The sequence below is a fragment of the Lactuca serriola genome, chromosome 9, assembly GCF_051521515.1.
Source record: "Lactuca serriola cultivar US96UC23 chromosome 9, Lser_US96UC23_V15, whole genome shotgun sequence".
NCBI lineage: Eukaryota > Viridiplantae > Streptophyta > Magnoliopsida > Asterales > Asteraceae > Lactuca > Lactuca serriola.
In genome coordinates, this window is record NC_136416.1 from 4,635,854 (window position 1) to 4,707,942 (window position 72,089).

A 72,089-nucleotide genomic window follows, 5' to 3' on the forward strand; every position below is an offset into this window, starting at 1 on the left:
AGATGAACTACAATAGTGACACAAACGTATTATACAAAAAAAAAAGTAAACTACAATAATAAATGAAATTAATTAATATACATTGCTACTTTTGCATATAGTCGTAAGTATGTTACCACAAAACACATATAGACGAACGTAAGGTTTCATAAATGAGAATGCAATTTCTTTTTTTTCCAACTAAGATACATTTAGTTCACTGATTTTTACAATTTCAGTGCCAAAAAAAGTTTCTATTAGTCCTTGTTTTTTAGGTTTCTTTTAAAAAGTTTCTATCTAACAGTATAGCTATTAAAACTTTCAAATGAAAATTTTGCCCATGGAAAGTTGAAAGAAGTACACCACAGGAACCATATTTGGTAATAATGTATTATCCTTATATTTTGCTTTAAACTTTCAAAAAGTAAAACCATTTTTAACAATGTTATAAATTTTTATTCAAGGATAAATGAAAATTACAAATTTAGTCCTTGTGGTATATTGTTCATTTTAAGTTTTTGTCCAAGGGCAATATGGTCAATATCAAATTTTGACAGCTAAATTATTATCTACAACTGTTAATGTCAAACTAAGTCAGCACTTGAAATTCAAAAAGATAACCATGGAAGAATATAGTCAAACGCAATAAAAACCTTGAAAGATGTACCATAGGTTTGTTTATCTAACATAAGCTTCATTGTAAGCCCCAAATCACATGGTTGAACAACATAACCTTGTAACATAAGCATTGAACATATCTTTCATCTATAGAATCATATACATTTAACAGTCAAGCTCAAAGAAAGGGCGGCAAAAAATTTGACCAAATTAAGCCTGTAACATAAGTACCAGTACCAGAACCTTACTGTAAAGTTGATGTTCACCCCCACCCAACACCTTGAGGCGACCTTGGCTTCAAATATAAAAATTTATCAAAGGTAGAATTACGTAGTACCAACAAAAAAAAGAGAATGATTTCATATTACCTTTCAATTCTCTCAACCACTTATAAAAGATGACTGATTTCCATATTGCCCTTGACCCATTTCTCATTCTTTCTTGCAATTGCCATTAACTTGCCTTTATTTTTAAAGCATCAGAGATTCATGGTTATGAAGCTGAAATAAAAAGAAAACATAACTTGATTTCGCATAAACATCATACAAACTACATACACACATACTTTTCCAAAAGTTCACACAAATAGAGCATATAAATTACACAAACAACACACATAATTTACCAAGCTAACCATTTTAAATAACCAAATAAATTCCCATAAATCCGATTAGTTAAAAACTAAAAAAAGGAGGTTGTGAAATAGAAGATTTAACCGAATCTTGGCTGCAAAACAAAATGTCAACCATAATTGCAATTGACAAAAATTAGCAACAAATGACAAATTAATATGCAAAAATAACAAAAAAAACATAGTTAACATACTTTAAATCAAAGGCCTTAATACACACCTCATCCATTTTTATGTTTAAATTTGCTTATATAAACCTGGGCAAAATCAATCAGAAATTAGAAAAAGAAAAATGAAATAGATGACTTATTGAAAAAGAAAATTTCCTAACTATCTGTTTTTTGTTTAGATCTAGGTGTTTGTGGATCCAGTCCCTGTACACAAATCTCTTGGTTGAGTTCTTTGAACTTGTAAAGCCAACACAATAGAGAAACATGGTAAAAACCTTTTTAGGACAAACCTCATATAATAAAGCATTCATCCAAGATATTTATATGATAAAAATACAAAAAGTTAAAAACAATCAAATCAATTACAAGTAAGCATTAGAATAAAAATCTGTTAAGATAAGGCCTTCACCCTATCCTGTCTAAAAATCGCCTGCCTGATCCATTTTTTATGCATATTGATATGCACATTGATAAAGCCTCTATTAAAAAATGGAAATGGGGTTTCCAAACCTAAAGTGTATGTAGATCAAGATACACATGAAGTTCTAACAACCTTAAATGGTTAGCCCCAACACCTTCACAAGTTCTGATATCAAATTTTCGATCCATTCATCTTCAATGACCAATAATACGGTTTTTGTAGCCTTCTTTTCAAGATTTTAGACATCGTAGGGAAGCTTCAGCAAGAAGCCTTCTGCATACATAATAAAATTAAGAATGGGATTTACCATTCAATTTTCTGGTGTCAAACTTCAAGGGAAAAAGAACCATATAGAGTTTCAGGTGGGCTAATGGTCGATTTTTAGTGAGTAGAAGAGTAGGGTAAGGAAGTGAGGAAATAGAAAGGAAGGTTTTCTGAGATAGAGGAAGAAGATCAGGTTCATTGATGGAGAGTAAGGTTTTGTACCATTCCAAGAACCACCACATCCATAAGAAGATCCAAAAAAAATCAATTTAGTTTGAAATCAAAGTGTGTCTAGGTAAAAACATGTTACCTGGATGTGGAGAAATGAAAACACTTTGTTGACATATCTGCAACAATGAAAATCTAAGCTTGCTTCTGTTAAAAGTAAACCAACTTGCTGATGGATTTGTCAAGTGCATAGTTTAATGAAAGCTTCAACTTGCAAAAACGAATTGTGCATCATACAATCTCAATAGCATATATAATCTACACACGCAACTTCTAACATCGATCCAGAGTCTGCGTTTGAGTCAATATTTGTCCAACAGGCCATTTCAGCTCATCTTCGTCATCTTCTTCACCTAAAACCATAAAATTATCTATCAATTTTCGGTATAAATAAGTAAATAACCATAAAACGATACCAAGTTCAACGAAAACCTAAAAATCAACCTAAACTAAATCAAATTCAAGATTCAAAAAAAAACCCAAAATTTTCTTTTAACAGTTTTATGAAAAAACCCATATGAGTTTCTTTATCCAAAATCGATATATAGATTGTTTTTCAATAGTCACATACTCACATACAAAGATTTATCATAACAAAGTGAACCATGATGAACTTAAACATCTGGCGGGTTAGTTATGTGCTGACTAGCCTTCAATCATTGCATAAATTTGGTAATATTTTTCTTCACAAAGCCTTTCATATATAGAAACCATACACAAAATTCGTGAAACTCGGTGGTTGTTTTTAGGGCTAGGGTTTTCTTGGAGAAACAGTGGGAGATAGAGAGAAAAGCAAACTTTTGTATGGGTCGTAAGAGGTGAGGGAATGTGGTGACGGTTAGTGGCAGTGGAAGCAAGAGAAGAGAGTTTCTTGATGGTGGAACGGGGAGGGGGCGTTGAGAGTGGCGGAGGCGGATTGGTTTCTAAGAAAGTGCGAAAATGGGTAGAAAAACTCGTGTAACATCTGGATTTCTAGGTACATTATTGATGGAACCTTGTCCTGGATGAGACCTTGCTTCTGACTCTGGGGTGAGATCTTCTTGGTTGCCTGATTATAACTGCAAGATCACAAAGAACAAGGGCCGTCAGCCGCTTCCCGGGAGGGGTTCCCGGGAGAACGCTCCGACGGTCAAGTTAGGATGACTTTAGGGTTTGTGTTTGTTCTCTCAGGATTGGTTAGAGAGCTTACCCCGCTGGTCTTGTGTGCACATCCTTTTATACCTAGCGCTCCTGCCTGGTCCGTACCATACAGGATCACTTTTTGAGGAGACAAGGTCAGAGGCGCTGATTGGAGGGTCGTGCGCCCTCAACCGCTAGAGCGCCCTCATTGGCTCCGATGGTAATGCTCTGATCCTGCCCTTTGTCTCCTGACCGTATCTTTTGTCTTGGAGAAAGGAGCATTACTTGGCGGGCGCGAGCCTTCCGCCTGTCCGTTTCGCTCCCGGGGGCGCCAGTGGACGCTGAGCCTGCTGGGCTGAGCCTGGCTGGTGTGCCCGGCTCTAGGGCTTGGACGCGGTTCTGCTGTGCTGCCCTAGGCACACCATCAAGTCCCCCAGTCCAGTAGTCATAGAGTTGCAGCGCTAGTTACGGCATTCTGGACTTAACTGATTGACACGTGTCCATCGTTACTCCGCTCTTTATGGCGACGTGACCGCACTTGACTGCTAACGGTTACGTCAGCGTGTCAGGCATTTGAATGTTCCGCCTCTTCCTTTTCCTTTAAAGGGGATTTACAGAGAACGATTCTCGCCATTTCTTCCCTCTTTTCCCTGCGTATTCGTCTTTTCTCTCTTTTCATGGCTAATCTTCCCGGAATTGTCCCTTCTGCCGTCGAGTATCAACAGTTGGAGGCCACTTATGGCTTGTCTCCTTTAGAAGGTGTGGAATTTCCCTCTGTTGGCTCTAGCATCTCTTCTCCCCCCCTGGGAAAATTGGGGTTTTCCTTGAAACCTTAGATGCTGGCATACGATTTCCTTTGACAGATTTCCAAGAGGAGGTTCTTCAGAAGGATGGTTGTAGTCTTCAGATGTTGACCCCTAATGCTGTCAACAAGGTGGTTGCCTTCGAGATGATCTGTAGAGCCAATGGGTATGTTCCCGACTACTTCGTCTTCAAGTTCTTCTTCCGGTTCTGCCTTACCGGAGATAAGTGTACTTTTTCGGCCCGGCGAGGGGGACATGCCCTAGTTCCTGATGGGCGCACCCCCAAGAATTGGCAAGACAAGTGGTTGTGGGTGAATCAAGAACTGGTTGGGAGTGGTCGTTACCGTGCCAATGCTTTCGCCGATATTGTCCCTAAGCTTTTCCCTCACAATCAAGAAGTCGTCGATTACTTGAAAAGTGTGCAGGTAACCGCTGAGGATTACTCCGAAGCGCTTATGTCCGGGGTAGGTTTGAGCCCCTCCTGGAGGCGGCGTGGAAAGATGGCGGTGTTCTACTCCGTCATTGATGGTGAGTGTCACATTCGTCATGTTTCTCTCTTTACTTTACTTTTTTGGGGTTTCTCTTAACCGCCTCCATGTGACTTACATTTCATTCTACTTTTCTTTAGGCGTTGAGTCTTCCTTATCCATGGATGAGGTGCTGCGTAAACGCTATCGAGGCAAACTGGAGTTTCGCGAGGTGGATCTGTTCGAGCGTCTTCCCCCTCCTCGTCGGGCAGATCGTCTCAACACCCCTACTCCTCCTGTCCCTCCAGCAGGCTTGTCGGCGTCTGAGGGAGGTCCGCTTCTTCCTGCCCAATTTCCTCTGTTATGCCAACGGGCGGTGCTCCTTCCCTTCCCCGGAGGACAGTGAGGACAACAAAGAGGGTATCATTGCTGACGTTCGGTGAATGCAGGCGAAACGGAAAGCTATGCAGGCGATGGGTGAGCCGGTGACTGGTGCTCCTCCTGCCCCCAAGAGGGTGCATACTAGGCGCAACTTTTCTCGTCTGCTGAGCTCGATGAGTTCCACGCCAGTGAGCTCCACTTCCGTTGGCATGGTTGTGATTCCCGATGATGACGTGCAACAGTCTGAGGGAGTCAATAGGGCGACTGAACAGCCCGGTTTTCCAAATTTTTCTTCAATCCCTTCTCCAAGTGTTCTGTTTGTCCCTTTCAAGCTTTCTCCCGCAAAAGGCCTCGGTCCCCACGGGCCAATTACAGTCTCCAAAGATGGTGGCCCTGGTGATGGTGCTTCTGGATCGACGGTTTTTGTGCCATCTTGGGATCTTCGCAGCGATTCTCGTCTTTCTGTTCGTGCCAATACCTTGGAGTTCTCGCGTCATGCCTTCCCTCCAGCTGTAGTGGGGGATATGGATGCGATGGGTAGCCCTGCCCTTGCTCACAACATGGCCTATGCTGTTGCGCAGACGATGTTTTATCTTGTTGCAGGTTCCCAGCGCATCCATAGCCTTGGCGAGATGGAGGCTGCTCATGCCACTTGTGGATCGCGTGTGGCAATCCTAGAGCACCGCCTGGGTGAGCTTGGCAATGATCTTCGCTCAGCTGAAAAGAAATGTGAGTTGCTGGCATCTGAGAAGAATGTTCTTGATAAGGCTAGGGCTGTATTGGAGGCCAAGTTTGATTCTCTAACTCAAATGAATGAAGGTTTAATGATCCAGGTTGAAAGTCTCGAGCGTGACGCCATTGACCGTGACAAGCTTGTGTCGTCGCTGCAAGCATATATGTGTGTTGCTCGTCGAGACTTGGATTGGCTGTTGCAAATCGATGTTGTGCGTATCGTTGATAAGCTGATAGAGCATCCTGACTTTACCAATGCGATCAGTCTTATCCGCCATGCTGCATATATGGTTGGGGTTGAATCTGTCCAGAAAACTTCAAGTGGTGGTGAAGGTGGGGAGGCGGGTGCTGGCTCGCTGTCTGTCGGGCCTATTGTTAGCGTAAGTGATGCTCTCTTGTCCTTCGCTAGCATTGATCACGCAGGTCTGTTGGGTCTGGGAGAGATGGGTATTGATGGTTTGCGAGAGTTGTGTTCTTTTGGTTCAGAGGGCACTCCTGAGGATGTTGCAGGTTGTGAGATGGTGCTTGTGAATGACATTGGTGTGGGAGGGAATGGTAAAGATCGTGGTGCTAGTGGTGATGATCGAGCAGGTGTAAGAGGTGATGATGTTGATGAAGTGGTGGATGGTAGGGAAGTTTCTGGTGGGTTGGCTGGGAAAGTAGGTGAGGATGCTGTTGTGGAGGGGGCTGTGGTTGGTGATGGTTCGGAGCCATGATATTTCTTCGTTTTGTTTAGTCTATGTGTTTTGCTTTTCAATGGTTGAAGCTGCTAAGAACAATGTTTTTTTATATATGTTTGACATGCACTAAGCATTATCTACTATCTACTTTTTTTGTTTTGTGCTTGGCTTATTCGCTTATTGCATATTGCTCAAGATGTGCCAAACATTTTGCTTTGTTTTTGTTACCATTGACACACTAAGTGTTCACATTGAATGCACTTAGCACTCATCATTCAATCATTGGAGATTATTACACTAAGTATGAGAGATCAGCAATTGCATTATTATTTAACCGCGGGTTTTTTAAATACACTAAGTATTAAGCTCATGTCAATTATGCATGAAATTCTATATATGTCGAGTACTAAACTCATGTCTTTAAACATAGGAATACACTAAGTATCAATTCTCATGTCACTTAGCATGGATAGACGTACTCTAAGTACTCTAGGGTGCAACATACTCAATGGAACATCAACCGACTAGGGTTACATCTTTCCTCTTCCTTAGAAAAAATATTTCTTTAGGTTCCTAGCATTCCATGTTCTTGGAATGGGCCTTCCTTCCATCGTCTCTAACACGTATGCCCCGTTCCTGTTTGCCTCTGTGACCCTGTATGGGCCTTCCCATGTTGGGCCTAGCTTTCACTGGGGTTGTGCCCGAATGGCCTCATTTTTCCTCAAGACATACTCACCCACTTTGAAGGCCTTCTCATTTACCCTTTGGTTGTAATACCTTTCTGTTGCATGTTTATACGCAGCTTGGCGTACTCCCGACTCTTCACGTTTCTCCTCTAGGATATCTAAGTTTATCCTTAGGTCTTGTGTGTTGCTTTCCTCATCTTGGTTGGCCACCCTTAGCGTATTCACTGCCACTTCCATGGGGAGCATGGCTTCGGTCCCATATGTCAAACTGAAAGGGGTTTCCTTTGTGCTTTTCCGTTGTGTAGTCATGTATGACCATAGCACCATTGGTATCTCCTCTGCCCAATTCCCTTTTGCTTTGCCCAACCTCTTTTTGATCCCATTGACAATGGTTCGGTTGGACACCTCCGCTTGACCGTTCGCTTAAGGGTGTGCCACCGATGTGAAGCGTTGGCTTATCCCTTGGGTTCTCAGTGAATTGCAAACCATTGTCGCTGATGAGAACCTTAGGTGTTCCAAATCTTGTCATGATGTTTTTCCACACAAATTTTATCATGTGCCTCCCAAATATGCATGCCAGTGGCTCAGCTTCAATCCACTTTGTGAAGTAATCCATGGCTATCACCATATACTTCAGCTTCCCTGGTGCTTCTGGGAATGGACCCACTATGTCTATGCCCCACTGGTAGAAAGGCCATGGGCTGGATATGTTGCTTAGCGGGCCAGGGTTTTCGCCTGGACTGGGGCGTAAGACTGACACTCCCAACATTTCTTGGTTACTTCTACCGCGTCTTGATGTATCGTCGGCCAGTATACCCCTATTCGTAGCACCTTTCCTGTCAAAGCCCTCGCCCCTTCGTGTGCGCCTACCTGCCCTGAGTGTGCTTCCTACAATATCTCTCTCCCCTGGCTTGATCTACACATTTTAGCCATGGAGACGTGAATCCCTTCTTGTACAATTCCGCGTTCACCATTGCGTATGAGGGCGCCTTTATACGTATTTTTCTGGCCTCGTCATGGTCGTCCGGCAACACTCCTCTCTGGAGGTATTCCCGGAACAGTGTCATCCATGTAGGTCCAGCGGGGGTCAAGGTGTTCACCTGCTGTTCATCAATGCTTCTCTCCCGGAGCACCTCCACTAAAACTTTCTTTAACAGGTGGTCAAAACAAGTGGACGCTAGCTTGCTCAAAGCGTCTGCCCTCTTGTTCTCACTTCTGGGTATCTGCTTGATTGTAAATTGGCCGAATGATCCTACCAGTTGCTTTACCATCTTTACATACTTTCCCATTCTTTGGTCTCTTACCTCGAAACTCCCATTGACTTGGTTCGTTGCTAACCTTGAGTCGGTTAGTGTTGTTATAGCTGTCGCACCCATGTGTTTGGCGAGTCGCAACCATACAAGCAGCGCCTCGTACTCCGCCTCATTGTTTGATGTATAGAAGTCGAAACGGAGGGCGTAGGTTACCTCTTCTCCTTCTGGGCTAGTCAGGATCAGCCCCGCCCCTGATCCTTCCCTGCTGGACGCTCCGTCCGTGTACAAGGTCCATGAACCATCGTCGGTAGGGGCCTCTTCAACTATCCACACCATTTCTTTCGCCGGGTTCCCTCCGTCAGGAATTTCTAGTAAGAAATCAGCCAGCGCCTGCCCTTTGATACTTGTTCTTGGGCGGTAGTTTATATCGTGCTCTCCCAGTTCAATTGCCCACTTGGCTAGCCGACCCGACGTCTCCGACTTAAGCAAGATCTGTTTAATGGGGTAGCTTGTGAGTACCTCGAATTGATGTGCCTGGAAGTATCGCCTTAATCGTCTCGCAGCGTAGATGAGTGCCAGCACCAATCTTTCCAGCGTGGGATAGTTGAGTTCTGGTCCCTGCAGCGCTCTGCTGACAAAGTATACCGGTCTCTGCTCCCTTTCCCTTTCCACAGCCAATACCGATGATATCGCTTCGCCTAATGTTGAAAGATACACTTGTAATGTTTCTCCAGGGATGGGGGTTGCCAGAGTCGGCAGCTTGTGCAGTGCTTCCTTGATTCTCTGGAGCGCCTTCTCAGCTTCATTCGTCCATTGGAAATTGTTTTTCTCGATGCATCCCTTTAAGGTGCGGAATAGTGGCATAGCCATGTCGGCAGATTTCGAGATGAACCTGCTTAGAGTTGTGAGCTTCCCGTTCAGACCTTGTGCATCTCTAAGAGAGTTTGGGGTTGGCATCTCGGTGAACTCGTCGACCTTGGTCGGGCTGGACTGGACGCCTTGTCTAGTAACATAGTAGCCCAAGAATTGCCCCTCTTCCACTCCAAACGTGCATTTGGCTGGGTTTAGTTTCATCGTGGCCACCTCTAATGTCTTGAAAGTCTCTTCGATGTCTTGCAGCATCTTTTCTTCATTTGGACTCTTAATCACCATATCATCTACATACACCTCAATATTCCTTCCAATTTGTTTGGCGAATATCGAGTCGACTAGCCGTTGGTATGTCTCCCCTGCATTCTTTAACCCGAAAGACATCTTGGTGTAGCAGAACGTGCCATGGTCTGTATAGAAGGCTGTTTTCTCTTCGTCTTCTTTGCTCATCAATATCTGGTGATACCCTTTGTATGTATCCAAGAAGCATTTTAGCTTAAATCCCTGTAGCGACTCTACCTTCTGATCGATTTCCGGGAGTGGGTAGCAATCCTTAGGGCATGCCTTGTTTAGATCAGAAAAGTCGATGCACATGCGCCACGACCCATCCCGCTTGCGGACCATAATTGGGTTTGCAATCCACGTTGGGAACATCGCCTCCCTTACTATTCCAGCCTCCGTTAGCTTAGACACTTCTGCATTGATCGCCCTGTTACGGTCTCCTCCTTATACCCGCTTCTTCTGCTTAACCTCTTTTACCCCCGGTTTGATCATTAGCTTATGTTCAATGACCTTCCTTTCTACCCCCACCATATCCGTGGGGGTCCAAGCAAATACATGTTTGTAGCGTTTGAGTAGATCGACCAGTGCTCTTCTTGTGTGGCTTGGGAGGTCGCTTCCAACATTAACCGGTTGGTTGGGGTATCCCTCATTGATTACCTCCTTCCCCTTTGCAGGATTGCCCCTGGGCCTCTTGGGCCCTTTGGTTATTTATGCTGGTTTCATAACTGTATAGAACCGCAATTCTCTGGGCGGGGTGGCCAAAATCGTGGCTTCGCCTTTTGGTGTGTCGAATTTCATGATCCCATACATGGTTAAAGGTACGGCCCCTAGCTTCAAGAGGGCAGTCCTCCCTAAGATGATGTTGTGCTCCGCCGAGTGTCGAATGACCACAAAGTCTATCAGGGCGGTCTTCTTCCGCTGTTTGTCGTGGCTAGTGACTGTTAAGGGGAGGTAGATGGTGCCCAACGGCCACAGGCTGTGGCCGGTGAATCCCACCAGCCTACCCGTTGTAGGTCGCAAATTGTCTTTCCAGCGATCCGAAAGGAGCCGGAAACAATGCTCATAAATGATGTCTGCTGAACTCCCGGTGTCGACAAAGACCCTATGGATAGTCACGTCTTTGATGGATGTCTGTATTATCAGAGGGTTGTCACCTTTCCAGCCGTCCGGCCGGGGATCCTGTATGGAAAACGTGAGCGCGCGTGCTGACGGTTTAACAATGACTTGATCGCCTCGCCGTTCCTCCCTACTTCTTTTACTGCGTATCATGAATATCTCCTTGGGCTGAATTCCTTCGCAGGGTGGACCTTTGGCGTTCTCAGCATCGAATTTGGCGTGTAGGCTTCGCGCCACCTCCACCAGGTCTCCCTTAAGTTGTTTCTCCTCCGTCTCCTTCTTTAGTACCGAACAACTAGCTGCATCATGAGTTTCGCTTTTGTGGTACTCACAGTACCGACTCTTAGGCGACTTGGCTGGCTGCTGTTTCTCAGACACTGCATATACTTCTGGGCGGCGACCCCATCTGTCGTCTTTAATAAATGGTCGGAAACATGGCGGTGGTCTTCTTGCTTGGCCATAGTGTCTTCCTCCCCCCCGGAAATCTGTGTGGGTCGGGTGGTGACGTCTAGTCGCCATAGCATTCAAGTAGGCCTGCTTGGCTGCTTCACCATCTTCCTGCCGTAGGTATCGCTCCACTCTTTCTTTCAACTCAGCTCGTGTTAGAGGCTTCTTTCCCATGAGTTTTTGCGAGAGGGGCCCAGGCAGGAATCCCCATGTGAAAGCACCAACGATGAGCCCTTCGTCATGCCCCGGTACATCCAGCGTAGCATTTATGAACCTTGTAAAGTATTCTCGAACAGTCTCCCCCTCCCTTTGTTTACAGCCTATAATTGAATGAGAATCGCCTTTGTATTTACGTAGCTGCATGAAGTTGGTGAGGAAGAGGTACTTGAGCCGAACGAAGTTTGAAATTTTGTCCGGTTGTAGCATTTTGAACCATGTGCCGGCGTTGCCATCGAGCGTCGGCGGGAAGTATGTGCACCAAAACTTCTCGTTAAGCTTTAGCGACGTCATCGTCCATTCATATGTATCAATGTGGCTATGTGGGTCGGTAGTCCCATTGTACGTTTTAAGCGTCGGGAGCTTTGCAGTGTTTGGTATTTCGTAATCCAACAGCTCTTTAACAAACGGAGATGTTACGCTCTGGGAAAAACCATTCTGGTTTGGAGCAGTCGACGTCCCTTGCTGGTATTGAGAACTCATTCCATGTTATAGGGGCGTAAGGTAGCCTAAACTTGGTCCATAAAAGGGGTATGGATGGAATGGTAACTGGAGGGGATAGCTAGTGGAGAAAGGGTGCATGGATGTAATAGGGTTGATCATTATCGGCTGTTGTAAGCTGTTGTTTGGGGGAATAGTCGGTCCAGTCCATGCTCCAGCCGTCGGGTAGACGGGTGGTGAATGGTTCATCATGGTTTGCGCCAATGGTGGTAGTAGCGTTGTGGAACTCTGTCCACCAGTCGTCTGGAACGATGTAGGTGTTACGAATGACGGTGAAAGGTTGAAAATATGGCTCGACGGAGGTGCAGTTGAGTGAACTGTTCGTGCCTGTTGCAGCGGAGGCGCAAAGAACGGCGGCATCTGAAGCTGTGTAGGCAAAAGTAGCTCCACCGGAGTTGTTCCTTGCTGAGAAAACAACGATTGCGAAATATTTCTGGCGGTTGTTGTAGAACTTCCTTCGCCCAAAACTGGCCTGTTGGTCGCTGTAGGCGGTGGCGTTTCGTCCAACGTCATCATGGGACGTATGGGACTAATTGGTCGTCCCTCACTACCGTTGGACGCCATTGATGCTTGCTTTCGTGCTTTTGTTTGTGCTCTTCGTCTCACAAACGGATGACGCCAAATGATGGAACCTTGCCCCGGATGAGACCTTGCTTCTGACTCTGGGATGAGATCTTCTTGGTTCCCTGATTATAACTGCAAGATCACAAAGAACAAGGGCCGTCAGCCGCTTCCCGGGAGAACGCTCCGACGGTTAAGTTAGGATGACTCTAGGGTTTGTGTTTGTTCTCTCAGGATTGGTTAGAGAGCTTACCCCGCTGGTCTTGTGTGCACATCCTTTTATACCTAGCGCTCCTTCCTGGTCCGTACCAAACAGGATCACTTTTGGAGGAGACAAGGTCAGAGGCACTGATTGGAGGGGCGTGCGCCCTCAACCGCTAGAGCGCTCTCATTGGCTCCGACGGTAATGCTCTGATCTTGCCCTTTGTCTCCTGACCGTATCTTTTGTCTTGGAGCTAGGAGCGTTACTTGGCGGGCGCGAGCCTTCCGCCTGTCCGTTTCGCTCCCGGGGGCGCCAGCGGGCGCTGAGCCTGGCTGGTGTGCCCGGATCTAGGGCTTGGACGCGGTTCTGCTGTGCTGCCATAGGCACACCATCAATTATTATTCATTTATTTTGCAGATTTTGGAAGGACTCGGCGAGTTGACGCTTAGACTCGCCGAGTAGGATCGCGATTTCTATCCGAATTAATGACCAGAGTCGGCGAGTCGACTAGTGGACTCCACAAGTCCGCACTGTTTAATGAAACCCTAATCCCCGGGGTTTGAGACCTATTTAAAGGGGCTTATAGCCACCAAGTGCGGCTACCAGACCCCTGAGTGAAACCCTAAGCGATCTAGAGCGTTTGTGAGGAGGGAGAGGCCATTTTATCCTAGTGTGGGTGTTTTTGCAAGAAGAAGATGACCAAGGCAAGAAGGAGCTGAAGAGGGTGCTATTCTGCAGATTTCAGAGCCTAAGAACTTCATATTGAGGTATATTTTTGATCCCTCTTCAGTTTTGGGTGTTAATCCTTGAGAGTTAGGGTTTCTAGCCCATTTAGAGTGTGAATAATGGTGCAATTGGTCCCTTCTCGTGTTGAGGCTTCAGATATGGATCCAAAGAGGTCTAGAGACCTTAACTCCCTGATCTTTATGGGGTGACATTGGGTAATATGAGCTTAGGGTGACATATTGAGGCCATTTCTTCAAATAGATCCATTGGGTCTTTGCATGGACATCAAGATCCATACTTTACGTGCTTATATGGCTTAAGGAGGCCAGATCTATAGATTAGAGGAACGCATCTGACCTCAGGAGGTCATTTGAGCTTGAGCATGGCATGAACTCGCCGAGTCCCAATAACAGACTCGACTAGTAGGGCTAGGGTTTTCCCATAGTTCACTCAGTGAGTATCTTGCCGAGTTGGGGGAATGACTCAGTGAGTTAGAGGGAAATAGAGAACTGGATTTCAAGGCGGAACTCGCCGAGTTCATAATGGGACTCGGCGAGTTGAGTCGGGGTAGCCCCGCGATTCATGCCAGGTGTAACCCATCGAGCAGGGGAAAGACTCGACGGGTCATGCGAGACTAGAGGGATAGTGGACACGCGTAGACTCGCCGAGTCGCCCAAGTGCACTCGGCGAGTCGGGTCAAAGTTGACCGTTGACTTTGTTGACTTTGAGGGTTTGGTCAACAATGGGGTCTTTGTGTCAAGTGAGGGGTAAAATGGTCTTTTACCCTTATGAGGGTGCCAATAGAGGGTTGAGTCTAGTCTCGAGAGTTATATTTATGAGAGTATTTACTTTATGTGATTAGGCGGAGGCTATATCATATTTATATCGAGTCAGAGATTTATCGAGACATCTGAGGTGAGTCTTCTCACTATACTTTAACTAGTGTGGTAACAGAGTTATGTACTAGAGTACTGTTGAGTTATGTGCCAATGTATCTGTATGCTAATTATGTGTTATTGTGATATGTGATCTGCATGATTCAGAGTTTCTAGAGATAGGACCAATGGGTCCTTAGAGTTAGGGCTAGAGGGCCCACAGAGAGTTGGGACTGGAGGGTCCCACTGAGACACACTGACTAGAGGGTTAGCAGAGTTATAGCCTTGAGTGGCTAATATGTGTTAGAGTGGTATTTTGGGGAACTCACTAAGCTTCGTGCTTACAGTGTTTTGTGTTATGTGTTTCAGGTACTAGTGAGGAGCGTGGGAAGGTGCCGACATGATTCGTACACACACCTGGAGTTTTTATGTATTTCGATCTTGGGAAATGTTTTGTGGAACAGAGATATGATACAATGAGATTTTATTTATAATTTGTGAATGAAAATGTGCTTTGAAAATGAAAATAAATTGTTTTAATTTTTACGGTGTTACAAGTTGGTATCAGAGCCTTGGTTTGAGGGATTTAGATGCATCTTTGGGCGTATCTGAACTCAAACCGAGGATTTGAGAAAAAATTTGATCACAAAACAATTTTAGAAGAGTAAAAAGAGTTTTGAGACAAACAGAGCAAAGCCGTGTGTACAATCAGCCAGCGCCCTAACAGTGATTTCCCAAAATACCCTTGCAATAAGTGTTATGAGATATATTATGTTATGATATATGATGAGTTATGTTATGAATGCTAGAGTAGACTAGGTATTCTTATTAGGACTAGAGTGGCCTGATATGTGATGCCTTAGTCTAGGAGTTTTGTTGCTAGGGATGTTTGAGAGTGTTTAGATAGCAGCGAGGAGCTTATGAGAGAAATGCTAGTGAGTAGCATATGATTAAAGAGAGTAGAGTACTTGGGATTTGGGACTCTGGGAGGAGGACTTGGGATGAATGCTGATGTGGTGTAGACGGTAGTATTGGGCCCGTACTACTGAAGACACCGGGTCAGTGCGCAGTCCAAGTAAGAATCCTTAGAGTACTAAGTAACAAGTAGGGTGGAGTCATCGAGTGTGGATATACTCAAGCGAGTCCCTAATATTCTTATGTCGTATTTCAGAGGGAGATCATGGTTGGAACATGCCACACACCAGGGAGTAGCAGTACTAGTGATGAGGAGATCCGTAGGATCATTCATGAGGAGGTGACTGCGGCCATCAGGGAAAAGATATCAGAGATGTTCGGGTCTATCAATACCACACTGATAGAGAAATTTGACGAGAGATACGCTACTCTTTCTGAGGCTGCGGTTGCTGCGGCCACTGCAGCTATAGATGGGAATAGGCCGCAGGGTGGTGATACGTTGTTGTTCCGGGAGTTCAGCAACACAAAACCACCGGAGTTTGATGGGACCTAGGACCCAATTCCAGCGATGAGGTGGATTTCAAACATCTAGGGGTGTTTCTTTACTTGCTCATCTCCAGAGCATTTGAGAGTCCGGTTCGCGTTGAACCAGCTTCGCTTAGGAGCGAAGGACTGGTGGAATTTTGTGACGGCGCACTATTCGCCTGCTGAGCTTGTTGCAGTGACCTGGGAGAGGTTCACTGCTATGTTCCGAGATGAGTACGTTCCCCAGATGGAGAGGGAGCGTTTGGCCCAGGAGTTTCTGACCCTCAAGTAGGGTACTGAGTCTGTTACAGTGATTACGAGGATGTTCCATGAGTGGGCGATGTTCTGCCCAGAGCACGTGTCCTCCGATCAGGCACGTATGAGCAGATATCTGAGCATTTTGAGGAGGGATATATGAGAGTTCGTGGCGAACTCGACGTACCGGACATTTTCTGAGCTTCAGGCAAATGCCCGGAAGAGGGAGATAGAGCTGGAGAGCCAGGCTAGGGAGGAGGCTGAGTCTCAGGGGAGAGATCAACGACCAGCACAGTCTCAGCCGGTAGCCAAGCAGGCCAAGCCCGCTGATTCGAGATCTGGGAGTCAGAGGGGCCGCACTTATGGCAAGTGCGGCAAGAGCCACGATGGGGTGTGCAGAGCGGGGTCTTGCTACAAATGTGGCAAGGAGGGGCATATGGCCAAGGATTGCCCCAAGGGGTTTGCAGTATGTTTTTGCTGGAACCAGACCGGACACCGGAAGGCAGAGTGTCCACAGTTACGAGGGACGGCTCAGGGAGCATCTCAGGGATCCGCCCCTGCTGCAGTGAGAGCTACAAACAATCGGCATGTGAAGGCCGAGGCACCGAAGGCACGAGGGAGAGCCTTCCAATTGACCGCGGAGGAGGTCCGCGCAGCACCCGATGTCGTGGCTGATATGTATTCTTTCATATATTTATTTTGATGTTGGAGATATTGTGTTTATATTATGTTATGCGTAGGTACTTTTCTTGTGAGTTATGTACCTAGCTTGGTGTTATTCGACTCAGGTGCGAGTCGGTCTTTTGTAACATTGGCTTTTAGTCACCACATCAGTATTATCCGAGAGGTGTTGAGTCGACCTCTGAGAGTTTCCATAGCTGACGAGAGGGCGGTGTATGCCACCGAGGTGATCCGAGAGTGTGTACTCGAGATTTTCAGCGTTGAGTTTCCGATTGATTTAGTTCCTATTGCGATGGGAGATGTCCGTGTCATCGTGGGCATGAAATGGTTGAGCAAATTTGGAGCGGTTATCAACTGCGAGCGACAACAGGTGACCATACGAGACCCTAGTGGGGGATTTCTTACGGTGTACGATGAGGGTACATGTTCTGGGTCAGCATTTTGTTCGGCCGCTAGAGCGAGACAGAGTCTACAGCAGGGCTGTAGTGGGTTTGTGGCATATGTGATGGATACGAGGGTTGATTCAGGGAGGCCGAGGTCAGTTGATGAGGTTCCGATAGTGCGAGAGTTCCCGGATGTTTTCTCGGAGGAGTTGACAGGCGTGCCTCCTGAGAGTCAGGTGGAGTTTCGTATCGATTTAGTTCCGGTGGCAGCACCTATCGCCAAGGCGCCCTATCGCCTTGCACCTCCAGAGATGCAGGAGTTATCCTCGCAGCTTCAGGAGCTACTGGGGAAAGGGTTTATTCGACCAAGCAGTTCGCCGTGGGGAGCGCCTATCATATTTGTCAGGAAAAAGGATGGTTCACACCGGATGTGCATTGATTACCGGGAGTTGAACAAGTTGACGGTCAAGAACTGTTACCCGTTGCCGAGGATCGACGATTTGTTCGATCAGTTGCAGGGAGCATCTTGGTTCTCCAAGATCGATTTGAGGTCTGGATATCATCAGGTGAGGGTGCGAGATGAGGATATTCAGAAGACAGCGTTCAGGACTCGTTACGGGCATTACAAGTTCGTGGTGATGCCTTTCGGGCTCACCAATGCACCGGCGGTGTTCATGGATCTCATGAACAGAGTGTGCATGCCGATGTTGGACCGCTCGGTGATCGTGTTCATCGATGATATATTGGTGTATTCGAAATCCAGAGAGAAGCATGAGGAGCATTTGAGGGAGATCCTTGGAGTTTTGAGAACGAATAGGCTTTACGCCAAATTCTCCAAGTGCGAGAGGTCCAGTTCCTTGGCTACCTCGTTAACCATAATGGGATATTGGTTGATCCGACCAAGATTGGGGAGGTGATGAGTTGGGAGGTGCCGAGATCCCCCACCGAGTCAGGAGTTTCCTAGGGTTGGCTGGCTATTATAGGAGATTCATCAGGGATTTCTCCAAAATCGTCGTGCCACTCACCAGGTTGACCTGGAAGGGTGTTGCTTTTTCATGGGGCCCAGAGCAGCAGGCCTCCTTCGAGACACTTCGCCAGAGACCGTGCGAAGCCCCGATGTTAGCCCTTCCGGAGGGGATGGAGGACCTTGTGGTGTATTGTGACGTGTCGATATCGGGGCTGGGAGTGGTGCTGATGCAGAGAGGGCATGTGATAGCATACGCATCGAGGCAGCTGAAGCCTCATGAGATGAGGTATCCCACCCACGATCTGGAGCTGGGAGCAGTAGTGTTCGCCCTCAAGATCTGGCGTCACTATCTGTATGGGGTTCGGTTGTGATATTTGCATTCTCATATAGTTACTGGAGCGTGTGTGGTTAACCGCCACACTAACTACTGAGAATTGCAAAAGGTCTAGACAAACATGTGAGCTATCTAAGGAAAGGTGTATGTTTTTGATAAAGTCTTATCAAAGCAATCTAGTATCATAAATCTGAACTTTTTTAAGAAAGTCAATAAAGTATTGTTTTTCTAGAAGTCCAGCTGATTTCTAAGTAAATGTTAAAGCTAGTGGGAGCATAAGTGTTATGCTAGTACGATAATAATCATTATGCTAGTGGGAGCATGATTATTATATTAAGTGTTGCAAGTAAACAATGTTAATTATAGAAAACAAAAGTTTCAATTCGCCTTGAAAAAAGTTGTTTTGCTATAATTAAGGGAGAGAATTTATACTTCATTCCAATTCTACAAGCTTAGATTGAGATTTTAATCTACTTTAGCCAAGGATATATGAGAATGTTATGTTGGAATGGTTCAACATAAGGAAATTCTATATATGTTGCGTTCTCAAAATTCGATTATGATTACGACATACCTCTTCATAGTTCGAATTATGAGAACATGGCAAATTAAAATTTTACAGCATGAATCGTGTCCTATATGCTTCGGGTATAGGTTCGATTACATGTGCTATAATCCGATCTAAATTTTCCAAATGCCTAGGGCATTAAGATGGAAAAAGGAACAGAATTGGAAATGACTAAAATGATTAAGCAAATTGTAGAGGACAATCTGAGGTTTACCAAAGATTGGTTGCTCATGGACAATTAGAAGTATAGAGTAAGGACCATACTTCTTCCGAATGGCATAATTGGGAGATTGATTCCTCGATCTTCAAAGAAAACTGACTCCTCCTACTTGACATATTTTGAAAAGAGGCATCTCTTGTTCAGAAGTGATGGTCAACATGGTAATATGGAATTGTTTCCATATGTGGAAGTTATTCTTTGAATCTGTGCTAGATTAAAGAGCTTAATGCAAAGAAGGATGTTCAAAGGAATGTACTTTGAATTTGAGACTTCATTTCCATGGAATTGCTTTCCATTGGAGATACTTTGTAATGTCTGTTGCCTAGTCTTTGTGACTTTTGTGCATAGTCATTACAAGAGAATCATTGCATATAAGTTTAGAATCTAACAGATTACAGTAAATGGCAAGAGTGTGGTATTCTTACATTTAAAAAAGGGGATGGGATTGTGAAATCAGCATCATTGGAGTCATGTTCAATTGATCTATTTCACAAAAACAAGGACCATAGGTAAACATAGCATGCATGCTTGGTGCATGGCATGATTATTGTTTTAATTCAAGCATTTAGTTGATAAATCGAAACATGAATAGTGAGTAATCAATATGGTGCTTAGATAAAACGGTTTTTATTTACACTCAAGAGTTTGGGGCCATATAGGATTAAGTATTTTTCTTGTGTTTCACTTTGCATGTTTTGACTTCCAGAATAACTAGGTCGTTCTTCCTGAATGACTAAGTTATTCAAACTCTCCACAGTCAGTCATACTTTGGAAGTAGGTATTGATTTAAGACTGTCATGAATTTGGCTTGTATGATTTGTCTAAGGTGCATTAGACATAGCAATGGTTGCTACAATATTCATGAGTGCTCATAAGTTCTGAGTATTGGATTCAACCCATGCTCATTTGGATTCACTTCATGGATTTTATCACGAGTGAATCATGAGACGATAATATCTTCTATTCTTCAAACCTAGAAATATGAGTTGTTGACTATGAGTTGGTTATACATTGATTGTACGTAAACGCATTGGTAACTCAATGTTATAAAATATGCCTTTGTGTATGATTCAACAAGTAGTACAACAAGCATATGAGTCGAAGTTTATCCATTCCTTTTACCCTTAATAATATAAAAGCGATATCTATGGGCCCCTCGATGGTTTAGTGATGACAAAACGTAAGTGCTCGGCCGGGCCTGGACTGATTTGATTTGTTCAATTAGTCAGTCGTCATAAATCGGAAATCAGGAAACAACAGATGGACAGAGAGAATGATTATAATCCATGTCTCAGTCCATACGATATCAAGAATAGAGGAATATATGATCACTTATCTAATGGACGCGTCATTGATTTGTTTAGAGTTCGACAGCGGCTTTTGAGAGCTACGATTGCTAGTCGGGTCAATAATAGTTTTAGACTTATCCAAGTGGGAGACTGTTGGATTAATTTCTAAGTCCATAACTATAATTGGTAAGACTTGATCCGACCCGGCATGGTTCATTTGGGTTGCATGGCATCATGCATTTGGGTAGACTAAAATGAGAGAAATAACACTTAAGCTTTATTAATGTATTATAAGTTCTAATATATTAATAAGATTATTTAATTAGTATTGATCAAGAATTAATCTATAATTAATCTAGAATTAATTAAGTGATCTAAAGAAGACTAATTAAATATATGGGTTGATTGTGTAAATCATCATACTTATATAGTGGGCTAATGCTCCATGGATTATCAAGTTGGGCTAAAACCCATAAGATGCTCCATGGATGCTCCATGGTGTATTTGAACCCATGGATCCAAGGAAATGGAAAGGCATGACAATTAGGGTTTACCCTAATTGTAACACACTATATAATGATCTCTTTCTTGGGAAAATCTGCACTAGTGTATTTAGATAGAGGGCAAGCCGATTTTAGGAGTGTACTAATTTCTCTCTAAGTTATTCCAAGTGCTTAAGGTGTTGTGTGAACCATTTGAGGTGTCACACTTGGGGCACTAGGCTCTCAAGCTACATGGAATCAAGCATCAACAAAGAGGTATGTAATTCTACTAGATTTTATATTATTTGTACCTTATATTATGCTAGTTAGAACAATACCTTGGAAATTCATATTTGCATGTATAATAGAGAAAACATAGATCCAAGGTATTTAGGGCTGCATGTACACTTAGGAGTGTTAGAATGCTCAAAACCCAACAATAACACCCTAAACTAGGGTTTTCCACTAACTCCTGATACTCCCCGCACACTCCTCGTACGCCCAGCGTACGAGGTCTCGCATCCACGATCCATTATTTGCAGTATGCTAAGCGTACACCAATGTATGCCTCGCGTACCGACCCTCGCACCAGTACACCCTGCGTACTCCTTAGGAACACCCCGCGTACCAGGGTTTCCCTCAAACCCTAATATATTCCAAAGGCTATAACTTCCCATTATAAATCCGATTTTGACGATCCTTATTTCCATGAAAAGGTAACGAGAAGCTTTACGCTTTAATCAACTCATACTTGCCTTACAATTTCCCGAACAAAAATCCAATTTTCATAAAAGCCCGAGCTGACATATTACCAAAATACCCTTTGGCTCCAAAACCCAAACCAAACACCCGAATCATCTAAATTACATCATCCATTTCCAAATGAGTCTAGATCTCAATTCCTCAAGGGTCCTAAGTCTGCTAATTCCCAATCCTTGATCATCACCCCGAAATGGAAAATGATTCGGAACAGGGCATTACAACTCTCTCCTGCTTAACTTAGATTTTGTCCTCGAAATCATTTCTTACCATCCTGGCATGACAAAAAACCCGAGCAACACAGCCACAACCTCGAGCATGACACAACCTTCCTAAGGCAACCGAAACCAACCCTAACATGGCTCTCCAACCAGAAGATGAACGAATCCCTTCTCAACCAAAAACAATCCCATGTAAAACAACCACGCTACTCAACCTGAAATTTGAAGTCTTAAGATGCTCTGACTCCCTGACAGACTGCCCATACAGAACCATTGCTAATTCCATTCTAATTGGTCAGAGGAATTAGATAATCCTTCAATAAAGACTAATCATGATAATAGCAATTCCATGAACACAATGAACAACACAAGACAATTTTTGAGATAAACCTTCTGGTGCTGAACAAGAAACTGATTCCTTAAACCGCTGAACTAATCTATTGTTGTTGAAATTTCGAAACGCCATGCTTACCCGACCCCCATACAGATAGACCAAACCAAAAAACAACCACAAGAGTCTCATCTACCTTCGAATCTGAACCCATCCTTTAATCTTGAATCCTTCAAACGATACCCTTGGCATGCATATTCCTTAATTTATATCCCACTGAAATGAAGACCTTGCACACAAATACCCACAATCCCCTATGAGAGTTCAGACCAAGACTCAGCTTGGTACACAACTTATAACCCAAAATCTAAGTATCTACACTCGCATTTTCCCCAAAACCTTCTGATTCACGACAACCCCTCACTAAACCGGAATATAAAGATTCCCAAACCATCGCTAAGACTACCAGTCTTGCACCTGCTCCTGCCACCAGGTTTCCAAGAGATCAAATGACAAGGCTACCCCGCCTAACATCCCTCCGTGCCACTTAATGATCACACACTCAATCCTGTAACCCAAGATCCAAAACCTTGACCCAACGGTCTCTACCAGGTCCCACCTGTATTGCCTAAAACACATGGGCCTCATCCATGGGTCCCACCCAAACTACATCACAGAGCGGCCTTGCCCATGGGTCCCACCTAAACTAGATCTACACAGGCCCGACTCCGCTTCGGACCCCGATGGTCCTCAACCTAAAGCAGATAAATGCTCCTCAAAAATCCTACCCGTCGTGCCCAAGGCACGAATTGATCCTTCCTTAAACTCGTGACCACCTAGGCTAGCTCAAATGATGAATGTTATGATCCCATCGCAGTCTTACAACACTTCTAACCAACCATGGTTACCACCCATGGTTTCACCACACCCAAACCATCTCAATCCCAAAGTCTTCATTAACAATAATATGCAACGAGGCTCTTACACAACCCTCGACCTGGATCCATCCATAATTCTTCTATGCATAGAAAAGACGGCGCCGACTAGCTGTTGGAAGTTTCCTAAACTCCCATCTTACACCACTTCAAACCAGACAACCATCGGGTCGTCTAACCTTCTGGCCAGGATGTGAAACTTGCCCGAGTTCCACACCCTTCCTAACTCATGGAAAATTCTGATCGATTCTCCCACACATGGATTCGACGAAGCTCTCTCATATCTTAAACTCATATTCGATGCATGATCTCGATCTAGGTTCGTTTTGATGAAACTTTTCGTGAATAATCGCGAAGTCGCCTTTCTTGGACTTTAAAACATTTTTGGGGTCGTTTTGAAATTAATTTATCAAAAGAGAACAATTTTGATCTTTTATAATTTATGAAGGGGCTGGTTTTGATCAAGTATTACAAATGAGGGGCTTTTTGGTCATTTTAACACAAAGAGGGGCTGATTTGCTATATATTTCACAAAAGGGGTTGTTTTGGCATATAAACAATAAAGAAGAGCTTATTTGATTAACTCAAATAAGGGCTGATTTGTATCAATTAATACCAATGGGGGGTTATTCTTGTCAAGTAAACAAACATCACAAGAGGGGAACAAATATTCATCTTCGTTCCTTTAACAGATCGGGATGGGGAAACAATAGAAGCCGAAATCAAAAGGGTTCCGGTGGTGGTTGATCCAATCACGAGGAGGAGCAGAGAGATTGATCTCCGGCGACCCTCTAAGGGTCTAATCTGCAAGGCTAGAGGAACGAAACAACAACATCGGTCGATATTTAGGGGTGTTGGGTAGTTCCGACTGACTGAAAACAAGGATGACGAGGGTTCTTCGGGTGGCAATTGGGAAATCACGAGTGGGATGCCGATAGAAGGCTATCGTCGGCGTCTTCTTTTTTCTTCCGATCTGATCGGTCAACAACACACGAAGAAGGAAGAATGACTTCGGTCCTCTGCCTTTGTCTGATCGAAAAAAGGGACGCATGAATGGAGGCGGCAGCTGGAGGCGATGACTGCCCCTTGGCTCTCCGGTGGAGTTGTTGAGGGGTATAGATGGCAGCAACAAGTTCAACAATAAGTGAGGTGGTTGTGGGTTGCGATTGACGAAAGGAATTGGCAACAAGCAGGGGGTGTTTGGGTGATACTCGACAGGAACGAGTGGAGAGGGAAAGAGAGTTGTTGTCATCCGTGGTGGCCGGAAAACACCATTTCCGGTGAGTGATTTCCCTTGACAACTTATTAAAGAAGATGAAGAAGGAAAGAAGATTGCATCAACCATGATTTTCAAATGGTGTTTGGGACCTGTTTATCTCATCAAAACAAAAGGGGAAGGAAAAATGGAGGTTGTTGGAGGCAGGGACGGAGGCAACAACCTCCTCCTTTTTGGTTTTGTTTTTCCAGCGTGACGCCTTCTATAGCCAATCCTCGTCGGAGGATGTTAATCTCGACTAGAGGTAGTAGCTGGGCAATAAGGAGGTGTTTGGGTGTGGTGGTCGTCTGCAGAAGGGGAAAAGAGGGAAGAGGGGAGCTGCGGAGGTGGTGGCAGCCACCGGTTCTTCTTCTTTTGCTGGTGGTATCCAAGAAACGTGATAGAGAGAGGGGTGCCAATTTAAGAGTTGTGCAAAAGTGTTTAAAATAAAATAAAAAATCTGATTTTGCAAAAATTGTTGTAGATTGTAAATGATTTTGTTTTTGAGAATTTTCTAAATAATTTAAGCCGTCACTTTACGGCAACGTCAAGTTATAAGTTTTTTCGATCTTTTGCGAGTCACGTCGTTTGTAAGGCGTGATTTAAGACTATAAATTTATATATAATTAATATTTTATATGTATTATATATATATATATATATATATATATATATATATATATATATATATATATATATATATAATTAAGTAAAGTTTGGCGGCAGGTACAAACTTTTGACGTCAAGACCAATTTTTTAGAACCTTGGTTTTTTTTCAAAAGAAATAAATAAATAAGATTTCTTGAATGTTTTGTGTAAAGTAAATTGTTGGGTAATAAATTTCTATAATATATTTTTGTGTCATAATCTCTTTTTGTAAAATTTTCTAAAATGCCTGCTTACTGTTCCTGTCATGGTGATTTCAGAAATGATTATGGATTTTAATTCCGGTATACCAACTTTGTGAATTTATGTTTAAAGTTTCGTGATTAATAGGATAGGTTCGATAATTTTTACGAATGTGATTTTGGTCGAGGTTAAAAATATTATAAAAATATAATAAAATAATAGACTGTAGTCTGAATTCAAAAGCGTTCTCAAAAGTGATTTTCGAGTTTGTAGCTATTTCAAACGAAACATTGCACAATTTATTTCAGTAAAATCAGATAAATATTGTTTTTTGTAACTTTCAAGAGGCGTAGCTTTCTCATACGACCTCCGTTTTGGATGCTTTTTATATCCACGTAATCAGGAGAACATAATCTACTAGAATATCTTATCCACAACTCTCAAATATACTTGATGCAAAAATTTATTTTTAACGTCTAAAATAAATTTAAGTTTTAGTGATTTTCGATTCGAATTTTCAGAGATAAATGGGTTGAGGAGTTTGAGATGTTCTAAAAGGTAATTATGAATATAATATTTTTAATATACATATAAACATAAAATTACACACAATTGGTCATTAATACATAGCGGTTCGCGGTAGTTTGACCGTCGAACACTGACCGGTTTTTACCAATTGTTACAATTGGTCCTTTCAGGATTACTACCCGGATGGGCAAGGTTGCATATCGACTGGATTTCTCATATGAGCTCAGTCAGATCCATAACACTTTTCCACAGTTGTAGAAATGTGTAGCTGATGATTCAATAGTGATTACATTGGATGATATTCAGGTGGATAAGCGTCTGACTTACGTGGAGAGGCCGATTGCGATTATTGACAGGAAAACTAAGACTCTGCGTAATAAGGTGGTGAATCTGGTAAAGGTGCAATGGCAGCACCGAAAGGGCTCTGAGTGGACATGGGAGTCGGAGAGCGAGATAAGGGAGCACTACTGTAACGTCCCAAAAATACGAGCCAAAAATTTCATTTTTAAAACATATACTTAGCAAATATTAGAATTAAAACATTCACCAATCATATCGTTTCATAAAAGTTATAGCATGTCGTGAAAAACATTTTATAGAACATAATAATGTCAGAGTACAAATTCCCTGGAGGGTCTCATAGTGCGGAATACAAGGCATGTGCGTGATGGGCCGCTACCGCGCCAACTCCTTCCCCTTCGAAGAAGAGGTACCTAAAACCAAAACTGAAAACTGTAAGCACGAAGCTTAGTGAGTTCACCCACTGTACCACATACCATATAATCACATAGCATACATATACTGTCGGGCATATCTGGGTGCCCGACCTACCCCTTCGGTCCTCTCGACCGGATACTGCCAAGTATATCTGGGTGCTGGCCTCCCTTTCGGTCCTCATGACCGGATACTGACTAGCATATGGGCATATCTGGGTGCCCGACCTACCCCTTCGGTCCTCACGATCGGATACTGGGGACTATTTCACCCCCCCTACTGCTACCACATAACACATATCACATAGCATCATATCATACTAGCGCATAAACATAACACAGGTAGTAGCAACCCTAAATGAATATCACAGAGACAATTATCTATCATACAACTCCTACTGGTGGGCCGGCATTGTGGCCGTAGACCCACCGCTACTGGAAGGTAACTCACCTCAAAGTAGTTGCTGATCTGCGTGGGAACTGACTGTCTTCTGCTGTAGCTGCCCCGAAAATCCTCCGGCTATAATCCCCACAAAACACTCGGTCAAATACTGCTAATAGACCCTTAGGGTAAAATGACCATTTACCCCTAACCAAGCCAAGAGTCAAAGTCAAAGTCAACTTCCAGTTGACCCGACTCGCCGAGTTGGCCTGCCAACTCGCCGAGTCCCTATCCCTTTGTCTGACCATAGCCCCGTCTCTACTCTTCGAGTTTGGCATCGACTCGACGAGTTTTCCTTCTAAACTGATGTCTAAACGTCCTTCATCCTACTCGCTGAGTTGTATGAACAACTCGTCGAGTTCGTCTTCATCCGAAGAACACTCTATGCTGAGACTCGCCGAGTTGTATGAACAACTCGCCGAGTCTGTTCTTGAGGCAAGAAGATTGCCTTGGACTCGCCGAGTCATGGAATTGACTTGTCGAGTTCCTTCATGGGTGAGTTTGGCTTCCAACTCACTGAGTCACACCCCATGACTCACTACTCCACTCCGCAAACACGAAAAGGGGGAAAAACTCGGGGACTCGCGACTCGACTCGCCGAGTCCGATGAACGACTCGCTGAGTCTGTCGCATGCAAACACTATATACTCGATTTTGCTCGAATCCAGCTCATGCCATACATAGGTCTGGGTTTCTAGGGCCTGATTAACACGTAAAGTTTCCAACTTTATGTGTAAATAAACACCAATGAAGGTTTTAGGGCTCAAAATGCACTAAAAGAGTAGATCTAGGGCTTTCATGCAATATGGATCCATAAAGGCAGTAGATCTGAGCTCCTGGAGCTCAATCATGCCTATATCTAAGGGTTAATCAACTTATTACAAACCCTAATTCGTGAACAAACTTGGAAATGGCTCAAGGAGGGCTTTAATGTAGCTATAAGGGACTATAAGCATGAAGACAGAGGGGAACTGAGTTATACCTCAAGTAAATCACCGAGATAACACAAGGATGCCTGGCCTCCTTCTTATCTTCTTGATCTACTCTTCTTTCTTCTCGAAATCTTCAAGAAACACACCAAAGCACTTCAATCTCACAAGGAATAAAGGTTTGAACGATGTTGGGAGCTCTGAGGGTGAAGGGGGCGAGGTTGGAGCGCATAAGGTTGGTTTAAATAGGGTGCAAACCCTTGAAATTTAGGGTTTCATCAGACAACGGGGACTCGCCGAGTCCAGAATGTGGACTCTCCGAGTCGCCAACTTAAACGTGCTCCCAAACCTGTCTCCACTCGGCGAGTTGGGCCTACAACTCGCCGAGTCCAAGGCTAAAAAATGTAAAATACTTAGATAAATTTTACGTACCAGGAACCAGGTGCTACAACTACCCTGACTTGTTTGCACTAGCAAACTTCTAGGATGAAGTCTGATTCAAGTGGGGGAAATTTGTAACATTCGATCCCAAGTACTTATTCTTTGGTCCCTTAAGTTTACGAATTTTGGCAATTTTGGTCCCTCGTACTTTTGGTACGCTTAGCGTACGAGATCGCTTAGTCGCAGGGGTTTAACCATGTATGTTAGGCATACGTGGTGTACGCGCGACATACGTATGCCTGGGTTAAACCCTAATTTTTATGGTTTGAACTCTATTTAAACATCATTATAACATGTGAACCTCTACCCTCATTAGCCTTCATTGTTCATTTCGTCCCATTGAAACCCTAACTCATCCTTTGAGTGTTCATGAGCTTTAAATGTAATATTGGGGCATTTTTGTGTGTATTCAAGAAAAAGGAGATTGGAGATCAAGCATTCGTTGAGGTTGAGCTTTTAGATCCAAAGTCTTCATCAACGTTGGGAGGTAGAGAAGGTATAAATTTCTTACCTTGATGATTCATTTTGATAGTTAGAGTTTAGGGCTTGTTTGTGAGCTTTATTTGGTCCCATGGGTTCCCTTTGTGAGTTTAGGCAACTCCAGGAGTTAGATATATTAGATCTTAGCCTCTTTGTTGTTCTTGATGCATAAAAATGTCATCTTGATGGTTGTTATTGGCCCATGCAAGAGTTTGAGTTCTTATTATGTGTATTGTTGGACAAAAATAGATGTTGGGTTCCGTTAAGACATGTTAAGGTTTAAAGTAGCTAACTTTATGTATTTAGAACCCTAAAATGGGCGAGATCTGAAAGTTGGACCTTATAGCTGAATAAACTAAGAATTAAATGGATTAGGGTGGCAAGCAACCTAGTACGATGGGCCTACCAAGTGGTACGCTGTGCATACTGGCGGTTGAGTACGCCAAGCGTACAATGCGTACGCCGAGTGTACGCCTCACAGTGGGTTTTTGGACTTTAGTTATGCTTTGGACTTTTGGGCCTTAGTTAGGTTTTGGGACTTTGCCTGTTTAAAGTATGAGTGAACCTCAAGATTCTTCTAATGGGCCTTAAGTTGTATGTGTTGGGCCTTTATGGGGCTTAAGGGCCATTATTGTATTATTGGGCCAAGTTTGGTTAGGCCCATTATAGGAAGGATATAATGGTCTTTTATCCTAGGAGTGTGGGTCTGGGATTTTAGACCGACGGTTATGGTTTATAACCTAATTTAGATAAGGGTGATTTGTCTGTGTTTAGTGTGGGATCGTCCGGTTCTGTAGCCGAGCAACTAGTTATTTATCAACAGATTGAGGTGAATTTTCTCACAGATCGTCCGGTTATGTATGGTATGAGGTATTTTGGGAAACTCACTAAGTTATGTGTTTACAGTTTTTGTTTATGTTTCAGGTACTTCCGATTCAAAGGGGAAGAGCTTGAGATGTTCACATCGTACACACCATGATTTTCCGCTTTATTGACTATGATGTATTATTGTGGATGACTACTGATACATTATGATTTCTATATGGTTTTGATAAACACATTTGACTGATGTTTTATTTAATATAAAAACAAAATTTTTAGTTATGGGTTTTGAGACGTTACTATACCAATAGTTATAAATAACACTAAATCGAAAGTTCCATTCAAGTTTTTTCACATGCGGTCGATAGGTGGATCTGACTGAGATTGTTAGCCCTAAAACCTAGTTTAACTTGGAGCGACACATTTGCTTTTTTATGAAACAAACTTGTTTTTCATATATAACCTATCTATATGACCTAACTACATGTTGTGAACTACTCAAGTCTTGCGACTAATTACAAATATGAGACATTTTATAATATTCATGTAATTGTTTTCACAACAAGGCGACATGACTTTAATGTCCATGTCATAGTTTCATTGCTACGAGCACACCATTTATAAATGTACTTACTTAACTGATGACATACATGGACACAAAGTTACCTTGTTCCTTACCCATGAATGGATCAAACAAGCATAGATCATTTGTTTTATGATGTCTATGTTCTCAATGACATTTTGCTGCTCATGATGTAGAAAAACATTTTGCGTTAAACAACTCAAGAACCATAGATACTTATCGGGAGAAAACTTCACATGTAACACATAAACGAGTTAAATAAACATTAGAAATTACATCATTAAATATTACCAAAAACAAATTTAATATATAAAAACAGATACCGACAACTCTATCACGATACACAATACAATTAGGATCATCTAATATACAAATTGATAAATTGCTTGTTAAGGCCGATATTGTTTTCATTTGTGTATTAACATTAAATATGTAAGTATTTAGATATTGATTGTATTTAACAAAATATCTATGAGTTGAAGACCCTTAATTGATAAATAGACCATATTCTTTACCCACCCACTCCACATTCAACCCCAAACTTGCCCCTTTTCACTTGCTGCCGCTTAACAACCCCCTCCGTAAAATTCATATATAATCATACTTGCAGCCCTTTTGGTTGCCCAGCTCTCTATCTTTATCCCTATTCCCAAATCAATATTATAATCTTTTTTCCATTTTAATCGTCATTCATCTTCATATATATAGGAAAATCAGTTTTGTCTACAGATTTCCCCTTTTTTCTTCTTTGTAATCCTCTGCAATCGAATTCCGAATCGACGGAGACAAATTAACCATGGTGGAAACAAGGCGGAGCTCGTCTTCCTCGAAACGCACGCTATCATCCCCATGTTCGTCTCCTATCCCAACCGGGAAAAGATCAAAGGTATCGTTAATTGGGGGTTTGTAAAAGACTTTGTTTCTGTTGAATTTTATATCGAAAATTTCATTTTTGGCGATCGGTGGTTGCAGGCAGCGGAGGCGGCATCTTCGTCTACTACCGGGACGCCGGTGGAGCCCATTGAGGCGGTGGTGAAGGAATCCGGTGGATGCGAGTCTCAAGAACAGGAGGTCCGATCTTCTGATCCGTCCAAGAAAGACTCCGATGCCTGTGACGAAGTGCCCGGTGTTGACGTTCCTGAAAAATCTCCGGTTGTTCAAGTGGAAGGACAGCCGTTAGTCTCGCCTATGTCTCTAGGTGGGATTGAGGTTACATGAATTTGTAAAAACTTGTTGCGGGGACTGGGATACCTTTCTACAGCTCTTGATCTTTCTTTCTTTCGGATTGATTTGTAGGTGATTCGTTAATAGATGTAGAGAAGACGAAGGCGAATGGTGGTTCAACTGTGTTGAATCGTACCAAGAAAAGACAGTCAAAATCTAATGTTGGGGTTGCGTGGGGAAAGCTTCTTTCCCAGTGCTCACAGGTAGTAGGTCTTTCAACTGTTATTTACATGCAATCATAAGAGTCTAATGTGTTTCTTTTCTGATGTCCAGAACCCTCATGTTGTTATGGATCGTCCCATTTTCACTGTTGGTCAAGGTCGCCAATGTGACCTGTGGATCGGCGATCCCAACATCAGTAAATCATTGTGTAGCCTGAGGCACATAGAGTCACAGCAAGGAGGCGCATCAATCACTTTACTTGAAATCACTGGTGGCAAAGGTGTTGTGAAAGTCAATGGCAAGACATGCACTAAAAGGTCAACCTTACCACTTAAAGCTGGAGATGAAGTGATTTTTAGCTCTTCGGGAAGGCATGCTTATATATTTCAACAGCTATCGAATGATAATGTTGGTGCAGATGTGGCACCTCCCATGAGCATATTAGAAGCACATAGTGGGTCCTTAAAAGGGTTACAGTTTGAGGCAAGATCTAGAGACCCATCAGCAGTTGCAGGAGCCTCAATATTAGCATCTTTGTCTAGTATTCAGAAAGAGTTATCTCTTCTCCCCCCTCCTTCTCGTAAAGGCAAAGGCTTACAAACTGGAATGCCAAATCTACCCTCTGTCTGTGATAATCGTGCATCTGATACTGAAATGAAAGATGCTGCTGATGTGGCACCATCGAGTGAGAAGGGTGCTAATGAGAATATTGATGGTGTTGGTGTTGGGGACACAGGGAATGCCCCTGGCCCTGCAGCAACTCATGAATTAAGGCCATTACTGAGAATGCTTGCAGGATCCACTGCTTCTGAGTTGGATATTTTGAAAATTATTGATGAGAGGAAAGAAATTAGAGAACTGCTTAAGGAAATTGATCCACCCATCTCATTAGCAGCAAGGCGTCAAACATATAAAGATAGCTTACAACAAGGGATTCTCAGCCCCGATGCAATTGAAGTTACATTTAAGGATTTCCCATATTACTTAAGGTGCAACCACTGCCTTACTTTTTTATTCTCTCTTTTTTGTACTTCCCTATCTGGTCATCACATGATCTTTAACTGGCTAAAAACTTGTGAGAAAAGCTTAAGACCTCTATTGTAGTACAGGTTATCATTGTTGTGAATTTAGAGAATTGATGGATTTATCCATTCTTTTAGAAGCAACAATAATCTAGGCCTATAGGCATGTGGATGATGAGAATTGCATGTATACTATCAATAGAATTTATAATAGATTTGATTGTACAAAATAGATGATGTCTATGAGCCATACCAGGTTAGGGTGCTTGACACTTAAGGGCTGCTTCTTTTTTCTTATCAAGTCGTGGCTGTATACATAAGGTCTGTTTTAGTTTTTCTAGACTGAAATACCGAATAAACCGTCTGAATGAAGCTAAATGATCATTTTACCCTTACATTCTAACAAACATTTTTTCACAATATACATCAGTTTTAACAATATTCATCAACTTTAACGTGGTACTTGTGTGGAAGATATAAGAAGGGCAAATAGGTAAAAGGGTTAGTGTCGTAACATATCAAGCCTGGTTTTTTTGTAAACCCCTTGAAGTCATTCTGTTCAGATTAAGTAAAAAAGAAACATCGATGTATAGCTGGCCAGATTTAGTACTTAACCCATAAAGCTCATTAAGTAAAAAAGAAACACCTTCTTACATAGTATGATATTTTTATTATTATTAATTTTTTTTTAATGTAACACAAACATGGTAGAACCTTTTTGTGGCAATATTTTAACTGTAATTTAGTTTAGGATGCCTTCACAGATTAATGTTTTTAGCATAGGGGTTAAGGATCAAACTTGCTCTGATTTGCATCCCCGAGTAGGTTATGATGCTCATAGATGATGCATTGGTTTCCACTTTTCTTCTGTCTGTATTTGGCTTATCCTTTTCTGGCTGATGATTTGTTTTGTGAATATATTAATCATCATGTAATTGGAGATTTCAGGATTTAGTTTTTTTTTTTTCTAGCTTGCTTGACATTCAAAGAGGAGTAGGTCTTCCATGTAGCGTGACACAAATAAAGTGGATCACATATGTGATTCTATGTGCTTTTCTTCAGTTTTTTGTTAGTTCTTTTTGAAGCTTACCAAAAGCTGTTGTTATAATTCGATTTGTACTCCTTTAGAGAACTAAATGAACAAGGCCAAACTCTTTCTACTTTAAATGTTAGTATCAGGAAAAACTGAACAAGTAGTCATTGGACTAACTTAGTTTCCTCATTTGCATCACTGGTTGAAAGGCTTTCTGTTGCATATGACTGTATGAGACAGCAATCCAAGGGTGTTTTTGAATAAGAACGTGGCTCAGATTTATAGCCATCTTTTGGCTTAGGTTGTGTTGATTCAAAGGCTGGAAATTGCAGCTAACATAATTTATTAGAGTAATTAAAATATAGTTTAGTTAATTGCTATCAAACATATTGACCAAACAAATAAAGATGATGGTAATAATAAGAAAGATGATGCTTGTTGGCTTTCTCAGCAAAATAACTATTATTCTTTTAGCTTTTTTGGTTACATTACTATTTCTTTTGAAACATGCAGTGAAACAACAAAAAGTGTATTGATTGCCTCCACATATCTCCATCTGAAACGTAATGATTTTGTGAAGTATGCCTCAGATCTGCCTACTTTGTGCCCTAGAATACTCTTATCTGGTCCAGCAGGTACTGTGTTCAATTGGTTTACATCGAAAGGACAGAAAAGTCTTTCTTGTTTGAATACTCTTTAACTTTGTGTCCTCACAACACAACACAACACAGGTTCAGAGATATATCAAGAAACATTGGCAAAGGCTCTTGCTAAACATCTAGATGCTAGACTGCTTGTAGTTGATTCTCTTTTATTACCTGGTGTAAGTCTTCTATCTTCCAATTCACAATCACAATTCCTTTTTAATGACTGACTATATATAGATATTTTGATAATTTTTTGGGTAACAGGGATCAGTTGCTAAGGAAACGGACACTTCACTAAAAGAGAGTACTAGGCCTGAAAGAGCAAGTGTGTTTGCTAAACGGGCCCCACAAGCGGGGGCTATGCACTCGAAGAAACCGACATCAAGTGTTGAGGCTGATATAGTTGGTGGATCTACCACAGGCTCTCATGCTCAGCCAAAGCAGGAGGCATCTACTGCATCATCAAAAAGCTACACCTTCAAGAAAGGTGATAGAGTTAAATATGTGGGTTCCTTGTCATCTGGTTTTTCTCCTTTGCAGACTCCCTTGAGGTATTTTATTTTAGCTTCAGTTGAAATTCTTGATATTTTGTAATCTCTGATCTCCAAAGATATTTATTTATTTCCCCAGGGGGCCAACTTATGGTTATAAGGGCAAAGTTTTACTTCCATTTGAGGAGAATGGGTCTTCCAAGATTGGAGTCAGATTTGATAGGTCAGTTCAAGAAGGGAACGATCTTGGAGGAATTTGTGAGGAAGATCATGGCTTTTTTTGTTCTGGTACATGCAACTATTGGATATTGTAGTTTAATAATATTTAGGTTATTGTTCATTATTAGTGAAAACTAAATTGATATTATTATTCCTTTGTTGGATTATATGTGCAGCTGATTCGCTTCGCCTTGATTCTTCGAGTGCCGATGACATTGAGAAGCTCGCTATTAATGAACTTTTTGAGGTGATTCTTTCTATACAATACAGTAGTTTACATATTTGAAATGATCATATTACTTTCTTTGGTTATATTTTCAATCTAGCATGAAACTGAAGTTGTATGAGGTATGGGACTTCAAGATTCATTCATCTTTCATAAAATTTGTGCTTGCTGTAATTAGAAAAAGTTTAGTTTCAACAGGAACACTAGAAACTTTTTTTACTGTTAAAGACTTGAGCATAGAAACTTTTTTTAGGTTCTACAGTTTTCTTGGTTGGATGGGAGTCTGAGTTCACTTGTCTTTTAAGTTAGAGCCAACCACAGTGCATGTTTCAAAGAGAGGGGAGATAGAGACACTCTCTTGTATCGTTTTAATAAGTTGTTATGCAATCAAAACCTAAAGCAAGTAATATGCTTTCTTTTTTTAAGTTGTATAACCAAAACAATGGATGATGTTATAACCAAAAAGAAGCACTAGGGAGTAGAACATAGCTAGAATTGTGCCTATAAGGGAAACAAAGTTATATTATATTATATTATATGTATGTAAAATAGAGCAGATGTGTAATTCTGCAAGGATGTTAGAACCTAATGAAATTCCTGGTCATATGGGCGTTAGATAGTGGTGGGATTCTTTAGGGAATTTGGATGTGAGGACAAACTTATAATATCTCAATATCAATAGACACTACTTATTTAATAATATAAGCTCTATTTTGCAAAAATATAGTCTAACATCCCTGGATTAATTTGATTGAAGCTGGTAAGCCCTTCCTTTACTACACTTGATATCATATAATATGTAAAATCATGAGTTGATACATGGAATGGAGTGGTTGATGAGAAACGTGCGCTGCAAATGGCATTAGGACTGCTCAAATGCTTGTAGGTAATGAAGCAGTTGAAAAAAGGGCAACACAAAAAATAAGTGAGGGCAAATTTGTAAAATGTTAAGTTCTTTCTTCAGTAACCCTCTATATATATATATATATATATATATATATATATATATATATATATATATGCATCAGAATATCAGATTAAGTAATTAAGTGAAAAAGAAACTGTAGCTGCCTGACATATCACATATGTATTATGCTGTATGGAGCAAACGTGAGGGGGGCACAGCTAAGCTAAAAACCTAAAAGTGCATAAGAAGCTTTGACGGTTAATTTGTAGCAACTGACATGGTTGATGGTTGAGTGAGTTGAAAAGTGTGTTTGTATGCAGGTTGCTGTAAAAGAAAGTAAAAGCAGCTCATTGCTTTTGTTTGTGAAAGATATAGAGAAATCAATGCTGGGAAATCCAGAGGCGTATGCTTCCTTCAAGAGCAAGCTTGAAAATGCACCTGCTAATGTGGTTGTCATTGCTTCACATACTCAAATGGACAGCCGCAAGGAGAAAGTAAGTCTTCCTTTTAGATTTTCATTCCATTCCATTCCATCATATTCATAATAATAACATTTTAATTTTCCAGTCTCATCCTGGTGGATTACTCTTCACAAAGTTTGGGAGCAATCAGACCACATTGCTTGACTTGGCTTTCCCGGTACTACTACTGTCTACTGCTATAAATTAATCACATCACATGTATTATATATATATATATATATATATATATATATATATATATATTTCAATGTAATAAAAAAATTTCCTATATATCATATCATTCAGGATAGTTTTAGTAGACTTCATGATAGAAGCAAGGAAACTCCCAAAACAATGAAGCAGCTCACCCGACTTTTCCCAAACAAAGTTGCCATACAGATGCCTCAGGTAATTATTTATTTGAATATATATATTTTTTCATAATTGTTGGTGGACCTCAGTTAACCTTGTGATAATGATGATGGTAGGATGAAGTGCTGCTTTCAGACTGGAAGCAACAACTGGATCGTGACATAGAGACCTTAAAATCACAGTCAAACATTGTCAACATCCGTGCAGTAAGTATTCAAAATTCACAATTTTTTTTTATTATTCTAATAATTATATTATATTATATTTCTGATGTCATGATGTTTAGGTTCTGAGTCGAGTCGGTCTTGAGTGCTCCAACCTTGATGAACTTTGTGTAAAAGATCAAACCTTGACTAACGAAAGTGAGTAGAGTAGTACATCTCTGATTCTTACCAATTTGGCTTTTTGATTAATTTTCACTCTTTTGGATATGTTGATAGGTGTGGAGAAAGTTATTGGATGGGCTCTGAGTCATCACTTTATGCAGAGTTGTGAAGCTTCTGCTAAAGATGCTAAACCTGTGATTTCCAATGAAAGGTACTAACTAGCAAATAGCAATAGCCAATAGCATGCATGCTTATTTTTGTGTTATACATTTTTCATGTGGTTTGCAGTCTCGAGTATGGGATCAACATACTGCAAGGAACTCAAAACGAGAGCAAAAGTTCTAAAAAGACCCTGAAGGTGGGTTATGGTTAATTACAGTTATACACACATTTTATGCATGTAATAATTGGTTAATGTGTGATGGTTGACATAAACAAATTTTATTTATTCCAATTCCAGGATGTGGTTACTGAAAACGAATTTGAGAAGAGACTGCTTGGTGAAGTTATTCCTCCTGGTGATATTGGTGTTAGCTTTGACGACATTGGAGCTCTTGAATCTGTGAAGGATACCTTGAAAGAGTTGGTGATGCTACCTCTTCAGAGGCCTGAGTTGTTCTGTAAAGGGCAGCTAACAAAGGTAACCACACCACAAGTTGAAGTTGTTATATTATATTGATGTTTTTTCATTAATAATAATGATTATAATATGTTGTGTTTATGATTATGTTTTTGTGTAGCCTTGTAAAGGAATCTTGCTGTTTGGACCCCCGGGTACTGGTAAAACAATGCTTGCAAAAGCTATTGCAACCGAGGCTGGTGCAAATTTCATCAACATATCCATGTCAAGCATAACGTCCAAGGTATTATTAATTAATTATTTAAAAGATAAGAAATAGTATTGTTTTTTGGTAGATAACATAACTGATGATGATGATGATGTGTGTGAAGTGGTTTGGTGAAGGAGAGAAGTATGTGAAAGCAGTTTTCAGCCTTGCTAGTAAAATCGCACCCAGTGTTGTTTTTGTTGATGAGGTAGGTGTATATGATATTGATGGTAGGTATGAGTTATGATATTGATGATGATGGTTGGTAGGTGGACAGCATGCTGGGAAGACGTGAAAACCCTGGGGAGCATGAAGCAATGCGTAAAATGAAAAACGAGTTCATGGTGAATTGGGATGGCCTTCGTACAAAAGATAGAGAACGCGTACTTGTACTCGGTGCAACCAATAGGCCTTTTGACCTCGATGAAGCTGTCATCCGGAGACTGCCTCGCAGGTACAACATAAATTATATACATATATTTTTTATTAACATATAAATAATATCAACAAAATGCATTTTCAGGTTGATGGTAAATCTACCAGATGCCGCCAACAGGGAGAAAATTTTAAGAGTCATACTGGCAAAAGAGGAGCTGGCACCCGATATGGATCTTCAAGCAGTCGCTAATATGACAGATGGCTACTCAGGAAGTGATTTGAAGGTCTTCCTTCCACTTCCATGCTACACTACCTTTTTTACTTTTTCATATATTTACTCTCTTTTTTATTTTGGTTCATTTCAGAATCTTTGCGTGACAGCTGCCCACTGTCCAATTAGAGAGATATTAGAGAAGGAAAAGAAGGTTTGTTTTCTATATTTATAACTTTATATTATTATTAATTTATTTTAATTAATATTTGGTGCATTGTTATTACTTATTATGCAGGAGAAAGCTTTGGCATTGGCAGAAAATAAGCCGGTACCTGCTTTACGAAGCAGTGTGGACGTTCGCCCACTAAATTTGGATGATTTTAAGTATGCACATGACCAGGTAATCTATTCAAACTCTTATTTATTTATTTATTTATTTAGTAAAAGTGAAAAGAATGGTGATGATATATTTTTGTATTATCTATCAGGTATGTGCGAGTGTGTCGTCTGAGTCGGCAAATATGAACGAGCTTCTGCAATGGAATGAGCTATACGGCGAAGGTGGATCCAGGAAGAAAAAGCTTCTCAGTTACTTCATGTAGACACCACACCACACCACACGAGTGTATGAATCAGCAACTATCAAGTGTATAGCAGTCCTCCCTTTGTTTACTTTTTTACAAATTAGTTTGAGATAAAAAAAAAAAAAAAACAGACAGACAGACAGAGGCTTGTTGGTTTACTTTTCTATCATAAAATGCCCACCTCACCCCACCCCACCCTCATATACAACACGACCTGTATCAACGGAAATTCCTTTGCAGGTTTGTCACCCAAGAGATTTTTTTCCATTGCGCTGAGTTGAGCCTTTCTCCTATGTGTATTATATATATAATATATATTTAGTTGTTGCCTCCCCCCTTTGCTTTCATTTCAAATCCATATTTATTTCATTTGCCTTGCTATTCTTAAATTTTTTTATGCCTCCTGTATCTATCTATGTAGAGACTAATAACTAATTTGCTTGTTTTATTTTACATTCAGTGCCATTCCAATCTTGTTTTAAACTAATGGACTTCAGTTTTTGGCTTTTTTTTTTTTTTTTTGGTTAAAGTTACTTTTATTAACCTTGGTATGCTTATTATTTCCATCTCATTTACTGCTAATCAGACGTTTACTTCTTTCGGATTTCAAATCCTTGAAAGTTATTTGACAGGTTCCGCTTACCTTTTTTAACAACAATCTGCCAAACCAAAGTATCATAATGAATGTTAAAACAAAACAAAAGTACCCAAGCTCTTCATATCACTCATTAAGTGGAGGCATGACACAGCCTCCATAGACAATATATGCAAATTCATAGGCTATGAATCCATTCATGTTTTTGTCGTCGATGCTTTTTGTTTTTCACATGATGTTGACATGTGTCTTTCATTCGTATTTAAAAGAAAAAAAAACTCATGTTTGTCATGGAGAACCTTTAACACAGTGGTATGGACTGGACATGCATACTTGTTTTGTGTTGAGAATATAAATATCATAATGATTTTGATATTTATGGTTAATGTTACAATTTGATAACAAACTATTTGAGATGTTAAAAAATGCCGTTATTTGAAAAATACATATATCATTAAAATTAAAACATTTTCTTAACAAAAAGCTATTTAGGTAAAAGTATTTTGTGAACAACATGTTCAAATTGCTTAGCTTTGATTTATTATTATTATTATTATTATTATTATTATTATTATTATTATTATTTAATGAACAATGCTATTTGTAAAAGACTAAAATACTAGGAAATAAATTTGTATATTAACCATGATATCTGTACCAACAGTAAGTAGAGTAATGTAAGCGGTTTTCAATTAACCTTATACCTTTTCATATTAAAAAAACTTGTGTTTGTCACGGACAACCTTTAACACGTTGGTATGGACATGTATACTTCAATCACATTGAGAAAATAAATATTGATTTTGATATTTATGGTTAATGTTATAAATGGATAACAAACTATTTGATGAAGTGAACAAAAATGTTGCATTTGTGAGCAAAAAAACCACTAAGGCAAAAGTATTTGTGAACAAAATGTTCCAATTTGCTTACCTTGGCTTGGATTATAGCTTATTAAAAAAACATGGTATATGCAAAAAACCAAAACACTTCGAAATACATTTGTACATTAACCATGATATTTCTACAAACAATCAACAATGTATGAAATAGTGCAATATAAGCGGATATCCAAGTAACCCTATACTTTTGACTTTCAGCCTTAATCATATTCACTATTCATCAATTTATTATTACTTATAATTACTAACTAATATGTGATTTAAATATACGGATAATGATTTGTAAGGATAACCAATCGTAGCTTTTGTTTATATCACTAAACTTAGTTTTGTGCTTAATATACCATTAAACTTGTTGAATTTGTTTAAAAAAAACACCAATGTGACCGGTCTTAGTGGGTTTTGCCGGTTTTCAATGTCGTTTCCGGCGAAATATGAGTTATCCGACAATCTTTGAAGTTTCCAATCATTTTCTCATGCCAATGATGGGTTTTCCAACGAAATTTTGAAATCCTTTTTTGAAAACGAAACCCTTTCTAGAAAGGAATTTCTAGATGCATGTGTGTTGAGTTCTTGAGAATCGAAACCTTTTATTGAGTTCTTAAAATTGATTTCTTGATATTGTTCTTCATTACCCTAGAAACGAGTTATAGATCTTGAAAAACTTGAAACGAGAAACCCTAAGTTTGATTTTTCAGATCTTTATGAACACACGAAACGAGTTTGACCTCCACATCGTTCTTGAGATCTTGAAAAACCCTAATGAAAAACTCCAAGTCATATATATATATATATATATATATATATATATATATATATATATATATATATATATATATATATGGGAAAAGTGAATATACCCTTAAGGGTATATAAGCTTAGGTACCCAAATACACTATACTACGTCGTTTTTTTTATCATATAATACGTTGTAATTGTCCGATGTTCTCATAATTTAACTTCTAACTTGATTTACATTCATAATTTTTATAAATTACACATTTATCTTCATCTTACATAATTTTCATTTTCAGCTACAATATATATAGCCTAGTAGGTGTTCGACAAAAAAATGTGATGTAAGAGAAAGATAATCGTGAAATTTCAAAAATCTTGAAAGTAACTCAAGTTATAGGTTGAAGTTAAAGAACAATAAAACGAATATATCAAACAAAACAACGTATTATGGTGTCTTTGGGTACCTAAGCTTATATACTCTTAAGGGTATATTCACTTTTCCATATATATATATATATATATATATATATATATATATATATATATATATATATATATATATGAACAAACTCTAGGTTCATTGGAAAATCGATGTTTTTCCGGAGAAAATGACCGACATTTTAAAAAATGGATGGAAAACTTATATTTTACTGGAGACCGGCAAAATTCACGGCACCTGTTCATATCGATATTTTTTTAATACTATTCAATAAAGTCAATATTATATTGAGTATAAAAATAACTTTAATATATATATATATATATATATATATATATATATATATATATATATATATATATATATATATATATATATATATATATATATATATATATATATATATATATATAAACTAAAATTTGTTACTTTGCAAAGGTCATTATGATTTTTAATATATTAAGAGAAAACGAATAGCGTAGAAAATATAAAAGATGGAAAATTTGTTAATATAATAGTCTCCACGTTTCGTGATTGAAAATTGTGGATCCCAATTCCCCAAATAGTATTCAATTTCCATGTTCGCTGTACATCAAAGATTTCAACCACCAGCCACCCCAGAAATCAGAATAAATGACCAAGAAGCTCCAAGTTTCTTTCAATAAACAATCACCGCGCCGACATGTATCGTCAGAAGTGATCATTTTTCTTGATTCCCACCTTATCTTTCCTCTGTGATTCTGTGAGATTGCGTTTTTTTCATCCGATGGCAGAAAAGTTACTCATGACTCATTCTTCAAGCTTCTTATTGCCACCGACGATAACCGACGCCGTAAACGGCTCTTCTCCGACCACGTACGCACTTATCATCCTTAACCAACGTCTCCCCCGGTTTTCACCCTTACTCTGGCAACACGGTAAGTCTATACTCGTTCCTGTTCAATCGAATGGTCATAGTGATTATAGGGTTTTTATGATTGTTGCTGTTGTTGTTGTAGAGCAGCAAAAATTCGTCTTTGTGCTGATGGTGGAGCTAACCGTTTATTCGATAACATGCCCGAACTATGCTCTGATGAACACAGCGTTTCTGTAATCCAAGAAAGGTTTTACATGTTTCTTCCCTCAAGTTGTTGTGTAATTACTGATTGCCTGTAAGCTGTTTGGTTTTATGCTTCTGAGACTTGGATTTGCTTTTTACTAAAGGAAAAGTGGAAGTGGGCTTCACAGTTCTAATCGTATGTCCCACTATCACTTTTGGCACACCATTAAAGTCAGCACCTCTTTAATTTTATGAAGAAAGAGCCAGAGGGTCTTCATAAAGAAAGAATATGTGTTAACTTGCATATCTTTTCCTATAGAAAGTAAACAGTTAGTTTTGGGAACATTAAAGTCATCATCTATGTAGTCCTATGAAGAAAGAGGGGGGTCATCCTAAAGAAAGAAAATGAGCTTTTAACTTGTGAATTATTGTTCTTGAAACTGTGTGTGTGTGATTTATAGGCCCACCTTGAAACAGTTGAATTTGTAATAATCTGGATATGCATCTACTTTTAGGTACAAGCCGGATGTAATTAAAGGAGACATGGATTCTATCCGACCAGATGTTTTAAATTTCTACAAAAATCTGGTAAGCTGTGTATAATCTTAATGGAAACAATTTTCTAGGAATCTTACAGAGTTTAATTACACCTCAAAATGCAGGGCACAATGATTGTGGATAATTCTGATGACCAGGACACCACAGATTTACATAAATGCATTGCATATGTACTTGATTTTGTGTCTGATGATGATAAGTCAAATGTAAGTAGAAATGATGAATGTTTTTATGTAGATGTAGTTGGAAAAAGGAAAATTTGTAATAGATTATGTGTTGTTACAGCTGTGCATACTTGTTGCTGGTGCACTTGGTGGAAGGTTTGACCATGAAATGGGAAACATTAACAGTTTGTGCCGTTTCTCAACAACACGGATTGTTCTCTTGTCTGATGACTGTCTTATTCAACTTCTTCCAAGCAACCGACATCACCAGATTCATATCCACTCTTCCGTGGAGGGCCCACATTGTGGTCTTATTCCCATTGGCGCCCCTTCCGGAAGTTCTACAACCACAGGGCTTCAATGGAATCTTGGTAAGACACAGACATCCCTAATTTATGATTTTATACCAAACAAATCTACTAACTGTTTGATTATGTGAAATATATCTAAAATAGTTGTGAAAATCATAATAGATGAATTGATGGGGTATTTATTATTATTATTATTATTTACACACTACAGATAACACGGAAATGAGATTTGGGGGGTTAGTGAGCACATCAAACATTGTTAAAGGAGAGATTGTAAGCGTGCGATCTGATTCTGATCTTCTATGGACGATAACCATTAAAAACCAGTCATCAAATTGAAATTGACGCCAAGCTCCATCATCATCTTCCTTCCTTGTTGCTAGCTAGGAATAAATCTTTTGTGATATTCTAAATTTCTTTTTTGTGATTACAATCATTAGAATTACTTATATTGTACACATTTTATGTTTGGTATGCAAAATGCAAATGAATTCATTAAAATTGATAGACGCTGATTCTGTTGTGTCTTAATGTAAGATTCAGTAATCTTCCTTGCCTTTATTAAATATTCTCTTCTCCCATTGGGTTTAATAATAATTAATATATACACACATGAGATCCCTATCTATAAGGAAAGTATGAAAAATACAAACATAACTACTAATAAGATATGCATGTGTTGATAGTCCCCTGTTAATGTAATCGAATTGAAACGGAGGACAAATGGTGAGTCTGTCTTAGAGGTCATTAAAGAGAATTTGCTTCCTCTTCTTCATCACCAACAATGGTTGTTTTCAAGTCTCCATAACGCCTTTCCTTCTCAGGATCCACCACCATGAAAATATCTCTGGATCAATTTTATTAAGAGTGATGTATGTGACAACTAATCTTCTAGCTCAACAAAGTCCAACTCTGGATGCCTTTGAAACTTGCTATTCTTGAGACCTTGCAGTCAAAAAAACTCTAATACCCCCTTAGTGATTAGTGAAGAATCCTACCTAAACACTCAAAAATACCATGCATGCAAGCTTCAGGGACACAGTATTGATCCACATTCTCATTCTGTCACAAACCTCCATGCCATCTTCATCGGGTTGATTTTTCTAATAGGGTCGTCACTAGTTTAAGAGCAATAAGCTCGTTAACCACCTGCTTGGTTTAATATATATACACATCATCAGCCCTATCTATAAGGAAACTATAATGCTAATAATTAGATATATGATAATACTTAAAGATCGATTTATATTATGTACAGTGTGATTCCTTCAAGCGACTTCAATTTTATTTTATGTGCGAGTGAAAATTTTTAATTAGGATAAACTTCGACAGTGTCTTTTTCTTGTAAGGAGAAAAAAAAAAAACAATACTTGTAGTCTTTAGTGTCACATTAATCTAGATGAGCAGAACAGGTGTTTAGAAGTTGTAACTGAAAAAAATAAAACTTGGCTTCGCCCGGGTTCGAACCGGAGACCTTCAGTGTGTTAGACTGACGTGATAACCAACTACACCACGAAACCTGTTTGAACATCTTTCTAACGTTTTATATATATTGATATTTGTCAGAGTTAAACATAGCAACTAAACAACATGCATAGAATAACTAGTTATATTTTTTTGTGATGGTCGGATGGAGACAATAAAACAATCTATGTGAGTGTACTTTTATTTAAAGATTGTCAAATAACAGCATCTTCTATAAGTGATTAATATCTTTTTACAAATAATCAACTATAGGATGAACAAATTCATAACAATACATACTCCGTAAATGTGGTGTTATTGTTATTGTTTTGAATGAATTGTTGACTGGCAAGGAAACCAATATTGCAACAATTTTGAAAATGTTATGTACATTTCCCTACATTTGTTTCTTATATGGATAATAATGTCAATATATAAAAATATTCTTTGTGTACATAACTCGTCACCATACACTTTCAAAAAGTGATTCGCTTACATCACTTTCTTAAAGCGATCTAAATTTTGAAGTCATCCATCAATATTTTGGTTTTAAAAAACAGTATCAAACCATTTGCAAAATGAACTACTTAAATGCCAAAAAAATACAACAAAATCCAATCATGTGTAAAGTATATAATCATCACTGTGCAAGGATTATCGTTGTGTTATATTGATTTTTAACTGATATATTGGTATGTATAGTTTAGTATTGTTGTGTCAAAACATACATGTTGATGAGATGACTTGGAAAAGTCAAGCTAACATTTTACAAATAAATTAGGTAGAACACATTCTGTAAGTACAACTATACGGAAAAAAAAGGACTAAACAAGACAAATGTAATGGTTTTCTACGTTTCATATACGTACCAAAGCTTAGCTTTGCCGTTACTATGATCAAGGAACCAAACCACTTATATAATCATCCAAAAAATAATTATGTGATTGGTCTTGTGGTTCACCAAAACATACTATAACCGCTATGTGTTTAACCCTTATGCTTTCATTTATTGTGTGATTGGTCATATTGCATATATATAATGAATTTTCTACCGCTTTTTAATTCTTTTTACATTTTTTGAATATTTTTTTATTTATTTGTCGATTAAAAATATAAAAATCCAAAAGAAACTCTCTCTCTCTCTCTCTCTCTCTCTCTCTCTCTCTCTCTCTCTCTCTCTCTCTCTCTCTCTCTCTCTCTCTCTCTACCAAGGTTTTACCACCCATATTGGTTTGTTCTTCATGAACACACACACTCAAGAATATCTTCATGAACACACACATGAACATCTCCATGAAGACACACACACACACCACTCTTTGTCACTAGCATCTATCGCCACCGTCACTATTACCACGTATAGAAATCGACATACACATACACAAATGTAGATCATGAAATGGACACACACATGAAAATCGACACACAAACCTACAGATCTGAAAATTAACATACACACACACATACCCACAAACCTAAAAATCAACACACAATGACTAACCACACAAGATAATAAATCAAAGGGTATAATAGTACTTTTACACTAATTTTGAAAGAATATGAAACCACAATGACTAACCACACAAGAAATGAAACCACATAGACCAAGCATGTATGAGCTATCATAGTTGTCTTCACCATGTCTCTTTTGGTGAACCACATGGACTAACCACATATTTTGACTCATTTAAATGTATATCCACCAAATATTTGAGATGTATATACCAATACTTAGCCACCGTTTAGTCATGGAAAAATAAGGTGTATTCCGAAAAAAATCTAAGAAAAATGAAAATTCTAAAAACTTATGTAGTTAAACATTTTTTATTCAGAATTTTTCCTAGAAAATGAAAATATTTCATTTTCCAAAATTACAAATAACTTGAAAAAATTTAAAAAACAAATAAACATTGTTTACCATAATTTTCCTGCTCCAATTTTTCTTAAACAACACATATACTAATCTCCACCCACCCCACCCTCACCTCACTCCCACCCATCTCCTACCTATCCCATACCCATACCCCAACATATCCAAACCATCACCTCATCTTATCCTACCATACCATACCCTTATTTTCATCCACCTACCTACATACCCTACCCCACCCTTATCACTCATTCCCACCCTACCTACCCAACCACCAATCCTACCTTGCCCCACAAACCCACCCAACACTACACCCACTCACTCATCTTTACCTACCCACACCCACACCCATTGCACCTCACCCCTAAAGTGGGGTGTGGTGGGGATTAAAGGGTTAAGGGTTGGTTGGGTGTAGTAGTTGGCTGTGTTTAGATGGGTAGATATGTGGATAGGGTGAAGGGGTAGGTGTTGTAGGTATGGGTGTTAATAGTGTAGGGTGGGTGAGGGTGCAGATCGGTGTTATGGTAGGTGTAGGGTGGGTAGAGTTAGGGTAGTGTGGTTGGGATGTGTGTACATATGTATTATTGGAAATAACATAAAGTTGAAAATGATAACTAATAAAAAAATAACACACATCAAAACGCATTTTCAAAATTTCTACTGAAAAATAAAAATATACTCATAAAATTTCAAAAACAAAAAACAGATTTCCAAAAAACATAAAATTTGCCATTATTGATTATCAAAGAACCAAACTTTAAATGCAAACAGTAACAAGGAACATTTGAAATGTATTAAAATACACATGAAAGTTAATAGATCATGTTAATAAAATTTGTTATGACAATACATAACTAAATTCTATTATGATAGCACAAACTTGATGATAACCTTGGTCGTGCCAATTTAATTAAAGGTGGCAATTTCAGCAAAGTTCATACAATAATAATATTTACATTTTTAGTGAATGATGAAGAAAAACATCTAAAACGTGCACACATTTATCGAACCACATAAAACATTTTAAAGTTTTGCCACAATGATATTGTTATTATAATTTGATTCAATACATTAAATGTTTATAGCCTGTTTTGTCCCATACCTAAACATGTATCATCTGGCAAACGAGTTTCTAAAAAGACATGGGACAACTAATTGGGAATTGGGCATGTGAATCTTTGTTGCAAACTGATTGAGTAAATGAGTTGAATTAAAAAAGGGTGTGAAACTTAACATAGCAACAGAAGGAGAAACAATTAGATATAAGAAGAAGAAAGAGTATGATATGAAACCGCTACAAAATTACAACACTCAAAAGTTCAATAGTAAAGGGGGATAGTAGTATGGTTTCCACCTTCCTAACAACTAAGAAGAAGCAGAAACCATATTCATGTTTTTTTTCTAGTCAACATCCAAAGTCTTTGGAGCACACACCATAACCATAAATGGTCTTTTTCCTAAATCATCCAAATTCAACAACAACTCCAAAGAGCATCTGACTGTATCTATGAGCTTGTTGCAGCAGCAGCTTCTGTCTTCTCCTCTCCTGCTTCCTTGCTGGTTGCACCCGTCTTTGTTTCTGCTTCTTGACCTACACACCAGTGACAGTTAGGTAAATCCATACATCACTTAATGAGAAGAAGAAGAAAAAAAAAAGTATGTTAACAACAGGTAGGTTAGGTTACCTTCATCATCACTGTCTTCAAGGTCATCACCCATAGAGAAATCACCCATGTCAGGCATGCCCATGCCACCCATACCAGGCATCCCCATGCCGCCCATACCGGGCATCCCCATGCCGCCCATTCCAGGCATCCCCATGCCACCCATACCAGGCATACCCATGCCACCCATGCCAGGCATACCTCCCATGCCTCCCATGTCACCGAATTTCTGTATGAGGATAAGTCATTAGTGATATAAAAGAAAGAAACTTTAATAATACGTCATATTTTAAGAAGCTATTTTCTTACTGAGAAATCCATTCCTCCCATGTCAAGGTCAGCAGCAGGACCTAAAAAACATATTTTAATTAAACTTGTGAATACAATATACATATAACATGATTAAATATAGAAATGGTGGGTGACAGTGACACAATTAGTAACAATCACAATACCTGCATCATCATCTTCATCAGCCCATTTGTCCCAATCAACTTTCACATAATGTGGAGTCTTGCCATCTCCAGACAAAAGTTTGTTCCACCATTTCGCCTCTGCTTTCTCCAAAATGCAAAACACACTTCTCTCACCTATATTGATTTTGCTCTCCTACATATCCACAACATAACAAGATCAAGATTAATTTACTAAAGATTAAAAACAAAAGTCAAAATGAGATTAAATACAAAGATGTCTGCTTACGTCTACATTAACTTTGTCAAAAAGCTCAAGCTTAAGATCATACTCATGCTGACCAGCTGAAGCAGAGAATGTAAAAACACCTTCTGGAGCAAGATTCACTTTTGCATCTTTTGTATCCGCCAATAAAACTGTGATGTAAACTTTATCCTCTCTCTGAGCCCACTTAACTTCTGGATGACGACTAAAAAAGCTCAAAATATTTTTGAATTTATTAGGATACACCAATCATTGAACCAAGCACAAGGAAGCAAAAGATATGCTTAAATAAGACACAAAATGAACCTCTCTAAAAGAAAGAATACTATGTTCTATTTATACATCATAATTTTGTTGTACCAAAATTCTATTATGGTTCAATTATTGGTCAAAAAGTCCACAGGAATCTTTACAGTATACCACACAGAAAGGAAACAAAACCACATAAACATTTTCCACCAAAAGGATCTTGATAATCAGGAGAGAGTGAGAGACCCGTGCTAATCGAACATGTAACTTTCAAAGGCCAAAGCATGAACACAGAATAATTGCAAAAATATTATTCACAACTTACAAATTAAACAATCTGTAACTAACAAAATGCAGAAAATTTGACAACCATGGAATGAATTGTCCAAAAACAACTAGTTATCGTGTCAACTCATGAGTCAACCCCTAAATTTGACTCGCAGTTGACAATGATAATCTAAAAATGAGAGACATAAATACTAATCAAGTACTTCACCTTTCCAAGCCCTAAAACATGATTACAGGAGAGCAAGTCAAATAAGCGACATCGCAGCAACGGTGAAGTACAAAGAAATTACGACCATCAAACAAATTAACAAATAAACAAAATTATCCGGTCCAAGTCAATGTTTCAACTCCCAAAAAGAAATCCAAGCCGCTATTCTGCTAATCCTTTTAGGGGAGACACGGATGGTAATACATGTACTTAATTTACAAAATCCCAGAGCATGATTACTCAGGAATCATATGAGATTTCATAAAAGGTAAAACACGACACAATACAGCATCAAACGACGAAGTACAAAAAGGACAACTCAAGATCGATGAGAAATTAGATTGAAACCTGCAAAAAAGTAGGAGGGACAGAAGGTTACCTCATCTTTGTATCCGGAAGAGGAAAGAAGAAAGTAAAGAAAACCCTAGAAACGCTGTTGAGTTATGAGGACTGATAAAGAGTATCGTGATTACTTCACTCTTAAACCCTTGAGAAATTCCTAACGTGTGTGGGCGTAAACCGGGAAAGTACTGTGTACGTTGGGCTTTGGTCAAAACCATATTGAAAAATTAGGCCCATTACTTTTGGGTCATTCTGTTCTGGGCCACCAAAAGTCATCATGGTTTAAATGTATTCACTTCTTCGCTTACTGCTAGGTGTTTGGTTTTTGAATTTATGAAATATGTAGACCATCTCCGTAACCTTTTGGAGTAGAAGAGATGGACTAAGTGGACTGTAATAAGAAATGTGTTTGTTTTTTAACACATACATGTTGATGCAGATATTAAAAAATTAAAATAAACGTATTTTATAATCTGAAATAGTTTTTTAATACCGAAAAATTAATAATGTATGACATTTCAACAAGAATTTATGATATTTCAGCAAAAAATAATGATATTTTATCAAGAAATTATCATTATTCAATATAAAAAATTAGAAAAAAAAAATTTCAACAAGACTAAACAAAAAAAACAACGAAAAAAAAAAGGTAAAATAAGATTTCAGCAACATATAATTAATATTTCAGCAAGAAAAATAAGAAGAAGAGATTGGAAGAGACAATACAAGTGTTGCGCCAAACACAACACGCGCAAATGTTTTTTACTTTGAAGACTTCTAGAAAACAAACAATTGCGAGATAAAAAGTGTTACGTGTGTGTTGCGTTGAACATTAATAAGAGGTCTGAAGAAGTTTGCTAATAAAACAAACAAAACCTTAGGCTATGGGGATAGTCACCACCAACCCACCAAAAAAGTGTTGCCACCTCTCCGTCACGTCAGATTCACCACCAACCCACTAGACATAGGAAATGGTTATTACTCCACAATTTTATTTTATTTTTGTTTTTTTATGATCAGGTTAAATAAAAACATAATTTAAAACATAATAAAATATTTTACATTAATTGAAACCACATTACATTAATTAAAAAAAACCATAGAAATTTAAACCTGAAAAAATAGAAAATTAAAAATAAATTACTAAAAAGCATAAAAACATATAATCTAGTTGCGATATTTGTCGAGAACTTCTTATTGAATTTTTAAAAAGGTAAATTACATCAATCGTCGTTCGTGCACATGCCAGAAAGCGTGTTTAGTCCTTATTTTAAAATTTTAACTCGGATCATCCATCGTTTGTTTAAAACTTGCACGTTTCATCCCTCAAAGACGAATTTGTTGCAGTTTTAGTCCGTTCCATATTTGAAATGACCATAATGCCCTTATGTATTTATTTTTCATTTAATCTGATAATATTTATTCTTATTTAAAATTTAAAAAATAAATGGACCCCGCTCCCAACACCCCTCACCCCACCCTACACACCCGTTATCCTCCTTTCCCGATCTGCTCTTCTCCGCCTTTATCTGATCCTATTCCGATCATCATCTCTGACCATCCTAATTTTCACCTTTCACATGCAGTTCCTAAATCCGAAACATGTACCAAATGGTTTTAGATTTTGGAAATCAATTAGAAATCAAAATCTGTGACAACTGCCAATTTTAGATCCAACAGAAGACAAACAAGTCAACAAGACAATGAAAGTCAACTCGACCCATATTAGAATTCTAGGTGAATCTTGATGTTCCCTAATATACAATTTCCGAGTATTGATATGAAACACCTCTCGTTTTGCCGATTATTGAATCAAAATCCTGTTTTGGATTTACAATGTTAATTTCGCTAAAACCAACATATATTATTTTGGTATAAATGATACTTTCAACACATTAGACTATTATCTTTATTTATAATAATCCCTTTTAATAATTTGAATTTTTATGAATCAAATTAAGTAATTATACATTTTAATGCCACATTTTTTATAAAAACTAACATTCTGTAGCACCTGGTTCTTGGTACGTGTTCTTTTTATTAAATCTTTAAATATTTTGCATTTGGTCTTGGACGCGGCGAGTTGAAGGACCAACTCGCCGAGTAGAAGCAGGATGAGGCGCGAAGTTTAAGCTGTGGACTCGGCGAGTCAAGTCCCAGACTCGGCGAGTAGACCCTCTTTGGACAAAAACCCTAATCCGAGGGTTTGCACCCTATTTAAACACCTTAACTCGGCCTCCTTAGTCCCATTTGCTCCCAGAAGACCCCCATAGCAAACCCTAGCCGTTATTGAAGCAATCTAAGGCATTTGGAGTGATTTTGGTGCTTTTGTGATCCAAGGAAGGAAGGAAAAGCTTCAAGGGTCAAGAGGAGGCTAGAAGGATTCGGTTTTGAGCATCGTTTGCAGACTTCAGAAGGTATAAAGTCTATACCTTGCTTTCTCTTTTGATAGATCCCATTGTGTGGAGTTTTAGGGCTTTTCTAAGCCATTTTGGTCACCAACTATGATTGCAAGCATGGTTTGAGGTTGATGTTTCGGATCTAGGTCCCTAGAGGGGTTACAAGGCAGAAAGGAGTGGCTTTTGCACTCAAAGAAGGCCCCATGCATTGTGAGAGCTTGTTTTAGGACCTTTCGAGCTTAAAGTCCCATGCAAGCACGTAAAGGTTGTAACTTTACGTGCTAGATCGATTGTAGAAGCATAGATCTACCTTTTGATCAAGGGTTGTACATCAGAAATCGAAGATCAGTGAGTGGTTGTGACCAACTCAGCGAGTCCGTTCTTGGACTCGGCGAGTCCAAGGTTCTGTCCCATATCAGTTGAGGGTCATAAGGACCTAGTTGAGTGTGGAAAGGTTTTAAGGGGGGTCCCAGGGAGTGACCCAAAGTTCTGGACTAAGCCATTGTTCTGGAAATTCATGGGACTCGGCGAGTGCATGGACAGACTCGATGAGTCCAAGACAATCTTCTTAAGGATGAAGATGAACTCGACGAGTTGTTCATACAACTCAGCGAGTCAAGGACAGGACCTGTGTATCAGTTGATGATGAACTCGATGAGTTGTTCATACAACTCGTCGAGTCGGATGAGGATTCAGTCGATGTTCATTTAGAAGGAAAACTCGACGAGTCATCGCCTAACCCGACAAGTAGAGACGGGTATGAGGTCTAATGGAAGGATAGGGACTCGGCGAGTTGGCGAGCCAACTCGGCGAGTCAGGTCAACTAGAAGTTGTGTAACATCCCAAAAATACGAGCCAAAAATTTCATTTTTAAAACATGTACTTAGCAAAACATTAGGAATAAAACGTTCAACGATCATATCATTTCACAAAAGATAGTGCATGTCTGGAAAACATTTTTATAAAACATAAAAGTGTCAGAGTACAAATCCCCAGGAAGATCTCATGATGCGGAATACAAGCATGTGTGTGATGTGCTGCTATCGCGCCAGCTCCTTCCCCTTCGAACCTGAAATCAAAACTGAAAACTATAAGCACGAAGCTTAGTGAGTTCCCCCAACATACCACATACCATACAATCACATACGTACATATATTATCAAGCATATCTGGGTGCCCGACCTACCCCTTCGGTCCTCTCGACCGGATACTGTCTAGTACATCTGGGAGCTGTCCTCCCCTTCGGTCCTCTCGACCGGATACTGACCAGTATATCTGGGAGCTTGCCTCCCCTTCGGTCCTCTCGACCGGATACTATATCTGGGAGCTTGCCTCCCCTTCGGTCCTCTCGACCGGATACTGACTAGCATATCTGGGTGCTGGTCTCCCCTTCGATCCTCTCGACCGGAATCTGGGGACTACTTCACCCCCTACTACTACCACATAACACATATCACATAATATATCTAGCATGGCTGGGCACGACCGCCCCTTCGGCCCCATCGACTGGTACTCTGGGGACTATCTCCCCCTATTGTCACTAGCACATAGGAGCATATCATACTAACACACAAACGTATCACAGGTAGTAGCAACCTTAGATGAATATCACAGAGACAATCATCTATCATACAACTCCTACTGGTGGGCCGACATTGTGGCCGTAGACCCACCGCTACTAGAAGGTAACTCACCTCAAAGTAGCCGCTGGTCTGCGTGGGAACTGACTGTCTTCTGCTGCTGCTGCTGCTCCGGAAATCCTCCGGCTATAATTCCCACAAAACCCTTAGTCAAATACTGCTAACCGACCTCGGGGTAAAATGACCATTTACCCCCCAACCAAACCAAGAGTCAAAGTCAAAGTCACTGCCAGTTGACCCGACTCACCGAGTTGGCTTGCCAACTCGCCGAGTCCCTATCCCTTTGTCTGACCATAAACCCGTCTCTACTCGTCGAGTTAGGCATTGAATCGACGGGTTTTCCTTCTAAACCAAAGGCCAATAGTCCTTCATCCTACTCGCTGAGTTGTATGAACAACTCGCCGAGTTCATCTTCATCCGAAGAACACTCTATATTGAGACTCGTTGAGCTGTATGAACAACTCGCCGAGTCTGTTCTTGAGGCAAGAAGATTGCCTTGAAATCGCTGAGTCATGGCATTGACTCGCCGAGTTACTTCATGAGTGAGTCTGGCTTCCGACCCACCGAGTCACACCCAATGACTCACTACTCTAACCCGCAAATACGAAAAGGGGGAAAACTCGGGGACTCGCGACTCGACTCACCGAGTCAGATGAACGACTCGCCGAGTCGGCCACATGCAAATACTATACACGCAATTCTGCTTGAATCCAGCTCATGTCATTCATAGATCTGGGTTTCTAGGGCCTGATTAACACGTAAAGTTTCCAACTTTACGTGTAAATAAACACCCATGAGGGTTTTAGGGCTCAAAATGCACCAAAAGAGTAGATATAGGGTTTTCATGCAATATGGATCCATAAAGGCAGTAGATCCAAGCTCCTGGAGCTCAATCATGCCTAGATCTAGAGGCTAAACAACTTATTACCAACCCTAAAACACAAACAAGCTTGGGAAAGGCTCAAGAAGCACTTTCATGGAGCTACAAGAGACAATAAACATGAAAACAGAGGGAAATTGAGTTATACCTCAAGGAAATCACTGAGATAACACAAGAATGCCTGGCCTCCTTCTTCTGTTCTTGATCTACTCTCCTTCCCTCTCCAAATCTTCAAGAAAACACACCAAAATGCTTCAAACTCACAAGCAACAAGGCTTGAATGAAGTATAGAGCTCTGAGGGTGAAGGGGGCGAGCTTGGGGGCGGATAAGAGGGTTTAAATAGGGTGCAAACCCTTGAAATTTAGGGTTTCATCAGATAGTGGGGACTCGCCGAGTCGCCAACTTAAACGTGTTCCAGATCCCGTCTCTACTCGGCGAGTCGGATCTACAACTCGCCGAGTCCAAGGCTAAAAATGAAAAACACTAAGATAAATTTTAGGTACCAGGAACTAGGAACTACAAGTTGACTTTGACTTTGACTTGGTCAGGGGTAAAATGGTCATGTTACCCTAAAAGTAGATGTCAGTTTCTGACTAAGTGTTTTGTGGGAATTTTTGTTGGGTTTTGAGCAATCTAACACTTCCTAAGTGTGCATGCAACCCTAATAAACCTTGGATCTATGTTTTCTTCTAAAATACATGCAAATAATAACTTCCAAGGCTTCTTCCTAACTAGCATAGCATAAGGATTATGAATCATAAAAGTACTAGTAGAAATACATACCTTTTGATGATGGTTGATTGTTTGGAGTTTGAGAACCAAGCACCAATAGTGTGAATGCCTCAAATGGAATCACAAATCACCACAAACACTTGGAAAACTTTGAGAGAGTAGTATACTTTCTTGTGGAATCGGCCACCATTAAGTCACACACTCCTAGTGTCCCATTTCTTGCATCATATGCTTCTTTATATAGTGTGCATGGTTAGGGTGAAACCCTAATAACCCATGTCTTTTCATTTCCAAGGATCCATGGGTTAAAAGCTCCATGGATCATCCATGGACTTTCATATTAGCTTAGCCCATTAACAAATGAGTATTAGCCCACACTATATAAAATATAATAGCCCACAATTTAATCAGTCTTCTTTTTAATCTCTAAATTAATTCATAATTAATTTAAGACTAAAACTAATTAAATAACATGACTTCATATTAATATATTATAACTTATAATATATTAATAAATCGTAAGTATACAATTCTCATAAAATTATCCATAAATCGTTTGGGTGAAGTGCAACCCAAATGGACCATGTCGGGCCGGGTCAAGTATGTACCAAAAAAGTTATGGACTTAGACACCTTATCCAACAGAATCCCACTTGGATAAGTCTAATAACTATATTTGCGTATGTTACTTCAGGAACCAACCAGCAATCGTAGCTCTCGAAAACTCTGTTGAACTATGAAGCGCCATTTTAGATAAGTGATCATATAATCCTCTGTTCTCATGATATCAGCCGGACAAATACATGGAACAACGTCGTACTTATTGTCTAGCAGTTTGTTTCCCGATTTTCGATTTGTTTGACAAAGAACCTAATCGAACACATCAATTTAGTTCTGACCGGCCGGTACATAGGTCACAACAAAATCATCGAGGGGCCCAGATATCGCTTCTATTTCTAGAAGGAACAGATAAACTTCGACTCATATGCTTGTTCTACTACTTGTTGAATTGTACACAAAGGCACGTTTTATAACATCAAGTTACTGATGCGTTTACGTGCAATCAATGCACAACCAACTCATAGGTAACAACTCATATCTCTAGGTTTGAAGATTTATATGATATTACCGTCTCACAATCACTCGAGATAAATTCCATGAAGTGATATAAGTGAGTGTGGGTTTATTCCAATACTCATAACTTATGAGCACTCATGAATGTTGTAGCAACCATTGCTATGACTAAACCCATTTAGCCATCTACAAACTCGATTCATGATAGTCTTGATTCATACCTACTTCCAACATATGAACGACTGTGGAGTGTTTAAATAACTTAGTCATTCGGAAAGAATAACCTAGCTATTTTGGAAGTCAAAACATGCAAAGTGAAACACAATAATAATCGAATCCAATATGGTCTTAGAACCCTTTTGAATATAAATAGAACCACCTTTTATTTATCACCATATTGATTACACATTATTCATTGTATAATGTCTCAAACAATCAACTTACGACTTGAATAAAACAACAGTCGTCCCATGCTCCTAGCATGTACACTTTGTTTTTCTAAACAATAGTTATGTCATACTCCAAGTATGCACACTATGTTTGTCTATGATCCTTACATTGTGATGTAGATCAATTAAACATGATTCCAATGATACTCATTTCACAATCCAAAATCCTTATTGTAAATGTGAGAATCCCCGATTCCTATCATTTACCAAAAAAAACGTTAGATTTTAAACTTTTATGCAATGTTCCTCTTGTAATGATTATGCACAAAGTCACCAAAACCTTGTCACCAGTCATTACAGAGTATTCCAAAGAAGGTCAACTTCTATGGAACGGAAGTCTCATATTCAAAGTACATTGCTTTGAACATCCTTCTTGCATTAAGGTTTTCTAATCTTACATAGATTGAATAACTTCCACCTATGGAGACATTTCCATAGTCCCATTTTGACTATCACTTCCGAACAAGAGTTACTTCTTTTCAGAATATGTCAATATGGTCCTTTCCGACAACTTACATCATACTTCCAACTGTCCCTGAGCAACCAATCTTTGGCGAACCTCAGATTTGTCCTCGACAATTGCTTAATCACTTTAGTCATATCCAGTTCTAGACTTTTCCCTTCTCAATGCCTTAAGCATTTGGAAAATTTAGAAAAGATGAATATTATAGCACATGCAATCGATCTTATATCCGAAGCATATGGGACACGATTCATGATGTTTGACATAAAGACATGATACTAGACCAGTCTTTTGCTACAATATTTTTTATTTGCCATGTTTTTCAAAATTTAACTATGAAGAGGGATGCCGTAATCATAATCGAATTTTGAAAACGCAATATATATAGAATTTCTTCAAGTTGAACCATTCCAACATAAAATTCATACATATATATTCTTGACTAAAGATGATTAAAATCTCAATCTAAGCTTTAGAATTGAAACGAAGTATAATTTCCTCTCCCTTAATTATAGCAAAACAACTTTTCAACCCCTGCAACTTCATGAATTGAAACTTTCTTTTCTATAATTAACATTGCTAACTTGCAACACTAAACGTAATAATCATGCTCCCACTAAGATGATGATTATCAGCAAAACACTTATGCTCCCACTAGCTCTGACATATTTCCAGAAATCTGCTGGACTTCTGAAATTTAGATTCATACACCCTTTATTAGATAGCTCACATGTGTGTCTAAGCAATTTCAAGAACTATGAAAAGGGATGCCGTAATCATAGTCTCAATTTCTTAGACCTTTGCCATTTCTCACAAGTCCATGTTAGTGTACAAGGGTAGAAACATTTTACACTACATTTGATAAGTGTTTTAAATCTTACTTTATGTCACTCAATGTTACAATCTTGGAGTATGACTCTAAGAATTGTTTTGGAACGAAGTATGACTCATCTTCTCGATCTTAACCAATCCAACAATTCATGACCTCTCTTCTTAGCCATAACAATGCACTAAGACGTCCTTAGAGTATGAATTTGTGATATGGTTTCATAATCATTAAGATGATCATGAAATACGATACTAAAGTACTCTCCCATCCTTTCAAATTTGAGAAACTTTTATCTTTCTGCCTAATTTGATTCTTCTCATTTGTTTTGTCATACATTGTAACCTTTCCAATGTTACAGAATTATACTTAACCTTATAAGTATAATCATATTTACTAATCTTCAGTAAATCATGACAAATCAATCTTTGTGGTGGACCTTGACCAGCACACACCCAGTGTACCTAATTCCTTAGTCCTTCAATTGACTCACATATACATGTGATCAAAGAATTAGTCTTAATTTTCAAAGATGAAAATTCTCATTCATCATACAATACAACTTGTATGATTCCAAGTTTCTGTCCAATTAAAACTTGGGTGATGAAAAACTTTCTTCATTTGGTAAATTCAGACACTACCACAAATGAAAGAATCAAATCCACTTTCCAATATTGCTATTACTGGAAACATATAAGCAACAATTTTCCACATATGCCATTGTAAGGATATTTTTAAAATAAATAAAATTAAAACCCTTTTTTCCTTTTATTTTAAAACTTTGCGGAAAAACTTATCCTTACAATCCACATGAAAACCTTGTTGTTATCTATTCATAAGCAATATATTATAACTCTTAAGCAACAGCTCAAAATTCTGATTGCCGAACCATGCGATCAAAACCCACCTTTGCAATCAGAATCAACATATACTTACTTTAAGCTTCCTATCTTTTCTTTGATTCTTAAAAACATCAGCATGTGACCCATTCACATTATGTAATAGGAATCTCCAAATAGGAACTTAATAGAGTTAGTAGTGGACTTTAACTGAAGTAGAGTCAAACCTCTTGACTTAATCAACCTTATGACCTTTCAGGTGAATAGGGCAGCTTCGCAACCAATGCCCCTTCCTTTGGCAACAAAACACATGGACCCTTTGGTAATGACACATGAGACTATCTCAGAATTTGCCTTTCTCTTTACTATTTGGTCAACCGAGTTGACTATAGCCGACCCCTTTCCATTGGGAAGAGAAATCCTTTTCTAGATATCCAACGCTACCATTGTCAATGTCCATGTAGACTTGGGAAGTTGTTCTTTTAATCAAATTTGCTTTACTGGTGTTCCAAATCATTGCTGATTCCACAACACCAAGCAAATAGATTACATCATTAAGGGTCATGTCATAGTCCGTCTCATAGTAGTCCCAAAGAGACTCACTATGTTACTAAGAAAGTGATTGAACATCCAACTTTCACGGGACTTTGACACCCAACTCTCCCGGCTTGTCAATATGTGACTTTATCTCCAAGATGTGAGCACACATAGACTATGCTTGCCAATAGGGATTGAGTGACTTTAAACTTTTCAAGAACTTGTGGGTGAGAGAGAATAATTGGAGGAGGTGGAGGAAGTGAAGCATGATGTTGAGGGACACCATCTTCAAGAGATTTGGGAAGATCATAGTTGTCTGAACCAGACATCTATAATGGGAGAAAATCAAGTTAGTTGATTCAAAGTCCTTAATATAACACCCAATATGAAATATTAAGGCTGGGACCCAACACAATATTTTATAATTTGGAAGAGGGATGCCGTAATCCAAGCTATAAAATATTTGAAGGTAGGCGAATGACGATTCACCAATTTCCACCATGAAAAACGAAATAATTTATTAGGTTTTAATTGGATTTGAAATTCCTAGATCTTTTGAGATTCATTGAACTTTTCAATGGCATGTTTCAATCTCGAGTGTGCCCTCTCAAATTTTGTGACTGGGATGCCGAGGATCACAAAACAAGGTGTGAATAACCATACCAATTCACTTGGTACCCTTAATATTATCACCCAATCAATGTGCCGGTTAACCACACACACTCCATTGATCTATGACAAACATTAAGTCACCCTTCGTGATCCTTACTAGTCCAAGTTAGTGTGCCGGTTAACCACACACGCTCCACCAACGACTTGGTAAGGTACAAAGTGTGAATTCCATAGGCTAGCACCAAATTCACATTTTTCCTAAAGTAACTAAGATTGGGAATTAAATAAAACATTTAGTTACTTTATAATAATCATTATACTTTTAATGAGAATTTAAAGTCATTGTCCTACCCGTTCGGCTAACGACCCTCCACCGATCAAGCAAGCGGTGGGTGAGAGTGGACACCCATTAAGTCGCCATTTTATAGGCAACAACCTTATACCCACCTTATAGACCGACTTCGTGAATGAGGCCTACTAACGGTAAAGCGACTTGTTCTTATACATATATATAATAATTAACCATTAATCTTATAATAGTATAAGGGTAGAATTTTAACTTTTAAATCTTCTAGGGTATGGAATTAAAGTTTGTGTGAGACTTTACAAATTCCAAAACTTGAGGGCAAGCAATTCATAAACTTTTGGATATTCATAACTTATGAGTTTTAATTAAGTGTTTAATACTTTTAATGAAGAGTCTCTTGGAAATCCATAACTTGAGGACAAGTTATGAAGTCCATAAAAGCATTTATTAGAAAAACTCTTCTAAAGTGTAACTTATGACTTCTTAAAAAAACATTTAAAAGAAAAAACCTTTTGGAATTCCATAACTTGAGGTCAAATTATGAATTCCATTAAAACACATTAAGATCAAGAGTTAACTAACAAACAATTTGCAAATAATTCCTATGATCTAACAAAACTCATATGAACATGAACATCCACATCAACAATTTCAAGAATCATATGAAAACATATAAACTTGAAATTTTGATTATAACTTTGAAATTGGTCCACCATCATCATTACCACATCAAAAACAGGTTTTATGAGTCCAAAACAATTTAAGGTAATGATTCTAGACCAATTCCAGCACCAAAACTCGAAGATATGCTGTCTGGGGTTCCAACTCGTCGAGTGCATGAACCAACTCGCCGAGTTGGATGAATTTTGTCTTGGACTCGTCGAGTCCCTTCATGGGCTCGGTGATTCTGCTGTGCAGACAGCACATAAACTTCGATTTTTAGCAATCTGCATCAAGTATTCAAGAAAACAAGCCTAGGCTCTGATACCACTGTTGGGTTTTGAGCAATCTAACACTTCCTAAGTGTGCATGCAACCCTAATAAACCTTGGATCTATGTTTTCTTCTAAAATACATGCAAATAATAACTTCCAAGGCTTCTTCCTAACTAGCATAGCATAAGGATTATGAATCATAAAAGTACTAGTAGAAATACATACCTTTTGATGATGGTTGATTGTTTGGAGTTTGAGAGCCAAGCACCAATAGTGTGAATGCCTCAAATGGAATCACAAATCACCACAAACACTTGGAAAACTTTGAGAGAGTATTATACTTTCTTGTGGAATCGGCCACCACTAAGTCACACACTCCTAGTGTCCCATTTCTTGCATCATATGCTTCTTTATATAGTGTGCATGGTTAGGGTGAAACCCTAATAACCCATGTCTTTTCCTTTCCAAGGATCCATGGGTTAAAAGCTCCATGGATCATCCATGGACTTTCATATTAGCTTAGCCCATTAACAAATGAGTATTAGCCCACACTATATAAAATATAATAGCCCATAATTTAATCAGTCTTCTTTTTAATCTCTAAATTAATTCATAATTAATTTAAGACTAAAACTAATTAAATAACATGACTTCATATTAATATACTATAACTTATAATATATTAATAAATCATAAGTATACAATTCTCATAAAATTATCCATAAATCGTTTGGGTGAAGTGCAACCCAAATGGACCATGCCGGGCCGGGTCAAGTATGTACCAAATAAGTTATGGACTTAGACACCTTATCCAACAATTTTTAGCCGGAGGATTTCCGGAGCAGCAGCAGCAGCAGTAAGAGGATTCCCGTACAGTTCAGCAGCTACTACGAGGTGAGTTACCTTCCAGTAGCGGTGGGTCTATGGCCACAATGTCGGCCCACCAGTAGGGATCGTATGCTAGATGTTTGTCTTTGTGATATTCATCTGTGTTGTTACTACCTGATATGTTATATGCTAACGTGATATGGTATGTGATAGTGGTAGAGTTCGGTTGATAGGACCGAAGGGTAGGTTAGGCACCCCAGATATGCCTAACAGTATGTTATGATATGTTTAGCTGCTAGCATGATATGTTACATGAGATAGAGGTAGTAGGAGGGGGGGAAAGTCCCCGAGATTCGGTTGTTAGGACCGAAGGGTAGGTCGGACACCCCAGATATGTCTGACAATAGATTATGCTATGATATATGTGGCAGTAGTAGTAGGGGGTAAAATAGTTCCCAAGGTTCGGTTGTTAGGACTGAAGGGTAGTCAGCACCTTAGAATAGCTCGACTTGGGTCGGTCAGCGCCCCAGAATGGCTTGACACGGGTAGGACGGCACCCCAGAATGGCCGCATGGGTAGGTCGGCACCCCAGAATGGCCGTACCGGGTAGGTCGGGCACCCCAGAAATGCCTAGCAGTATATATGTGATGTGATTGTATGGTATGTGGTACGATGGGGGAACTCACTAAGCTTTGTGCTTACAGTTTACATTTTTGTTTTCAGGTACCTCTTCAGCGAAAGGGAAGGAGCTGGCGCGGTAGCGGCACATCATACACACACACACATTGGTTTTCCGCATTATGAGATGTTCTGGGATTGTACTCTGACATTATTATTATTTTCATGTTTTGGTTTTCAGACACGAGATATGTTTTATGAAATGATATGATCGGATGATGTTTTACTACAATTGTTTTACAAACCACTTAATTTAAATGAAATTTTTGGGCGTGAAAATTAGGTCGTTACAAGTTGGTATCAGAACCCTGGTTTGAGGGATTCGGACACACCTTCGGGGGCGTCTGGACTCAAACCGAGGGATTAAAAGATTTTATAAGAAAGTGGTTTTCTAAAGAATAAAACAGAAGAGTTTTTTTAGAAAGAACAAGTGTGTGATGTGCGTGACCGGCTGAGCTTAAGTAAGTATTCCCCAAAGTACCCATACAATGTTATATTATGTTTATCAGATTCAGTAGAACAACATGCTAGAATAGGACTAAGGATCTAGGAATGATGCCTTATGTGTCTGCTTTATGTGCTTCAACTTATGAGAATTGCATGCTAGTATTGAGTAGACAGTAGTAGGATAGCCTATTTAGGTTATGCCTGGTAGTATGAGCTTAGCCTTATATGCTAGTTCAGCTTCTCATTATGAGGACATATTTGCTTGAGTAGTTTTCATGCGTCCGAATGCTGCTTGCTTTGTGTTATGTGGGACTCTGACTGATGGGAGTTAGTCATTAGGTGAATAAGTCACATTACATGTGATCAGGGTTGAATAATCTCAGAGTGTTGGATTAGGCCCTATGACGCAGCTCTTGTTTGAGTCTAATCGTTGTAGGGACAAGTATGTTGCTCGAACGATTATATAAGCCTCATCACATGTGATGGTATTCAGGTAATGGCTAACTGGCATTACAAGGAGGCCCTCAGCAGTTGAGGACCGGTTTGGGTGGAGTCAGAGATTTTCCCTAGGGCAAGCCTAGAATGGGAATAGCAGAGGATCAGCAGTGGTGAAAGGGGTCTGGTGGAGTCAAAGTTGTCCTTGAGGAAGGTACGGATAGATATGGAAGGTAGTATGGGCCTGTACTCCTGAAAGCAGAGGATCTGTACCCGAATTAAGGGGGACTCAGGCAAGACCAGGGAACTTGTAATAGATGTGATCCCTTTAGAAGTATCAGTATCACTAATGGTTGCCTGTATGTATTGTAGAATGGTGGTACTACGTCAGAGGCCAACATTTGGTAGTGTTGGAGAAGGATCGGGTTCGGGATCAGGTTCCGAGCCAGTAGATGAGAGGCTACACGAGTTCATCGCGTCAGAGATCACCAGAGGCATCCTTGAGTCGACCACCATCATTTTCGGGTCGATCAAGGAAGGGATAGTTGAGCTGATGGAGGACCGCCTCAGGGCGTTCAGGAGTGACATGACATCTGGTCAGTCAGGATCTCGCACACTGTCCTTTAAGGACTTCAGGGGTAGTGGTGCGCCGGATTTCCATGGGGCGAAGGACCCCATTGCTGCCAGATGATGGATTGCGGACATTGAGTCTGCACAGCTGACCAGCTTCTGCCCCGAGGGGTCAAAGGTGAGATATGTAGCAGGGTGTTTGAGAGACAGGGCTAGAGACTGGTGGGAGTCTGTTGGTGACTCATTGGGAGCCTCGGCTGTTGAGGCTATGTCATGGTCGGATTTTGTGACCCGGTTCCGAGCAGAGTTTACGCCAACGGTAGAGCTTCAACAGCTGGCCAGAGAGTTTTTGGACATGAGACAGACTACGGAGACTGTGGCGGAGATCACTGCCAAGTTTCGAGAGAGGGCATTGTTGGTGCCCCAGTATACGGGAGACGAGGATATGAGGAGGACCCACTATCATGACATGCTGCGAGCCGACATTCGGGATCATGTTAGTTTTCCAGCTTTCCTTACCCTGGAGTCCATTATTGCTAGGGCGAGGGAGAGGGAGATCGATCTGGAGCATGTCCGGAAGAGGAAAGTAGAGGAGGGGCAGTCGCTTGGGGCTTCGGGGAAGAAGCCCAAGGGATCATATGGTAGGCCGAAAGGCCAGTCAGGATCGGGACGCTGCAGGAAATACGGCAGGCCACATGAGGGGGCGTGTAGACTGGGATCATCGGGCTGCTACAAGTGCGGCAAGACGGGGCATTTCAGCAGGGATTGTACTGCCCCTGCACCGGTTATTCAGACGTCTGAGTTGGTAAGATTTCCTCCATAAATCTTGTAACACCCGATTCCTAGTATGTCTTTAATTCAAGTATTTATTATGTTTTTCTCTGGGACTCGACGAGTTGGGCTCCAACTCGTTGAGTAGAGTCGTGATTTGCGGGAAGTTTAAGTAGTCTACTCGACGAGTCGAGAGACCGACTCGGCGAGTAGACGATGTTTGAGTGAAACCCTAAATTGAGGGTTTGCACCCTATTTAAACACATTATTGTTGGATTAGTGTCTAAGTCCATAACTATTTTGGTATGTACTTGACCCGATGGTGCATGGTCCTTTTCGGTTGCCTTCACCAAAGCAACTTGATTGGAGAAATAGATAAAGAGAGAGAGGATAATATGATTTATTAATATGTTATAAGAATAATATATTAAAGGAGAAATCATATTTGTTTAATTAATATTGGTCAATAATTAATTAAGAATTAGTTTTGTGATCAAATGTAATTAATTAAACTAGAGGGGCTGAATTGTAATTATGTGATAGTTACAAAATAAGGTAAGGATTATCTTATAAGTATGGTGGACGAATTTAAGGTTGGAAAGCCTTAGAATTCGAGTATGATAAGGATTCAAGGATTATCTTATTGGTTGCTTAATGGATAATCAACTAGATAAGGATAATGACTGAAACCCTATCTCTACACCTATATAAACAACCCCAAGGTCATGAATTCGTGTATCCCTTCCCAAGAAGTCCCAAATACGAATTCTAACCTCCCTCCTCTCTCCTTATACCTTCTCTACTTGCTTATGGTGTTTGTAAGCCATTAGAGGAGTGACACTTGTGACTCTTTGCTTTCCAAGGTCAATTCAAGGAGGAATTGGATTGTTATTGCTATATAACAATCAAGGTATGTTCTTAAACCTATTTACATGTGAATTCTGATTTCCATATGCTAGAATTAGGGTTTATACTCTTGGATTCAAAGTATGTACAATAGAGAAACCTAGATCCGAGCTTTAGGGTTTGTATGAGCACATAGGATGTCTTATGACCAAAACCCATCAGTGGTATCAGAGCCATGATTGGTTTCTATTGTATTGATGCTTGATGTAACTGAAAATCGTGTTTTGGCCTCACTGTTCGACCTGACTCGGCGAGTCACTCTTGGACTCGGCGAGTCAGCCCTACTCGGCGAGTTCCAGAGGGTGACTCGGCGAGTCGGTGCGTCAGACAGTGCTTATCTCGGGATTTCTTGCTGTTTTTGCATTGGGATAATTACCTTATCATGTTAGATTAATATTAATCCGATTATATGATATATTTGACTATAATTTTAATCTAATTGAAGATATTTATCAATTAATAAGATAATTGTTTCCTTATAAGATAATTGATTAATTATTTTAAGTAAATTGATAAATTGTTTTGCAAGAAATCATCAAATATGGATAATTATGTGATTAAATGTTAATTTGAATTATTTGTTATTTGATCCTTGTTGTTGTGAAAAGTTTCATATTTGGCCCTTTAGGTTTTATAGTTTAAATTTGAACCCCAAAAGTTTTGTTGTTTTGAAATTTAAATAGTTGAAACCCTAATGTTTTGAAAAAGGTTTCAAAACTTGCCCTCAAGTTTTGGAATTTAAATTTTGATTAAATAGTTTAATTTTGATGCATATTTAAATTCTAAACCCTAATGTGTTGAAATGTTTCAAAACTTGCCCTCAAGTTTTGGAATTTAAAAGTTGATTAAAAGTTTAATTAGGAATGTTAAATTCTAAAACTAGTATAGTTTTGAAAAAGTTCAAATCACACCCTTATGGTTTTATTAACTAATTAAGGTGTTTAATTAAAGAGGTTTAATAAATCCATAAAAGTTTAGGTTTACAATTTAAGTGAATTAAAAGTATAATTGTTAAATTGAACCACCTAATATTTTAAAATTGTAAAATACACCCTATACTATATATAACATTAAAAGTCTAACATTATATATATGTATAACTAAAAGTCAGTCTTACCGTTAGTAGGCCTCATTCACGAAGCTGGTCTATAAGGGGTGTTTAAGGAAATTGCCTATAAAATGGCGATTGAATGGGTATCCACTCTTACCCACCGCACTCTTGACTAGTGGAGGGTCGTTATTCGAACGGGTAGGATAGGACGAAACCTTCCATTATAAGTATAATGAATTATCAAGTAACTAAATGTTTTATAAAATTCCCAATCTTAGTTACTTAGGCAAAAGTGAATTGATGCAATTCCATGAAATTACACTTTGTGCCCTTGCGAAGACGTTAGTGGAGCGTGTGTGGTTAACCGGCACACTAAATGGGTCTAAGCAAAGGTAGCAAAGGGTGACTCAATGTTTGTCATAGTTCGGTGGAGCGTGTGTGGTTTACCGGCACATCGAATAGGTGATTGTAACATGTGAGGGCACCATGTAGTTTGCATGGTTATTCACACCCGCTTTGTGATCCTCGGCATCCCAGTCACAAACAAGAGGGGCATATCGAGATATAAACATGCCATTGAAAGTTCAATGTATCTCAAAGGATCTAGGAGTTTTCATAGATTTAAAACTTAAATTTCTTTTTCGTTTTTCATGGTGGAAATTAGTGAATCGTCATTCACTTACCTTCAAATATTCTGCAATTAGGGTTACGGCATCCCTCTCCCGAGTTGTAGAATATTGTGTTGGGTCCTAGCCTTAGTATCTTATTTGGGTGATTTACTAAGGACTCAATCAATCAACTAACTTGAATTTGTTTTTGTTTTCTCCCGTTTTGTAGATGTCAAAGTTCGACAACTATGGTCTTCCCAAATCCCGTGGAACAAGTATTCCACATGAAGATGGTATTCCACGATTTAATCGAGGAACGAGAAATCATGCTTCACTTCCTCCTCCTCCTCCTATTGTTCTCCCCAACCCACAAGATCGAAGAATTGAAAGGTTCAATATCACTAAAGCCCTATTGGAAATGAAACATGAAGATGGTAAACCCGTGTGTGCCCACGTTCTAGGAATGAAATCACACATTGATAGGTTGATAATGTTGGGTGTGTCATTCCCATATAAGTTGGATGTGAATTGGGTTTTGCAGTCACTTCCTGAATCATATAATGAGTTCAAAAGAAAGTATTATATGATGAATCATGACGACAACCTCATTGACCTAACTTACATGCTCATTGCTACTGAATCAGAAATGATTTGGCGAAGCAATGGAGCGTATTTGTTGGGAAAGTCAACCAACCATGCTTCCGAGGACGTTCTAGGAGAACCGACCTGCATTTGCTGCCAAAAGAAAGGGCGTTGGATACAAGTCTGCCCAATGATCCTGAAGAGTCCAGAAGATGGGAGAGTCAAAGAGTATGGCTGCGATTCAGGTAAAATCCACTATCTAACTCCATTAAGTTCCTATTCATTAATTCTTAATACATAATGTAATAAGATTGCATTTGAATGTTTTACAGGATCAGTGAAAAGAAAGGAAGCTTGGTGAAAGAGCAAGATGAATCTAATCATAAGGAATGGATCTTGATCGCATGGACTTGAAGATTAGATTTTGATCTTAGATAGTTATGATAGAGTTGTTAGAAAATTTTCTTTTGAAATACATAGTTTTCAATGGATTTTGCATTGTAAGGACAAATGTTTTCCGCTGCTTTTATAAATAAAATAAATTTTCGTTTGACTTATTTGTTTATTTCCTTACAATGAAATCGTTATGAAAAATTGATGTTCGAATATTTCTACAACGAATGGATATGATTCTTAGTTATGTTATTTATGGAAATGTCAAGAATTTGCCAAATAGGGAGAGTTTCTCATCGCCCAAAGTTTTAATTGGACAGAAACTTGGAATCATGCAACGTGGATGCACGATGAATGAGAAATTTCGTATTTGGAAATTAGACTGATTCGTTGACAAAGTGTCAAGTGAAGGACTAAGAGATCGAGCACACAATGTTGCGTGTTGATCAAGACCACCATAAGAGTAACAATGATATTCGTCATGATTTACTAAAGGTTTAGTAAATATGATTATACTTAGAAGATTAAGTGTAATTTTGAATTGATTAAAGGGTTTAGATCAATAGCAGAACGAATAAGAAGAATCAAGTAGGCAGAAAGATAAAAGTTTCTCCATTCTAAGAAGATGGGAGAGTACCTTTTATGCTTTATGATAGGTCTTAATGATTAAGAACCATATCTCAATTGATCCTCTAAGTGAGTCTTAGCACAATTGTATGTCTAAGAAGAGGAATCAAGAATTGAAGAAATGGTTAAATCAATAAGTCAATCATACTTCGTTCCAATAACAAGTCTTAAAGTTAAGATTGTGACAATGAGTGAAAAGTATTAAAGGTTTATAACATTCATCAAATGTAGGAAGTTGTGATGTCTTGAATAAGACAAAGGCCAACTAGTACCAATTTATGAAGTGTTTTGATAAAAGCTACACTAACTCTTGAATATTTGTTTGTCAAGAAATGGTTATTGACAAAAGAATCGTATATGTCAAGGAGTCAGTGGGAGTCTTAATGGTCTTGAATAGTTTCAAGAACAAATCAAATAAACCTTACCAATCATCACTAGCACACGAGTTGAGGTTGACAACCTATCGTATTGACATTATTTTGATTATGTGCTGTTCCAATTGAGTTAATTATGCATATGAGTTTTATGAGTTCTCATCTTGAATGCATAAAAGGCAAGGCACCTTAATCAATGAAAGGTACATTGATAAGAAAGGGTGAGATGCTTAACTACTTGGAAGACGTGGTGGGCAGCTGTGCTACCATGAGGCAAGAAATCAAGATTAAGAAAGTTCGATCCATATGAGTTTGAATTTGTCGTAAACGTTGGTTTTGACAAATTCACATGGATAGGAACATTTACACCGTTTAAAATCTAAGTGTCATAAGATTTCCTCCTTCATGAAAATGATTGTGAGGAAATGCTTTCACTAAGACAGATTTTAAGAAGATAGTGATTGTAAAATTGCATTCTCGAATTCAATTATGGTTACGGCATCCCTTTCCATAATTTGAATTGTGAGGTTTGGCAATTAGTCTTAATTGTTTAGACACACATATGAACTATCGAAGGCAAAGGTGTATAAGTTCAAGAAGCATTGATAAAGGATTATCAAAGCACTAAGTATTAGAAACATGAACTTAAGAAATTCAATAAGTATTGTTTTCTGAAAGTTAAGATGTTTATGAATACATGTCGAAGCTAGTGGGAGCATAAGTGTTATGTTTTATAATAATCATCATGATAGTGGGAGCATAAATGTTATGATTGTATGATTATTAAGGAAAGTATTGCAAGGTTAGCAATATTAATTATAGAAAACAAGAGTCATACTTTGCAAAGTTGTAAGAGTTGAAAGGTTGTTTTACTATAATTAAGGGAGAGAATATTATGCTTCATTTCAAATCTAAAGGATTAGGTTGAGAAATGTTAATAAATTTAGTCAAAGGTACATAGTGTGTTCTTAAAATTTCGATTATGATTACGGCATCCCTTTTCACAATCCGAATTTTGAGAACATAGCAAATAAAACATTATGCGTCGTGTCCCATACGCTTCGGGTATAGGATCGATTGCAAATGCTTAATGTTTGACCATTCTAAAATTTTCCAAATGTCGAGCGCATTTAGAGGGAAAAGGGACTAGAATTGGTTTTGACTAAAATAATCAAACAACTATCAAAGGACAATCCAAGTTCGACGAAGATTGGTCGCTTGTGAGTAATTGGAAGTATAGTATTGGAAAATATGGAAATGTTTCCATATTGGATGGACCATATCGACATCATTATGAATAGATAAGATTCTATTAAGAATGAGTTGTCATATGGAACATATGGAAGTGTGTCCATATTGGGAATTGAATATTGAGAAATCTATGACTAGA

At 39.3% G+C, this 72,089-nt stretch overlaps 4 protein-coding genes, 1 long non-coding RNA gene and 1 other non-coding gene across 7 annotated transcripts; 2 read left to right on the forward strand and 4 right to left on the reverse strand.

Moving 5' to 3' along the window:
* Positions 1–476: 476 nt before the first annotated feature.
* Positions 477–3,221, reverse strand: LOC145074359 (uncharacterized). Its single transcript, XR_013691812.1, has 3 exons — positions 2,887–3,221; positions 966–2,664; positions 477–892 (listed from the first exon to the last, which is right to left on the reverse strand). It is a non-coding gene; the product is annotated as an uncharacterized LOC145074359 (long non-coding RNA).
* A 7,071-nt stretch (positions 3,222–10,292) lies between these two features.
* Positions 10,293–11,846, reverse strand: LOC145075285 (uncharacterized). Its single transcript, XM_079021581.1, has one exon. It carries the CDS (start codon positions 11,844–11,846, stop codon positions 10,293–10,295), a length of 1,554 nt encoding a protein of 517 aa, XP_078877707.1.
* An 18,887-nt stretch (positions 11,847–30,733) lies between these two features.
* Positions 30,734–39,597, forward strand: LOC145074793 (uncharacterized). Its single transcript, XM_079021117.1, has 24 exons — positions 30,734–31,021; positions 31,108–31,333; positions 31,432–31,562; positions 31,633–32,510; positions 34,090–34,211; positions 34,308–34,399; positions 34,488–34,774; positions 34,854–35,002; positions 35,110–35,180; positions 36,387–36,560; positions 36,634–36,705; positions 36,834–36,935; positions 37,016–37,105; positions 37,186–37,261; positions 37,340–37,436; positions 37,514–37,583; positions 37,686–37,865; positions 37,966–38,088; positions 38,177–38,260; positions 38,322–38,506; positions 38,576–38,714; positions 38,796–38,855; positions 38,940–39,044; positions 39,133–39,597. The coding sequence occupies exons 1-24, from the start codon at positions 30,932–30,934 to the stop codon at positions 39,244–39,246; spliced, it is 3,717 nt and encodes a 1,238-aa protein (XP_078877243.1). The 5' UTR covers positions 30,734–30,931; the 3' UTR covers positions 39,247–39,597.
* Positions 39,598–42,441: 2,844 nt separating this feature from the next.
* On the forward strand, positions 42,442–44,483 carry TPK1 (thiamine pyrophosphokinase1). 2 transcript variants are annotated; one of them, XM_079020748.1, is made up of 6 exons: positions 42,442–42,819; positions 42,906–43,005; positions 43,457–43,529; positions 43,604–43,705; positions 43,785–44,034; positions 44,186–44,483. In XM_079020748.1, the coding sequence occupies exons 1-6, from the start codon at positions 42,669–42,671 to the stop codon at positions 44,311–44,313; spliced, it is 804 nt and encodes a 267-aa protein (XP_078876874.1). In that variant the 5' UTR covers positions 42,442–42,668; the 3' UTR covers positions 44,314–44,483. The 2 variants fall into 2 exon arrangements, with proteins under 2 accessions (XP_078876874.1, XP_078876875.1); XM_079020749.1 differs by having other exon boundaries at positions 42,680–42,819; positions 42,901–43,005.
* Positions 44,484–45,420: 937 nt separating this feature from the next.
* Positions 45,421–45,494, reverse strand: TRNAV-AAC (transfer RNA valine (anticodon AAC)). Its single transcript has one exon. It is a non-coding gene; the product is annotated as a tRNA-Val (tRNA).
* A 3,049-nt stretch (positions 45,495–48,543) lies between these two features.
* Positions 48,544–50,910, reverse strand: LOC145073033 (HSP20-like chaperones superfamily protein). Its single transcript, XM_079019579.1, has 6 exons — positions 50,775–50,910; positions 49,675–49,855; positions 49,428–49,581; positions 49,282–49,322; positions 48,994–49,201; positions 48,544–48,899 (listed from the first exon to the last, which is right to left on the reverse strand). Exons 1-6 carry the CDS (start codon positions 50,777–50,779, stop codon positions 48,814–48,816), a joined length of 675 nt encoding a protein of 224 aa, XP_078875705.1. The 5' UTR covers positions 50,780–50,910; the 3' UTR covers positions 48,544–48,813.
* Between the last annotated feature and the right edge of the window lie 21,179 nt (positions 50,911–72,089).

Bases quoted from the DNA above. Each gene is read 5' to 3' on its own strand.
- LOC145075285 (XM_079021581.1), bottom strand. From the start codon at position 11,846: ATGAGTTCTCAATACCAGCAAGGGACGTCGACTGCTCCAAACCAGAAT.
- LOC145074793 (XM_079021117.1), top strand. From the start codon at position 30,932: ATGGTGGAAACAAGGCGGAGCTCGTCTTCCTCGAAACGCACGCTATCA. The intron at 37,262-37,339 runs GTGAGTAGAGTA...ATATGTTGATAG, and splicing joins TCAAACCTTGACTAACGAAA to GTGTGGAGAAAGTTATTGGA. The intron at 39,045-39,132 runs GTAATCTATTCA...ATTATCTATCAG, and splicing joins TTAAGTATGCACATGACCAG to GTATGTGCGAGTGTGTCGTC.
- TPK1 (XM_079020748.1), top strand. From the start codon at position 42,669: ATGGCAGAAAAGTTACTCATGACTCATTCTTCAAGCTTCTTATTGCCA. The intron at 42,820-42,905 runs GTAAGTCTATAC...GTTGTAGAGCAG, and splicing joins ACCCTTACTCTGGCAACACG to CAAAAATTCGTCTTTGTGCT. The intron at 43,530-43,603 runs GTAAGCTGTGTA...CTCAAAATGCAG, and splicing joins TAAATTTCTACAAAAATCTG to GGCACAATGATTGTGGATAA.
- LOC145073033 (XM_079019579.1), bottom strand. The intron at 49,323-49,427 runs GTATTGTGATTG...TATGTTTTTTAG, and splicing joins TGATGAAGATGATGATGCAG to GTCCTGCTGCTGACCTTGAC. The intron at 48,900-48,993 runs GTAACCTAACCT...ACTGGTGTGTAG, and splicing joins TGAAGACAGTGATGATGAAG to GTCAAGAAGCAGAAACAAAG.